At 38.1% G+C, this 70,638-nt stretch overlaps 7 protein-coding genes across 9 annotated transcripts; 4 read left to right on the top strand and 3 right to left on the bottom strand.

Moving 5' to 3' along the window:
• Nucleotides 1–12,544: 12,544 nt before the first annotated feature.
• Nucleotides 12,545–16,352, bottom strand: LOC129247801 (testis-specific serine/threonine-protein kinase 4). Of its 2 annotated transcripts, none has more exons than XM_054887113.1 (4): nt 15,631–16,352; nt 14,059–14,208; nt 13,011–13,171; nt 12,545–12,956 (listed from the first exon to the last, which is right to left on the bottom strand). In XM_054887113.1, exons 1-4 carry the CDS (start codon nt 16,137–16,139, stop codon nt 12,682–12,684), a joined length of 1,095 nt encoding a protein of 364 aa, XP_054743088.1. In that variant the 5' UTR covers nt 16,140–16,352; the 3' UTR covers nt 12,545–12,681. The 2 variants fall into 2 exon arrangements, with proteins under 2 accessions (XP_054743088.1, XP_054743089.1); XM_054887114.1 differs by having other exon boundaries at nt 12,548–12,938.
• Nucleotides 16,353–22,277: 5,925 nt separating this feature from the next.
• Nucleotides 22,278–28,572, top strand: LOC129249129 (B9 domain-containing protein 2). Its single transcript, XM_054888783.1, has 3 exons — nt 22,278–22,516; nt 22,599–22,950; nt 28,458–28,572. The coding sequence occupies exons 1-3, from the start codon at nt 22,429–22,431 to the stop codon at nt 28,549–28,551; spliced, it is 534 nt and encodes a 177-aa protein (XP_054744758.1). The 5' UTR covers nt 22,278–22,428; the 3' UTR covers nt 28,552–28,572.
• Nucleotide 28,573: 1 nt separating this feature from the next.
• LOC129249128 (tectonic) lies at nt 28,574–34,471 on the top strand. The gene is made up of 3 exons (XM_054888782.1): nt 28,574–29,281; nt 32,860–33,022; nt 33,094–34,471. The coding sequence occupies exons 1-3, from the start codon at nt 28,574–28,576 to the stop codon at nt 34,410–34,412; spliced, it is 2,190 nt and encodes a 729-aa protein (XP_054744757.1). The 3' UTR covers nt 34,413–34,471.
• A 6,228-nt stretch (nt 34,472–40,699) lies between these two features.
• Nucleotides 40,700–49,403, top strand: LOC129249067 (dynein axonemal heavy chain 1). The gene is made up of 2 exons (XM_054888690.1): nt 40,700–43,364; nt 48,660–49,403. The coding sequence occupies exons 1-2, from the start codon at nt 40,818–40,820 to the stop codon at nt 49,335–49,337; spliced, it is 3,225 nt and encodes a 1,074-aa protein (XP_054744665.1). The 5' UTR covers nt 40,700–40,817; the 3' UTR covers nt 49,338–49,403.
• Nucleotides 49,404–51,041: 1,638 nt separating this feature from the next.
• Nucleotides 51,042–53,039, top strand: LOC129248140 (telomerase Cajal body protein 1 homolog). The gene is made up of 5 exons (XM_054887585.1): nt 51,042–51,440; nt 51,504–51,669; nt 51,746–51,934; nt 52,010–52,439; nt 52,500–53,039. Exons 1-5 carry the CDS (start codon nt 51,203–51,205, stop codon nt 52,731–52,733), a joined length of 1,257 nt encoding a protein of 418 aa, XP_054743560.1. The 5' UTR covers nt 51,042–51,202; the 3' UTR covers nt 52,734–53,039.
• A 612-nt stretch (nt 53,040–53,651) lies between these two features.
• On the bottom strand, nt 53,652–54,496 carry LOC129248142 (actin-related protein 2/3 complex subunit 4). The gene has a single exon (XM_054887586.1). It carries the CDS (start codon nt 54,347–54,349, stop codon nt 53,843–53,845), a length of 507 nt encoding a protein of 168 aa, XP_054743561.1. The 5' UTR covers nt 54,350–54,496; the 3' UTR covers nt 53,652–53,842.
• A 4,757-nt stretch (nt 54,497–59,253) lies between these two features.
• Nucleotides 59,254–61,205, bottom strand: LOC129249039 (tubulin gamma-1 chain-like). 2 transcript variants are annotated; one of them, XM_054888661.1, is made up of 6 exons: nt 61,048–61,205; nt 60,839–60,951; nt 60,689–60,778; nt 60,024–60,614; nt 59,833–59,967; nt 59,254–59,758 (listed from the first exon to the last, which is right to left on the bottom strand). In XM_054888661.1, the coding sequence occupies exons 1-6, from the start codon at nt 61,094–61,096 to the stop codon at nt 59,348–59,350; spliced, it is 1,389 nt and encodes a 462-aa protein (XP_054744636.1). In that variant the 5' UTR covers nt 61,097–61,205; the 3' UTR covers nt 59,254–59,347. The 2 variants fall into 2 exon arrangements, with proteins under 2 accessions (XP_054744636.1, XP_054744637.1); XM_054888662.1 differs by having other exon boundaries at nt 61,040–61,152.
• Nucleotides 61,206–70,638: the final 9,433 nt, after the last annotated feature.

Below are 70,638 nucleotides of genomic sequence, written 5' to 3'. Positions count from 1 at the left end.
AGTGTCTTCATTTCCAAGACAGGATAGGCATATGGGGTTGCCAAAGATTCCCATCGTAACCATACGCTGACCACAGGCGTTGTGCCCAGTGATTACACCCCACAGTACGCTCAGGTCCATCCTACTTAGTTTTAGGAGAAAGGTCGCTTATTTTCTGTTTGGTTCTTTTCCAAAGCACTGAGCTTCTCTGCAGAAGTCCAACTCAAATCAACCCCTTCTATGGGTAGACCTCATGAAATCGTCAATCCATAATTGAATCGATGCAGAATTGACTTCAGTGGCTTGCCTTTCTATTTAATTACTTCACGCCTGGTCGTTTAAATAGGCTACCATATACACTGTGCACCTTTTTTTTATGATAGAATTACTTTTATCACTTCTGTGTAGTTTTTAATTTATTTAGTGTAAATTTCTCAGTGTCATAACTTAGAGACCAACAGAAAGTTGAATGTGCTGAGAGTCGATGTCCTAGATTATTTATAGCCTTTTTAGATGTCTGAACGTTTCATCCTACAAAAATTCCCTGGAGAGAATCCAAATATACAACTTCAATACCTAGCAAACTCATTTTAACCCTCAAAACCCTAAAATTTATTAAAAGTAATTCGGGAACAATAATATAACATCATTTATAGCCAGGTAGGTGGACTACTTCCCCTGCCTGAGAATGACTGCTTAAGACAACAGTTGGGATCGATGCCGCAAGGACGTAAGAATGGCAATGGCATGATGCGTATGAGCACAAATGGTTCATAAACTACAGCTTACTGTACTCCTTTTTAAGAAGGCAACTTATTTCCGGTTCGTAGAATCAAACGGAGTTCTGTTGCAGATAGTGAGAGTCCTCTAGATATAAAGGTCAACTACGAATAAATTTTTAGAAATATGCAGTCCCGGATAGTTTGTGATATCCAGCTAGGGTGTGGAAGGCCGTGACGATGGCCATCATTACAGCTCGGCCACAAAGAACCCACATTACCACTAACTGTCACTGACATGGGAATTGATGCCGCCTCCAAATAAATATCGGGCCTTAAAATCTACAAATGCCGCTGGTCGTATTATTAGTAATGCTGGCACGAATGTGTTGCTTGAGGAGCTCATGGAATGGCATTTAAACAGCGAAATAGAAAAAAACGCAGGGTATCCTCTACTACTACAAAAAATTAAAAGTTAGGAGCGACCTTCCTTGCACGGCATTAGGTGAGAATATTGTTCTCACTTGGGACTGGCAACAGCAGGGCCGACCCTTTACTAATTAACGAAACCAAAACAAGAAAAATCCTCGGACAATAGTCACGTCAAAGATGACGACTTTTGGCATACGAACCGAAACAGGAATTGCTCAATGAAGCATGAGAACACTTAAGGAAGCATCCAGACAAGCACAACATGAAGCTCAAATGGCGAAATATATGGAGTAAGCGAAATGAAATGCTACGAGTATAGCAGCGGCGACAAACGGCAGCACGGAATTGCACAGCGGAAAAGATCAGAGGAGGGAAATAGGCGTTGGCTTCATAATATCCAAGGTAAGGCGCACTATCTTGCAATCCAATCTCAGACCGTATAGTTCTGGCATAGTTCTGTAGTAACGCGCATCGATATATTACCATCGGGTAATCCTGTGCGCCGACAGAAGACACCGACTGTGTAGACAAAGATGTATTCTACATGCAACTGATAGCAAAGCTCAACTCAATTTAGAGATACGATATTGGCAAGAAACCTGAAATCAAGTGTCATTTCAATACATCAGAAATACAGCGAAATTCTATAACACTGATTATAATTGATTGACTAACAATCTAATACCTTCTTGACTGGTAACACAACGTATTCGGTATATTTGAATCCAATTTGAATTCTTAGCTTACCAGTCCAACGAAGCTCCAACTAACTTTGAGAGTGCATAGACAGCAAATGATGTGGATCTCAGGTTGTTTGGAGTCGGCCATTGACATGAGATCACAGAAGCTTCTACAGATCGCGAAGAGGTTAACAGTGGTACTCTTTTGGCTTCTCAGCCTATATTTTTGAGAGCCGTAAAGTGTAAGGCAAAAAACTTATTCTATCCGGGGTAATCACTTCTATGCTAGCAGTCCAATCTAATGCAACTAAACTTTAATAGTTAATTAAGAAAATATTTAAGAATAATTAAAGTAGTTCTTTTTGCAGCCTGAAGTTTGGAGTTATCAAGACAAGCGGTATTCTTTAATCTAGTTTTGACTTAGGGAGCTGTACTTTTAAGGATCGAAAACATGATTTTGTAATACAATTAACATTTTCCAAGACTTCGAGTTGCAGGTGACATTTTCTCAGTTTTTTTTTATTGTCGTACATGTCGAAAACTAGACTCAGTTATTATAATGGAACTACTCTATAACAAGGGTGTTTTAATATGTTTTACATATTGTAATATTTATATTTAAATGGAAGGAAAGAGAAAATGTTTGCAACTAAGATATCTTTTTCAAATCAAACCATTCTTTTTTAGAAACTTTTTTAAGAAAAACCTAGGTGAATCATGAATGACGTGCGCCTTTTTTTAAGTTAAAATCATTTAAAAATAAATGACGTAGGATAGATTCAAACAATTCTTTCAATCCACGTTTTTTGTAGTCCAAATATTCCGCAGCTTCATTTAATTTAAGAGAACCCCATTGATTCCCAAACACAAGCAGCCACTTCTAACAGGTGCGTAGCTGAGTTGAGATTAAATTTGTGTGGACATATGTATCATCCATTCAAGATATACTAATTTGAAGACATATAGCACGCATAGCACATACGATATGGCACGCACAAATACATAGTTGGACGGCGGACCAAAGAGCATTTCTAGTCTCGGCGCAAATACCAAAGTCAACGCCTCCCACAGAGCTGTTGACACGATCAAGCGCACAAATGTCATTGCCTTACAATGGTAAACACCAGCATCCACATAAACAAGTACATTTAGCTTTGTGCTTTGTCAAATATGAAGGTGTTTGCATTCAAATTTGCATATTGCATTGTGGGAATTGAACATTTTGTAGATGTCAATTGTCGCTAATTTGGTGTTGGACTCTATGTTGTTTATCTGCCGCTTGCCGGCTGTTGAGTTTGCTTAATTCCACTACTTATGTAGGTCGTCCTATAGTAATATATTGCAAAGCAACGCTTCCACTCTCGCCTCCAGCGAACAGTTCAAAATGTCAACTGAAATTTCTACTATTTTAGTGCATTTACGTGCTTGTTCTTGGTGCGCCATTATTCGACTATGGAAGTTCATCATACGAGTATTATTACTTTTGCACATACGCCTGGCAATGGCTTTATTTTGGCAGTGCGCATCCAGTGGACCAAGGCAGTACGTTGTGATTGTGATTCATCTTACAAATGTGGGAATGAAGTGCGAAGCCGATTATAATATTTAAGTTTTTGCATAAGCATTTGCATATTAAATCATCTTGTTATTGAATGTGCGTAGCATTTCACTTTAATTTGTTTGTGATTCTGTTGTTGTTGTTGCAAATTATGCATTCAAAATTAATCATTTGGAAAATTATTGAATAAATACTCGAATGTAAACACACAGATGGTTGGACGTCCACTTGTACGTCTAATCTCACAGAAAGGGTGGTTCAAGTAAAAGTTGATTCTTTAAAAAATATATAATAAAGCGACAGAAATATAAAGAATGGAAAATAAAAAAAAAATATATGAAAAAAATAAAATAAAGTAAAACAAAATAAAGTCAAGTAATAGAGAATAAGAAAATTTAATAAAATAAAAAAATTAAATAAGTAAATAAGTAAAATATTATCAAATAAACAAAATAAAAAGTAGAAAAAATATAAAATAAAATAAAGGAATAAAATAGAATAAGATGGAAAATGAAATATAATTTAATAAATACAGCGATAATAAAAAAAATAAATAAAATGAAATAGAATAATAATAAATATACATTAAATAAATAAAATTGAAAAATAGTTGCAAAAACATTAATTAAAACAAATATTATGAAATAAAATCATAATAATAAAATTAAATAAGCAACAATTAATAAAATATAAAACTTATGTAAAAAAAAAATAATAATAAAACGAATATAATAAAAAGTGTAATTTAAAAAAATATGAAATTAAATGAACTAGCATAAAATCAAGGCAAACAAATAAGAAAATATAGTAAACTAAAATAAAATAAAATTTTTTAATAACAGAAAATAAATATCACAATTTCAATTAAATACAACAAGAGAAAAAGAAAATGAAGTAATACTATTTTTTTTAAATAAATAAAATAATATAAAATAAAGGAAAATACAGTAATGTTATTATAGTTAAATTAATTAAAGCAATATGATATAAAAAAAATTAAATTAAATAAAACACTATGCCAGGTATGTACCATATGTATGACTATTAGTCCATAGATGTCGCTAGGAGTATTTTTAAACCTTCCCAAATGTCTTGTTTTTTCGTCTGTCATCTATCAACAATATCAGTTCATTGTTTGTTACGTTTCATACAACAATGCTTTTTTGTCGCTCTTAAAAATGTCGAATTTCGTGCCTTTAAACTACGATTTGCGGACATTGTTGATTTTCTGTTATCAATTGAAGAAAAACGCTTCTCAAGCTCATCAAATGCTTATAGAAGCTTATGGATGGCTCTAAGTAGAGCACAGTGCTTCGGGTGGTTTGAAAAATTCCGAAGTGGTGATATTAGCGTGGAGAACCGTGACCGGGCAACGGAAAAGTTTGAGGACTCCGAATTGCAAGCATGGATGTTGGATGAAGATGATGATCAAACGCAAGAAATTACAGTAGAGTTATTGAGAGAGACCCAAAAAACCATTTCCAAACGTTTGAAAGACATGGGCATGATTTTAAAGGTCGGAAGATGGGTGCCGCATGAATTGACAGTGTGACAATGCACCGGCACATCGAACAAGAGCGACCCGGGAATTGGTGGAGACGTACGATTGGGAGCCGCTGGTGCATGCGGCTTACTCACCAGACTTGGCGCCTTCCGATTCTCATTTGTTTGCATCGATGGGCCACGCACTTTTCGAGCAGCGCTTCAATTCTCACGAAGAAGCCAAAAAATGGCTCGGTGATTGGTTTGCGGCCAAAGACGGACAATTTTTTTTGGCGCGGCATCCACAAATTGCCTGAGAGATGGGAAAAATATGTCGCTAGCGATGGCTATTATTATGAAGATTAAATGTGTAACCATTTTGTTTGAAAAAAAGTCTCATTTTATAGGTATATACCGTAAAATAAAAGAAAACTTAAATAAATTGTAATAAATTAGATTAAAACAATCAATTATTAAATAAATAAAAATTCAAATAATAAATAAATTAAATAAATCTTAAATAAAATACGAACACTGTGAAATTAACGGCATTTTATATAAAGAACAGAAAGGTTGCAGGAAGCGCTCAATGGGCTGTAAAGATCAGCTTATTGTAGATACTGTAATCACAGGAGTAGCTCTGCGAAGAAGGCGAAATTTAAGCGTCGCGTTTATTGACTACAAAAAAGCTTTTGATTCAATTCCGCATGATTACCTGTTAGAAATATTAAGAATATACAAAATCGATGCTGCCACTGTTGACCTCTTAGGCCCTATAATGAGCAAGTGGAATACAAAACTGGTTTTAAATGGAACTGTTTCAAAACTGATTTCAATTAAACGTGGTAAATTCCAAGGGGATGCCTTAACTGCCCTCTGGTTCTGCATTGGCCTCAATCCACTTAGCAGGCTTCTTACACATAAGCATCTTCTGACGATTTGAAACAGTGCGCAAACAAAAACCATAAGCTTCATGAGCTGATAGATGCCACTAAAGCATTTAGTGATGACGTGGGAATTGAATTTGGAACAGATAAGTGCAAAATATTACATCTGATTACAGGTCAGTTTGATTAAACCGAGGAAAACTACGCAATAGATCAAAATATTATTATAGACAACTTGCATAGCAGCGAATCTTATAAATATTTTGAATTTGTGCAGCTTAAAGGAATCAACCACACGCTAGTAAAGCAAAGCCTCATTAACAAATTTGAGGCACGATTGAAAGCTGTATTAAAAACGACTCTGAACAGTGGAAATAAATGCAAAGCAATTAATACCTGGGCCATACCTCTTTTGACTTACTCGTTTGGAGTAATAAAATGATCTCAAACGCGGATACGCACCACTTTTACTAAGTTCCCTCAAAGTGCTGTGGAAAGAATTTCGCTTCCTCGATACATTGGTGGGCGAGAAATCATTAATACAGCGCGTCTACACTTTTCGCAAACGTTGAAGCTACGTACATATTTTCTTAGCAGCGAGTCTCATCTATTTAAAGCAATCGCTATGGCAGATATTGGTTTCACCCCGCTCAGTTTGATGGAGCAGGACTTCTCAGTACCTGAGGGAGTTAAATCCCCAGCAGAAATGATCGAAGTATGGAAGGCAAAAACAATGCACGGTATTGATCCCGATGATCTTGAAATGGAATGGATAGACCCTCAATCATCCAATTTGTGGTTGAAAAGAGGAAAATTATTTTCGACACATGGCGAGGTAATAGAGAAAAGGTGCCACATTAGTAAAAACTTGTTCTACCATTTGGTATTTCATACACGGCGATTCGGAGCTGTGCGCTTCCGAATGATAGTCGCGCAATAACTCATTCGGCTAGAACGACCAAAAGGGGAAAAAGCATATAAAATATTAAATTAATTCAATATTTATGAAAAGCAATTTTGTTCAAGCAGTTGCCTCATTTTTTTACCTATTTGTCAGCTCAAATGTTCAGTTTTATTTGCATACGAATCTCTCGGACCATAAGAACCTGACGTCTTTCTGAATGATCCGCATAACATCAATCTTTCATGACTATGTTACATGATCGCCATCTGGCCGAAACCAAAGATCATCTCAGCTCTGGCCTGCAATTTCAGTCCCTGAAGATCCGTGGGATAGCTCTCAGCCTGTTGACTGAAATAGAAAAATTCAGTTTGCCAAGACTTTCAACAAATTCACTTTACTGCCGATGCTCAGGTTTCTTCATAATCACTTGCGGGTTTTTCAATCACCAGCTACGTCAACTTTATTACTTATAGCTAACATTCAGGCAGTTCGTAGGAAATTCGATTCGACCTCCTCCAAAATTGGCGTGCATTTCCCAAGAATGACAGCTGACTGGCAATCGAAATTTCGAGCGGAAAATTGCTGATATGGTATAAAAATCTATGATTCAAAGGGAAGTCTGCATATGGATCACCCTATATTGGCACCGCTTATTTAAATAGATGTATGTACATGTGTGGAGCAAACTAGATATGTATGTATATGTGTGAGTGTAGGTATAAGCTTATAATATTAAATGTTTGTCGATGCTGTGTGGGCGTGGGTTAAGCGGAAGTGCGCTTCTATGCAAATGCAAATTGCTCCATTTGAAACTTAAATATTGAATTTTAATCAGCAAAGTCGCTACTTCTCTTCTATGAATATTAATTTTGTCAAAAAGTCAATAATATTCAGAAGGAAATCTTCTGCAAGTAATTTCAAATCTGTGAATTAGAGCGGACGTACTTGTATGGCAAAAAAAAATGCGTGGCAATTTATATAAAAAGAATAAACAAATTAAGCAGAAATCAGAAATTTTTAATCAGAAAGCAAATTTATAAAAGTTTACTCAATAAAAGAAATAATGATAATAAAAGAATCAATGATAACAAAATCAGCCTTGAAATATTTATCTCATTAAAAAAGCTTGAACGAAGATAATATCCGATGAGCCGACACTTTGAATGCTCGAGAGAAAGATTCTGCGGAGGGCGTGTAGACTTTTTTGTGTTGGCCACAATGGAGAGGTGAGCTCTAGAAGCTATATAAGTGTATATGATTTACTTTAACTCTGCTTGGAGCGTAGCGCCAGAACAAAAGTATTGAAATCATTTCGATTGTGAGCCATTTTATTTTTCAGAATTCCAGGTTGTATTTGAGTTTGATAAGTCCATTCCACCATGCGTCGCCAGGAGGTTTTTGGTCTTCCATAGTTCTTAATACCTTGCAGTTTCCACCATAGAATAGCCCTGCATATTTCGCCTGGATCTTTTTCAAAGTGTGGTCTATCCAGCCAAATCGTCTGCGTTTGATGATGAGCTCGATTGGGAGTTCTATGGTCGAATTAAGAAACTCCTGGTTTGAAATAACACAAGGCCCCCAGAAGCTATATAGCGAACTAATTTTCTTGTAATTTTTATCAAGTTATACATCTTATTTTAAGCCTTGTTTTACAAAACTTTACTGGAGCTGCATCAGTCTGCATTGAAAAACTCTGGTATATTTGACTATTTTATTACTTTACTTACTTACTATATGATCAAGGATCATAACCCGTTACCGTATTAAGGCCGACTGTAACATGTCTCTCCAGGCGTGTCTGCTTTGCGCGATCGCCTTCTCTACTTTGTTACACCAAGTGATGATATGACTCTCTCAACGTGATCCTTCCATCGGAAGCATGGTCTTCCCCTAGGCCGTTGTCCTATAACTTGCCATCCGAACACGTTCTTTGTTGGAGCTTCTGCATCCATACGCTGAATATTGATACGCTTCACTATGTCCACCTCGTCGTAGAACTCATGCAGCTCGTGGTTCATTCGGCGGTAGTAGTTATCGCCAACACCAAGAGGACCGAAGATTTTCCGAAGTATCTTTCTCTCGAATACGAGCAAAAGGAGCGTCTTCTGGAGTGTTAGTTTTGTCGAGTGAGAGAGGTCTCTGCTACACATTTGCTTACTAAGACCATAGTAACACCCATTAGCAAGTTTGATTCGTCGGTTTATCTCCAGGCTGGCATCGTTTGTTGTTGTGACGGCGGTGCCAAGATATATAAATTCTTTGACGATTTCAAAAGCATAGTTGTTCATTGAAATGCTGGATCCAAAACGCCGTGTCTCTTTTCTAGTGGACAGCATATGTATACTTCGTCTTGCCCTCGTTGCTAGTCAGTGCCGGCTGTCCGCAGTACCGTTTCCAAGAGGAAGTTGGAGAGGTCGCACGATAGTAGATCGCCTTTTCTGAAACCTCGCTCGGTATTGAAAGGTTCGGGACGGTCTTTTTCTACCTTGACAGAGCTGAACCTGTTGCTCAATGCCATTATACAAAGTCAAATCAGTTTTGCGGGAATACAGGGCTCAGACATTGTGGCATGTAGGCGATCCCTTATCGGGTTATCGAAAGCAGCCTTATAACTTACAAAAAGATTATGAGTTATGTTGTTATCTTTTTCATGAGTTTTTTCCAGAATTTGGCGTAGTCTGAAGATCTGATCGATGGTGGACTTTCCAGGTCTAAAACCATACTGCTAAGATCCAATAAGTGAGCTGGTGTATGGTTTTAGTCTTTCACACAATACGTTCGACAGAATGAGAATGAGATAAGACTGATCCCCTGGTGGTTGGCGCATATAGTAGAGTCGCCTTTCTTCAAGACAGGACAAAGGACACTGAGAATCCAATCATTGGGCATGCTTTCTCCTAACCATATTTTACTCATAAGCTGATGCATGCACCCAATCAGTCCATTGCCGCCGGCCTTGAACAGTTCTGCTGGGAGTCTATCTGCTCCGGCTGATTTATTGTTCTTCGGTCGCTGAATAGCGGAACTGACCTTGTCATAGCTAGGTGGGTGAATATCCACACCGCCGTTTTGTTATCATATTTTTAAAATAATTTTTCTAATGCTCAATATAATAATCGGCTCTTACACCCTTTTTTGGGCCGAGCTCCTCCTATTTTTGGCGTGCGTCTTGATGTTATTCCACAAATGAAGAGATCTACAGTTTTAGGTCGACTCCGAACGGCAGTTACTTTTTTTTTTTTTTTTTTTTTGAGGATCTTTTTCATGGCAGAAATACACTCGGAGGTTTGTAATTGTCTGCCGAGACGCCTGGCATTGTAAATAGATTATGGAGATCAAAAAAGCTTATATTCAGCGGAGCATCAACTCTATTTCGAAAAATTGCAGTGACTTATGTATAAAAGAAATATTCGATTTTTTTTATTCAAATAACAACTCCCAATAAAAAATTAAAAGAAAAACATTTGTTCGCCTTGTCAGTAAAAATAATCGGACGTTGTGGGTTATTTAAAGAACTTCCCATACAACAGACAAGACCATATACACCCATTATTCCTACTCGCCGCCTGTTCGAGACTGCTTATTTCACAGCTTCCTTCATATCTGAAGACCATACCACTAACCGCAGCCTGTAATCCGTCCGCTAGCCTGCAGCTCAGCTTCCACCAAACTCCACAATTCCGCGATACTAGATTTTTATGCAATTTTTTTAAAAAAATAAAAAATAAATAATTGGCGCGTACACTTCTGTTAGGTGTTTAGCCGAGCTCCTCCTCCTATTTGTGGTGTGCGTCTTGATGTTGTTCCACAAATGGAGGGACCTATAGTTTCATGCCTACTCCGAACGGCAGATATTTTTTATGAGGAGCTTTTTCATGGCAGAAATACACTCGGAGGATTGCCATTGCTTGCCGAGGGGCGACGCCCATTAGAATAAACTTTTTCTTCATTTTGGTCTTTCACCGAGATTCGAACCAACCTCTCTCTGTCACGCACCAACCCATTCGGCTACGGCGGTCCCGTATATTGGATAAAAGAAGTCATGAATGCCAAGTAGTACTTGAAGATAATATAGTCAATACGGAGCGGAAAATGCCTCTGAATTGGGTATACAACACAACGTCGCAAAGCATATCAGCAAGTTTAGGAGAAATTGGTTCCCTTCAAATGAGGTTAAGTTCAAGAGTTGGTCGGTTTAACAATGTGACCTTAACCCCATTCAAAGTCTTTGGGCAGATATCAAAGGAGCTGTAAGCAAAGCGAATCCCACAAATATCAAAGAGCTCTGGAAAGCTGTGGGAAAGAAGTAGAAGATTATTCCTGGCGAAAGGTGTAGACTTTTGGTGGACTCTACGCCTCGTTGGTCCATTGGGCCAAATTTTGATAACTTAAATGTAAATTAAACGCTGGCCACTATTTTTTTAATAACGATCAAAATGTTTCGTTGCACCCCTGATTATTTTTATAAAAAACGGTGTTTTTTGTTTTTTTCTTTTTTGTTTTTTTGATGACTGTTTTTTTATTAAACGGAAATGTAGCCAACGAAGCAAAATAAAGGTTATACTATAAATGAAACCTCGTTCTGAGTTATTTTTCCTTCAGTAGAAATTTGTATTATATGCCACTGCTATTATTGCGAACAGAATTGTGGATACTACAAATTTTCTCTTTAAAACAGAAAATATGTCTATATCTAACAAAATTTTATAAACTATTTCTTTTTGACCTTAACTACATTTTTATGACCGCTGCTATATAAACTTAAAACAGTAAAACTGGAAAATATACAGTCAATAAAGTGTACACCACATATTTATACGGTTTGATTATTTGCTTATTTATTTTGTAATTTCAATTATTTTTTTATGAAAATATAATGCATACAACAACAAGAACTCTATAAAGTAAAGTTTTGCACTTTGTATAAAATTTGTAAAAATTCGGCAAATTTTTCTCAATGTTTCAATTTTTTTACTTAGAATTTTTTAAAAACATTTCGAGTATGTAGTTTTATAGGTCATTAAATTTTGTTATAATAAAATGCAAGTTTGAAGTAGATCAAAAATCACACTGATTTTTAAGAATTTTTTTCGCATGCGGTCTTGTGCATTTTCTCTTTTAACGCCTACTCCACTTTTTTTATATGAAAGCAAGCACCGTGAGCAGAAAAAATTGTCAAGAATTAAAGGGTACACAGTTTTATATATCATTGAATTTTGGTATAATTATGTGCAAGCTTCAAGTGGTTCAAAAATCGGCAATTTTTTCTGCTGACGGTGTTGGGTATTTTCTTCCATATAAAAAATGTGGAGTAGGCATTAATTAGAGAAAATGCACAAGACCGCATACGAAAAAAATTCTCAAAAATCAGGGTTATTTTTGATCTACTTAAAACTTGCACTTTATTATGCCAAAATTTAATGATCTATAAAACTGCATACCCAGAATTTTTCTAGAAATTCTGAATAAAAAGTTTAAAATATTGATGGAAATTTGCTGAATTTTTACAAAATTTTGCTTTATATGGTTTTTGTTGCAGTATGAAATGTATTTTTATAAAAAAAAATTAAATTTAATACAAAATAAATAAATAAAAAATCAAAACTTATCACTATTTTGACGCTAACGGTATATATAAATAGCGCACGTGTCAGCGTTAACTCCCAATTATTAAGTTTGTAAGTGTGAAAAAACAATTTGTACGTACTCAAGTTGGCGTTTCTCGTTTAACGTTTTTCGCATGGCCCATGTTAGGTCTTAACTCACATGACATCCAAGAACGACTACGGAAGCGCACTTACCGCAACTTCACCTTGCATTTATAAATACGCCCAACTCTTTTTAAATAACCACCTCTAAGACATCTTATTTTTCCACTTTTTTTGTTCATTTATTTTCAATATTAATAATTGTTCCTTTTTTTTATGAAATCAGTATTTAATTTCATACTAAACTAAAATTTCTTGCTTAATTTTCAAATAATTTTAGAAAAGATAGAAAAAAAATATACTTTTTACGTGTAAAGTTTCATCTTTCCACATTAACTTTTTCTAAACCAAGTTTCCTCTTTGATTTGTGGTATAGTATAGCGTACTTTGAGGGGTGCCAATATACTCCCGATCAACTGTTTGCATTCGTTGCTAACCGTCGGATTCTTTGGAAATGCAAGCGAAGCATTGATGCGTTTAAGTAGCACATGGACGTTGGAGCCATCGTAGGGCAGACGTCCGAAAACCATGGCGTAGCACACAACACCGCATGCCCAGATATCGGACATGAATGGATCGTAGGCAATGCCTGTGGGAGGAAAGAAAGCTGCATTCATTAAATGACAAACGCAAATTGAATGGACTGTACGGCGTGAGCTACCTTTGAGAATTTCCGGGCTGGCATAGGCATAGCTGCCACAAAAGGTTTTCGACAGAATCACTTCCTGATCACTGTTGCGCGTATCTTTGCGCGCGAAGCCAAAGTCAATCAACTTCAAGGTATAATTTTCATCGAGTAGCAGATTTTCGCATTTTATGTCACTGTAAAGAGAATGGGACTTCAAATTAATTCAGTAATTTCTCGCCGCAAATTCATAAACTCTTCATTTCATAAGACAAACCAAGTTGAGAAAAAAATGAGTGGCAAAAATTTAATTTTTACCAAAATTTTTTAAGAACTTTTTTAATCTTAATTTTTTTATGATTTTATTTTTAAAGCGTTTGTTGTCTAAAAATTTTACTTAGGCTTCAAGGCAATTTTTTAAACAGTTATCAAAAACGCAAGCAAAGCACCATTTTTTGTTCAATAACACTAATTTACAGCAAAAACAAAACTCAAGAACCAGGCCATCCAATTCTTATGTAAAATCATTCCGAAATTCTCATAATTTTTTTTTCTGTCTTGCAGTTTTCAAGATAACGCCAAATAAAGGTTTTGTATTAGAGATAAAAAAATAGACCATACAAATTTCTAATATCTGGAGAATATATGAATTTTCAGACTCAGCGACCGATTGCGGATAGGAATTGGGTCTTTGAGTGGTTCTTGGCGCTTTTTGCTGTTAACCAGGTTTATTGAACGAAAAATACAAATACTTAGTAAATCATGATTTCCTTTCGCTTCTTCGGTAAAGGAATTGATTAATTATTTGTAAGTCAGTGAGCAGTGAACCAGTAAACAAAATACCTTTTCCAAAAAATTTGGGCACCAATTTTCGTATTTTTTTTTTGACTGAAATTTTACGGATAAGAATAATGGATATTTTTCATTTTTAAAAACAGGTTTTTTGATAAAGGAGCACAGAAGTTATAACCAACAGCTTTGCTACTCTAGAATCAGTTTTTCCCCAAACTCTTTTCTTTCCCTTCCTTTTTTAAGCTTCCGTCACCTTTGATTCACACTGGGTACTGTAGGGTTAAACGCTTACCGATGGACCACGTTCTTTGAATGTATATATTCCACGGCGCTAATTAATTGCTTAAATATATTGCGAGCTTGTGGTTCTTCTAAAAATTTCTTATCTCGAACATAATCGAGAAGTGTGCCATTCTCCGCTAGTTGCATGATTAAATAAACCCTGGAAGAAACAAGAGCGATTAAGTAAGTAAACATCAGTATTTGAAGCTTAGGAAAATTATTTTACTAAATCATTCAATGCATTAAAAAAATTTTTCTAATCCTAAAAAATTTTGAGAAAATGGAAAAAGCTAAGTTCAGTTACATGGTGTCGTCCAAGGAAATTGGCTTGCAGGGTAATTGCATTAAAAAAGAAACACTCCTTCATAGAACACTTAGAAGGGAAAAATAACCTATTCGAATGACCACGACTACTATTGGCGGATGGGATAGGAGATAAGAAATTGCCAGTGCCGGCTGATAGCTTAAAAAGTGTGAGTCAAGAGCAACTACAGGGCAGCTGGGACGTGAGAGCTGAGGTGATACCACCTCATTGCTCTCCTAACAGCTACCATACGGAAAGGCTATATTGAGTTTACGTTCCCTCGGACAAAGTCTTGTTAAAAAGCCCCAAACTTTGTTAGCTCTCTCGAACGCCACTGATCCGCCCGTAGCCAAAATGAATTTAGAAACTTCCATTTCAGTGGTAACACCCATCACTCACTTTGCTAATTTATGGCTCTTCTTCTTTAACCTAGCCTTGTCCTATTTCAGGTCGACTCTCCTAGTGCGAAATCTCCAGGTCACGCGGTTCTGAGTCGTCTCTTCGCTGACGTTTCTGCATCGCATGTCATTTTCAATGGTAATTTTCTAGGTTCTTGGTGGTCTGCCTGGCCCTCTTTTCGCTACCTCCATCTGCAACATTTGCCTCACTGCGTGATCCTCTGGTCTTCTCTTTGCATGACCGCACCAGCGTTGGTGGTTTTCCTGGTTTTTGCCGTAGGAAGTGCATCATCAGATTAAAGAGAAGAAAAAAATATTTGGCGCGTTCACTACTGTGTACTTCAAGTGTTTGGCCGAGCTCCAGCTCTTATTTGTGACGTGCGTACAGTTTAAAACCGACTCCGAACGGCAGATGTTTTTTTTTTATGAAGAGCTTTTTAATACAGAAATCAACTCAGAGGTTTATCATTGCCTTCCGAGGCGCGATCGCTAAGTATTAGAAAATCTTCTTCTAACATTTTGCTGTTTAATGCACGGCAATTCGAACCTAAGCACTCCCAAATGGTAATTACGCACTGACGCATTCGGCTACGGCGGCCGCCGATAGGTTGCAACAGCTCAACAAAAAAACCAATAAATACGCTTAAACTGATGAACTGCCTGCTAAAGTCGATGTTTTCCCGACTTCTTGAAATGAATAAAACAAAAAAACAAGCTTTCTCAAGAAATTAAAAAAAAAACTGGTAAAGCTTTAATCAATTTAGCAAACTCAAACCCACAATTTGATATAAAATCTCCTGACGCACCTTTATATTTATAAAATGCAATTTTCTTTCTCATTCACTCGCATACAAACACATCCATGCACGTGCGTACATACCTATGACTGGTCTCGATACTTTGATAGAAGGTTATCAAGTTCTCATGATGCAAACCCTTCACCGATTCGATTTCACGTGGCAGAAATTTTTGCGTATACTCTGCTGGCGCTTTCACTTTTGATATTATTTTAACCGCCACCCGCTTGCCATATTCCTCCGAATAGCCAATTTTTACCTTGGCATAATTACCCGTACCAATCACTTTACCAAGCACAATGCCATGATCCTCAAGTATAGTTTTTGGACGGACAGTAGCGGTAGGTTCATTATAAGATTTTGCTTCGGTACCTACAGAGAGTGACGATCCTTGACGCCGCACCGATACAGAAGCTTCTGATCTATTCCCATCTTTAGATGCACCGCCACGCCGACGTAATACGTCGTTGATATTTAGCTTATAGTCAATGTGATCGCTGTTGTTGTTACTGTCAACTGCATCGAGTTTTATATTTGCCAGAATTCTGCTTGCCGAACTATTCGTTGAACTTTCTTCCGTTGGCATTTGCATACCCGAACAGGATCACCGACCTACGGCTCTGTCCTTCTAAGTTCCCAAAAACGTTTGCGACTTTTGCATTGACAAAACATACGAGAAATATAGTTAGCTATCGAAATTGAGTGTACGAGTATAGTTCCGATTGACCGGGCTTGGTTCTGTTTGGCGAATAAGAGTAAATAGTACCGGTGCGCTTATTTTGGCGCTCAGAATGATTGCAGGTTTGTACGTCCTGTTTTCTTTAACTTAAATTTCGAAGATTGTATTGTTAATTTATACGAAAAGAGATTGAATTAACTTATTGTAATTTTTTTGTTTAGATTTTTTTTCATACTTTGAGAAATGTAAATAAAATAAAATAGATAAGATTTGAAATGTTCCTGACATTTAAAAAGGTATTTCCTGTGATTCTCCACAAGGTTTTGCTTTCGTTGAATTTTTGAAAACTACTTTGAATGCTTAAAAGGCAGTGATGCATTTTATATTCACAAAAGGCTTATGTGGAGTGCAAAAATACAGTTTGACTTGTGTTAAACAAGGAGACCAGGAGCAAACTATGTGAAGCTTTAAGCGTCATTTTCAATCTGCTGCGCCCACACATCGCGGAATATCAATTGGGAACTCTTGCTAGCTGAGACTTGTGCACACTTAAGAGGTTTAGCTGTATTCCGTGCAGTGCAGAACGCTGTGATTGAATCTAGAATTCTGAGCCAAATTCTAACACAAAAATTCAAAGTAGAAAATGTAGGAGGAACAATTCCTGTGTTTAAGAATGTAGTAAAACAGTTTAAAGACAAACTTTTAAAGAATTTTTGCGCACTTGAGATCGATGATGCAAGAAGGCTCTCATAGAGGAGTACAACTCTAGGTTTATATATATATAATATATATATAATTGGCGCGTACACCCTTTTTGGGTATTTGGCCGAGCTCTCCCTCCAATTTGTGGAGTGCGTCTTGATGTTGTTCCACAAATGAAGCGACCTACAGTTTCAAGCCCACTCCGAACGGCAGATATTTTCTATGAGGAGCTTTTTCATGGCAGAAATACACTCGGAGGTTTGTCATTGCCTGCCGAGAGGCGACCGCTATTAGAAAAAATGTTTTCCTCGTTTTGGTGTTTTACCGAGATTCGAACCTACGTTCCGTCTGAATTCCGAATGGTAGCCGCGCACCCACCCATTCGGCTACGGCGGCCGCCGTAATACATCCAAATATGTGAAGGTCGTGAAGGACCGCAAAATAAAATAAGAACAATACAGACCTCCTCAAGACTAGAGTAATAACACGTCGGTTTTTAAAATCGGATGTCAAGTAGCTGAGTTATAATAAAAATACTCTTTCGACGGTTTTCAGAAGGACAAAAAAATATGTTTTTATGGTGCCGCAATTCTCTCAACATAAGATTTAAATAAAGGGGTACACTTTTTCAAACTTTCAGTTTTTTGGTTGGCGACCGAACCGGTCTAATGGTTATGCGCTTGATTTCTGGTTGGAAAAGGATATGTCTTCTCAGGCATCTCACCCAAAATGTCTATTATCGCTTACTCAAACACTGCGTCTTCTAAACTGAAATGTCGGCCTTCATAGATGCTGCATAGCAGTTTAAAATTGGACCACCACAAAGAGATGCCAGCATATTTAGATTAGAATTAGAGCTCTGAACTCTTTCGCTTTCATACTTGCGTCTGACTGTTGCCGATTGCTGAAGAGATTACTATATAGCGCACACACCCACTGACTTGGGTACCACGTCTCAGGCTCTTAGAGGGAAATCACATGCCAGATGAATTCACAAGATAAAATACGATCAAGCAGATTCTCGCTGTAGAACAACATCAAAACATACACCATAAATAGGAGAAGAAGTCGGTCAAATACCTAAAACGCCAATTAATTATTTATTTTTTTGATTCTCGCTGTAAAAGATTTTCACTTGCAATCTACTGTTTGTGGAATTTTCTTTCGGCAAGCTCGTGAAAACCAAAATACAGCTTCGGATCTGAAAACAAAGTCAGCCGAAATCGTGCCATACATAGACATGAGATTTGTACACTCCGAAAATGAATCACTTATATACATGCATTGCCACTGGAGCCCGTACAAAGCACTGCCTAAAAGATAAATTTGAAGATTGTTGCCTTTTCTAAAATTTTATTCTACACAGCAGACTTCTCTGTACATATATGAGCATATTTCTTAGATCCTCAAAGTCGAGTTCCAACATCATATTACTTTACAGAGTGTAATGAATTTCATAAGAAACACAGGTGGATTCAAGAGGGAGGATAGCAAGACAAACTGTGGCAATGGCAATGTTTGCCGTAGAAAAAACTTTCAGGTTATCTGAGCAGAGCAGGAATCTTGAAGACGGAATCTCTTGTACCTAAAAAGAACAAATAGTAAAGTTTCTAAGATTACTGCAAAAGCCAGAAGCGCATTCTTTGCCTGTACAAGGTTTTTTGGAAAAAATTGGGGACTGAATGACTTACTGGACATTCACTATAGTTGTTAAACCCATAATGTCTTCCACTTCCCTATCATCGTCTCGTCGGTGTCAGTATAACAGAAGCAATGAACCACCGCTTCCCATTTTAATTGAAAAAGAAGCTGCTTTGAGAACTTTAAGGCTAAAAGGTATCTCCGATCTAAAAATTAGTCATATGAAAGGGCATTTCAAGATCCTAAAAGACTTTCGATGGAATTCTATTCTTCATGGGACTGATACACTATCACCCAAACCTATTCTCTCCAGAAACTTTCAACTGCTCATAAAAAATGAATGTACGGCGGGAAAATAATTATATCAACATCAAACCTGGCTCCCGGATATGGTTCACTTATGGGGCGAAATTAGATGATGGTGGGACAGGAGTGGGAATCAATAAGCTTAAATCAAAAACATCGATTCCAATGGATTTTACCCAACAATCTTCCAGACGGAATTCCATGCCATCGAGTTATGTGTGAGAGAATGCCGTAAGAAAATGGGACGGACAGTTAGGCGGCTTTGAAAGCTTAAGATTATCAACTGTAATCACCTCAAAAATAGTAAATGACTGCCTGAACCTTTTTAACACTTTAAGGAATTTCAACTCAGTATTATTAGATAGAGGTCCGGACCATGAGGGATATGACAAAAAATGAAATGGCTGATCATTTAGCTAGGTTAGGAAGCGATTTACCCTTGCGAGAGCCCCACTGGGACAAAAATTTTAAATTTTTTCGTTATGATACCATACAGGGGGAGGAGAGAGAAGAAGGGAAAGAACCAGACAGGTGGAAGAAAAATGAAGAAAGAGCTTGGTTTAGAGGATGACGACCAACAGTTACGATTTACGTTTGTATTAACCGCTTCAAGCTACTGATGAGTTTCACCAAATATGGGATATTTAAGCCCACAATATCCGCCGGTGTAGCGAAAAATTTAGAGCCCTGATGTCTGAATCTTTGCCAGGCGAGAGCATGGCAGCTGAGAAGAAAGTGCTAAGATGATTCCGCCTCGTCCTCTAGACAGCTTCTGCAGAAAGGACTTGAATCAATCTCAAGTCTCGCCGCACGGATACCTAACGGGCAATGGAAAGGTAAGGAAAGCTCCCAAATTCAATAGCTGCGGCTTTCACAGCCTTTGAAGTTCTCTCGAGCGCCCCCAATCTACCCGTGCTCAGAGGGATCACACAACTTTGCACGTTTGGGCACTAGCCCAGCGCTCGGTGATTTGACGCGAGGCCCATCTTTCCAGTAACAGATCACAGGTTCTCAAGCGAACTCCAATCCTCTCATTTTATGATGAAGCCATCTCCTGGGTCACCTGTTTAGTCAGCTCATCGGCCAAGCAATTTCTCTCCATGCCGCTATGACCGGGAACGCTAATTAGCCTAATAATATCGAAATATTCCGATGCAATCGAGAGAGAAGTCAGGTATTCGCGACTAATTTCCAACGCACAAAGAACGATCCCAAGGCCCTAGTTGCCAATTGGCTGTCGGAGTAGATATTTAGCTCCCTTACAGTAATTGCAAAAGCGAGCAACCTGTCCACTGCCTCCTTAATTGCGCTACTTCCGCTTGGAAAACACTACAGTGTCCGGAAGTCTAAATTTGAGATGGGAAATACTTCCCCGCCAACTTTTCCGTTCAACTTCGATCAGTTAACTAAAAAAGGGGCAAACATGCCTCTAATTGATCCTGAGCCTTTCTGTGGACCTACAAAAATTATATAGCTGAATTTCCCAAAAAGTGGGACAAGCATAAATTCGTTAAACACTGGCGAATTCTATCGGTCAGCGATGAACGAATCAACTCTAACGCCGGGTAGAGGAATTTCTGATCAGCTACTTTCGCTCAGCGCAGACTAGACTAAGACTTTTTTAACTGGTTACTTTACAGGCCACTGTAGCCTAAGGTATCAATAAACAAAATAGGTATCTACAGGGTGAACGATAGAAGTGTTACCAACTTCACACTGCTTGTATCTGTAAAACAGTTCCTGACATCAACGTCAAAATTGTTCTAATGACAGTTCTATATATATTGTTTATAAGCCATCAAAAGCATTTGCGTCTCAGTTTTGTTGAATTTTTTTTTCTGTGATGGAATTCAAACGTAATAGTGTGATTGCGTTATATTTGGCTGGAAAGTCACAACCAGCCATTGTTCGTGAGCTCAGCCACCTCAAAGTCAATAAAATGTTTGTGTATCGCACTATAAAACGTTACAATGATACTGGTAGCATTGCTGAACGCTATGGAGGTGGACCAAAAAAAAACCGCAACAACGCCAGAAATGGTTCGGAAAGTGAAGGCTCGACTTGAACGAAATCGACGTCGAAGTGAAAGAAAAATGGCCAAAGAACTGAAAATATCGCAAGACAGCATTCGACGCATATTGAAAAATGAGCTCAAGGTCAAGGCTTACAAGTTCCAAAAAGCACACGATCTTTCACCCCAGCAAAAAAAAGAGCAAAGGAGTTGTTGTGCTTGCACGAACGTGGCGAGTTTCCCTAACATTGTGTTTTCTGATGAAAAAAGTTTCCCAATTGAGCATTTCATAAACACTCAAAACGATCGTGTTTACTTGACCAAACACTCATACGAGAATTTGAACCTACGTATGGACGCTCTCCAATCTTTTTTATCGAGCCTGGTGTCAAAGTGAATGCGACTTATTATCGGGCACGCAAACACTTCGGCCGTAGACCATGGACGTTCCAACAGGACTCGGCACCGTTTCATAAAGCTCGTGTGAACCAAGAATGGTTAAAAATCATGTTCCACACTTCAGTTCGTACGCAAATCCGATGGACTATACCATCTGGAGAATTTTGGAGAGCAAGGTGAGGACTAGAAAATATGCCAGTATGGATGCGCTGAAAAAAGCGATTGTACGAGAATGGGCCAAAATACCTCAAGATCACATTCGGGCAGCCTGCAACTCATTATATGACCGTTTGAAAACTATATTCAAGGCAAAAGGTGGTCATATCGAGCTAAAGTGAATATGTATTAAAATTGTAATCATTTTTGAACAATTTTTTCTTTGAAATCAACAAAAAATAATTTCACACAAAAAAGTGATGGTGTTTTGAATAGGAATGGGCACTGAAAATTCAGAACACAATCTTCATGAAGGTCCTGCACTATACAGGAAAGGAGGTGGTGGTGGTATCTTCTATCTAATTTTTCTCTTCGTCTAACTATAAAACTAAAAGTCAATTATCTTTTTTCCATTTTCGCAAAATAGTTTACAAAACTTTCCAAAATAATCAAAGCGTTGAATAAATCTTTTATTTGTCAACACCATTTGACATCTTCAAAATTTTTCAAGAAAGGAGTTTTTTTATTTTTGGCACAGGAGAAATAATCTTGATAAATAATAAATCTTTTACGTAAGCAAAAAGTTGAATTTGTCAGGTGCACCAAATAATTCAACCCCTAAGCATAGTTTTACATTGCCTTTATAACAGACAAAACACCACACAGGGTAACAACAGTGAAAAACAAATATTAGTAAGGGTAGTTTTTTTACGCTTTTCAAATTTATGGCAATCTTTAACTGTAACCAAGACGATCACTGGCGGCAAACAAAAAGGAAAATAGAAAAAGTTAAATTAGACGGTACATTTTTTTCAACAAAAAAGCACGTGTGAAAAAGCACCGAATGAATTTATTTAAAAAATCATTTATTGAATGAAATAAACTGCAAAAGGGAAAAAATTAATAAAAAGTAGAACCAAAAATAAAAAAAAAACAGTTATGCGCTATGCGAATACGTGTACGAGTTGAAGCGGATAAATTCTTTTGATGGCGGAAGTGCATATCATCGGGCAAATTTTAAAAGCCGTTGATTTCGCCGAACCACACATCTACTGCAAGTGGAGCCTACAAAGCGGTGTGTAAAGCAAGCAATTCATGCATTTCGATGCAAGAATATCTCACTTAATCGTCATCAAATTCTTGTATGTGTTTTTTAGGTAGCGCTTGGAAACTCGTACAAGGCGAAGTGGCCGGTCAGACAATTGTCTGTTCACATCGCCTACAACAATCATCGGATTTCGCGCATCCTTTGGATATTCACCTGGCCACTGCCTCAGTGCAGGGTTGGCCAAAATTGCACGTGGAGGTGCATGCGGTGAATGTGTTGCATAACAGTTGGCCGGTGGGTTACGGTTTCGCGCATATACCCAGCCGACCGGGCGTTCATCGCTTAGAGCTGTTGACTTGGAAATTGGCGCCTGTTACTTGGTACGATAGTGTGCGTGAGAAATTTGGTGGTGGCGGTGTGGGTCTTAGTAAACCAGATTTAATATATACAGGCGTGGAGAGGTGAGTTGATTAATATGTACGAATATGAGCAAAGCGTTGCGTGAAATTTGCAGCAAAAGATATGACGGTGGTTGGTGTTTGTGGTGGTCCAGCGTAGGGAACGTAGTAGAAAAGGAAGATAATAATTAATTATAAACTTTTTTTCATTTTGTAGTCCAAATGTGTGCACCAAAATATTGAGCTTAATTGGCGCGTACACCCTTTCTGGGTGTTTGGGAGAGCTCCTCCTCCTATTTGTGGTACGTGACTTGATGTTGTTCCACAAATGAGGGGACCTACAGCTTCAAGCCGACTCCGAACGGCAGATATTTTTTATGAGCAGCTTTTTCATGGCAGAAATACACTCGGAGGTTTAGCATTGCCTGCTGAGGGGCGGCCGCTATTAGAAAACAAATTTTCTTCATTTTGGTGTTTCACCGAGATTCAAACCAACCTCTCTCTGTATTCCGAATGGTAGTCACGCACCAACCCATTCGGCTACAGTGGCCGCCTTGTTCTTTTACTATGGTGAAAAAAAAATTGTGAGGGGAACTTCCGCTGTCACGTCACAGAGGATTCGGCAGCCGTATGGCACAATAAATCGTTATTCAGACAGCAACGATGTGACTTTGGGTTGATTTTTCGTATATCAGCAACATTATCTCAGTTTTTTTTTTTTTGTAATTACATCCCAAGTGACGTCAGCCGAACAGCTGATTCTGTTAAATTCGCTTAGAGCCGAATAACGGTCTGTTATTGAACACACCTTCGCAATTATTTCACCATGCAATATAGGGCTTACTGCCTTTTTTTATTCCGCATTTTTTTTAAGAAACAGCAGAGCGTATTCTTAAAAATTACAAAAAAATTGTTTACCAACATTTTTTGAACAAAAAATAAATTGTTTTGCCTAAATTACAAATATATTGAAAATATTATAATAGAATTCTAACATATTCAATATTGAGTAAATCTCAAAATTATTGAATTTCTTTCAAAATTTTTTCGTGAGTGTTAGAGATAGTTCCGGGATTTAGAAATCTATTACACTGTGTTAAAAAAAAAAAAATTAAATATACTTTTATGGAGACCTAGCACAACTTGTGGCTATAGAAAAACTAAAAAAAATGGTATAGGAGAGATTTCCAATACACCCCCAAAATCTCATTTTATGGCCATAAAACCGTTTTTCAGTAGGTTCATGTGAAGAATAACTCCTAACTTCGCAAATTCCCATCCGATTTCGAATTTGCTTTTTTAGTTCGAAAGAACAAAAACAAGCCTTTTTGACAGTGTGTTGACAATTTTTCTGAAATGACAACTGACGAGACTGTAGACGGAAGTATTTGGAATTTTTTTATTTTTTCTCTATTTTTTCAATTTTGACATAATTTTTACGATATTACCCGATATTGAGGATTTTTTTTAGTACCCTATTGTTATAGTAAATTTAATTTTGCGTCAAATGAGCTATATTTGACTGTAATTGAATTAAAATTAATAGAGTTGTGTGAGTTTTAAGATTTTATTTTTTTTTTTACTACGAGATTTGGTATGCGTTTCGAAGCATGAAAATGATAATAAGTGTCATTATAAACACACAATATTTATTGGAGTATTGTGCAGTGCAGCACTGTACGGTATGGTACGGTGCAGTACACCACGGAACTGGTTCCAAACTTAAAAATGCATTGGAAACGGCCCTTTGGAGTTCAGTATAGTACGGTACATTTGTCATTCTCTTCATCAGTTTTGAATACTTCTCTGTAAGAAATTCGATCATCATCATTCATCTGAAGTCGTCATCAACTAAATTCCATTGTTTAAATCGAGAATCGAGCGTTTCAGATTGTCTTCCCGATAGAAGTAAATCACGAGAAAGATCCTGAAAATCTGAATTTGATACAATGTGTCGTTCTGAAGACTTAGAACCAGACGGAAAGTACTCTTCATCATCAGGTTTATTGTTATCAGTTTAATCATCATCAGCAATGAGTTGAACTTCCTTCAGTTCATGACCTGCAGTTGAGTCAATCATATCTTCCAAGACTACGGGCTTCTTAACAGTTGCAACATCAGCATACTTTATGTGCTTTCGAGTTTTATAATGATGACCGTTTACGTCCGTTTTACAAAAATAACAATCATCTGGTTTATGATAAGGCTGATGATGCTACATCATCGGAGAATATTGAGAAATTCGACTTTTCTGGCAACGTTTTGATTTATATCTCTTGAATTTCAATGAAACAAGCAATAAAACTTTGACGTTTTAATAAAGTTAAATTATAATAACAAACTTCTTTTGTTAATCAATGTACAGTGTGAACTTTGGTACACTTGGGAGCTTTTTCATATTTCTATTAAAAAAAAAGTGCTATAATATGTCAGATATTTTCGTAAGTTCTAACCAGTTCTGTTGTATGCAGTACAGTGTAGTCTTATGTATACATATATACTCCAATAAATATTACGTATCTATAATAACGCATCAAGACACGTCCTTATTCCCATTTAGCGTAAGTTATACCTACATACCAAATTAGTAAAAATAAAATAAAATCTTAAAACCCATACAACTCTATTAATTTTAATGCAATTACAGTCAAATATAGCTCATTCGACGCAAAATTAAATTTACTATAACAGTAGTGTACTAAAAAAAAATCCTCAATATCGGATAATATCGTAAAAATTATGTCAAAGTTGATAAAATAGAAAAAAAATAAAAAAATGCCAAATACTTCCGTCTACAGTCTCGTCAGTTGTCATTTCAGAAAAATTGTCAACACACTGTCAAAAAGGCTTGTTTTTGTTCTTTCGAACTAAAAAAGCAAATTCGAAATCGGATGGGAATTGGCGAAGTTAGGAGTTATTCTTCACATCAACTTACTGAAAAACGGTTTTATGGCCATAAAATGAGATTTTGGGGGTGTATTGGAAATTTCTCCTATACCACTTTTCTTAGTTTTACTATACCTACAAGTTGTGCTAGGTCTCCATAAAAGTATAATTTCACTGTCGCACAGTGTTATTTATTTTGCAACAATTTAAGTAAAAAAATACATTAATACTTTTCAGAAGCCTCCTGCCATGGAGACTTTCACTTTTGTTAAAATAAAAATTGAAGTGAGTCACTCAAGTGCAGAAAACTCTCGATATGATTGGCACTTGGTGCTGTGCGAATGGGCTATCGTCAAACCCTACCAAGACAGGTATTGTCCTCTTTACCAGAAGGGGGAAGCTTGATGGACTTGTTCTGCCTAAGCTAAAAGGAGGCACAATCCAGCTATCCAAAGAAATCAAATATCTTGGAGTAATCCTCGATAGAAAATTTCTTTGGAAGTCACGCCGGACTTTCCTGACTCCTTCAGGCTCGGCATTAAATGCTCGGCTTAGTCTACCACAACTTGATCTTTTCATCCAAGGAGAGGCCTTAAAGGTCATCTGCAGGCTCAAATACAATGCGATCTGGTACGGCCCGTAACGGCATTAGACAGCAGAGAAGTCATGGACTTCTATGCAATAATCCTCGCCATGCCTCTTGAGCCCGTGCCATCAAGAGTCATACTTGAAAGGAGATACAGTTTGGTGCTGCATGAGCCCAGCAACCACAGTTTTCGCACTTTCACGGATGACCCCAGGATCGAGCACGGTTCCGGTTCTGGTGTCTAAGTGGAATCCAGCATGACAAAACTAAATTTTGCTCTTGGAAAGCACGCATCTGTGTTTCAAGCGGAGATGTATGCTGTTCAAGAAGCGTTGAACTTTGTTGTGGAAAACAGATGGAGAGGCAGATCTATATGTATCTGCAGCGACAGCCAAGCTGCGCTCATGGCCTTAGACATCCCTCCAACCACTTCAAGGGTAGTTGAGTCCTGTAAGTCCTGTAAATCATGGCTCCCGGGACACGTAAGTATTACGGGTAGCGGAATCTCTGACTCTTTAGCCAGCATTGGCTCTGAGGTCAACTTCTTTGATCCGGAGCCCGTTCTACCACTCCCTTCTGCAGCCACCAAAGCCACAGTTAGCAAATTGGTTAATTTAACCCACAAGCGAGCCTGGCAGGTTGAGAGAGGTTGCAGATGAACAAAACTGATGTTACCTGTCATGTGCGACCGACTGTCGCAGATCCTGTCATTAAGCAGAAGGGACTGTAGGCGGCTGGTTGGACTGATGACGAGCCACTTTCTATGGGCGAAGCACATGGAAAAAGTAAGCATCTCAGACAGTCTACTCCGTCCAGCATTTGAAGAGGAGGATGAGACGTCAGACCTCTTTTTATGCGTCTGCCTGGCCTTCGCTCGAATCAGGCTTGGGGTCTTTGGCACTACAAGATCTGCTCAGATTTCTTTAAAAATCGGGTAGATTTAAAGAAAATCAAAGAGGGAACCTGAGTGCAGTACAATGAGCTCAATAGTGTCTGAGTGCTTTACCGACTAAAAAAAGTCACTCATCATTTAACCTCAGATTAAAATATTTATAAAATAATTTTTTCCTTAAAACTTAAAGTCAATATTGCGTTCTTTGCTATAAAAGGCCTCCATTTCATATCCTTCGTAAATTACGGCTCCCAAAAATTTCTGCATTATTTGATCACAATTCCGGAAGTTTCGGGACTGAAACATTACCGAGACCTACCTCGGAATTCCGGGATTGACGTCCCTAATATTTTTCACATTAAACCACTTTGTATAACTGAAAATATCGTTTGATAGCAAGCTTCAGACAGTGTACTCTGCCAAGCTTGTGAAGAGGAGGATGAGACGGCGGACCACTTCCTGTGCGTCTGCCCCAGGGAATCCAAATGTAGTATACTAGACTTAATTAATGTCTGAGTGCTGGACTTGCTAGTTGTCTCGACAAAAAAAAACTTCAGACCCAGTTTTAGGCAGCACGCAAGTCTCTGTGCACCTTCCAACTTCTTGGCCTCGTATTTTTTGAATCTACTGCCGTTCTTCAAACCAGTACACCATAAAACATTATGAGACTTATGCTGGCTGTATGATTCAATTTTGTTTCTTTGTGTGGAGTATTGAGTCAGTCTTCTTTAGTGCCCCTTTGGGTACCTCAATTACATTCATTCACCCCTTCTCCAGTCATCGCTGATAAATCTCATCAGACCGTTTAAGTACAGACAAGGAGACGCCAGGTACCACAACCCGATTTTGTATAGCTCAAAGTATTATTTCCCCTTTAGTGCCCGTTTTAATACCTCCATTCGATGCATTCCCTCCTTGCCATTTCAGCCCTAATCCAATCAGACGTTTTAAGTACAGACAAAGGGACACCAGGTACAACAAACTGATTTTATCCAGCGAATAATCGTTACATAAAGAATGAAGAATTTTTCCTTTCCCTTTACAGTTCATACAGACCCTACATCATTTTTGTAAAAGTGCCCCTATCCATTCCATATGTCTTGCTGTTAGACAATAGTCTCTTAATATTGTAATAAAATTATATATTACACCTCATCCATCTCGGAATTTCTTATCTACAGTACACAACCTTATTATTATTTACAGATACAAACTGCAAACGCGTTCATCTGGAAAAATTATCATCGATCTCAATTTGATCTTTCGCAATTTCGCTAAATTTGGCGTTGAGTTTAAGTGAATACCAACAAAACACTAGCAAAATGAAGAAAACGCTTTCGGCTGCGTTGATATTGCTGCTACTACAAATTGTGGCAGCTGTAAAAATAGGCGTTTCAAGAGTAAACTTGGAAACCACCAGCAGTACGTCTACAACTACGTCCACACAACGGCCATCTGAGACTTTTACTGAGTCTGCAATAACAACGGCTGTCGCAACAGCAACCACTTCGGAAGATAGCACTTTAGTGTCCGATAGCACCGAAATAGATATTGAGAGTTCGACTACAGCAACCACAACAACTACAAAAGCCAAACCAACTACGATAAAGCCCAACTTCACCATCGCCATATTTCCACCACGTCTAAAGCCAACGAAAGCACCAAAAATTACAACAACTACTACAACAACATCTACAACACCATCAACCACTGTGAGTACTGCGGTCCCCAATGCAACCCTAAATACGATTGCTCCAGAGGGTAGCCACTTAACTAAGACAGCTTCAAATGACAACTCATACTACTGCGATTGTGATTTGTTGTTGGACGCTTGCGATTTAAATTGTTGCTGTGATAGAGACTGTACACCGGAAGCGCTACAAGTCTTCAATTGTAATGCTGCCCCAAAGCATCCGCAGTTGAAAAATCGCTTGAAGGACTTTCAATATGAGCATGGACTGCCATCGTGTAAAGTGAATGATGGGTGGTTGTGTGTGTTTCGGACGAATACGCGACAGGAGCGACAGAAGGTAAGAGTACAGGTGTACATACTCTTTCGAGTAGATAGGAACTATGAGTATTTTGAGTATTCTTATTTTAGAAATTGATTTATTAAAATTTTAAAATGAGGTATTGCAATCAGTAAATATTGGAAAGTTTTCTTCATTACCTTCTCCCATATTATTATTGATGCTTTCCATTTCAATTCAACCGGGCTATTCGGGTCATGTTCTTCGATTTCGATGTAACTTAAATATGTTGCTCTCTGGTCAAAATAATGAGCCACGTAGTTTTTTGTTCGCCCGAAAAAAATTTTTTTCAAGAGTTATCGTCAATTTTGTTTTTCGGCTCAAACTCGATTTTTTTTAATTATATAAGAAATTTTTTTTTTTAAATGCCCATAACTTAGTCAAAAATGAACCGATTTTAATAATTCTGGGTTCAAAATGATCGTAAATACTTACACAAGCGACTTCATGTAGAAACAATTGCAAAAAAGTAGTTGAAAATGTTTTATTTCGCAAAAAACAAAAAGTGCGAAACAGGTTTTTTACTCAAAAATTCATTACTCAAAAACAACTCATTTTAGCTACTGGAAATTCAGCTTAATTAAAATTTGAGATGTCCTTTTGATTTGGAAAAAGTTATAAAAAAAAAATACACTTTTTGAAATATTGAATTTCGAAAAAATTTCAATTTTTTTTTCTTTTTTGCTAAATAAAAAATTTTCAACTGCTTTTTTGCAATTGTTTCCACATGAAGTCGCTTGTGTAAGTATTTACGATCATTTTGAACCCAGAATTATTAAAATCGGTTCATTTTTGACTAAGTTATGGGCATTTAAAAAAAAATGTTTTCTTATATAATTAAAAAAAATCGAGTTTGAGCCGGAAAACAAAATTGACGATAACTCTTGAAAAAATTTTTTTTCGGGCGAACAAAAAAATACGTGTCTCATTATTTTGACCAGAGAGCAACATATTTCAGTTACATCGAAATCGAAGAACATGACCCGAATAGCCCGGTTGGATTAAAATGGAAAGCATCTATTATTATTGTAACAGGTATACCTATATTGATACTTTTTAACAGTACTGGTAATGGTAGTGGTATTTATGATGGTAATGATATTGGTAATGGTAATGATAATCTTAATGGGCATGTAATAGTAAAAGTAATGGAAATATGATAGTAATGACGGTGGTAATGCCAATAATGCCAATCGACATGGTTATGTAGTGATCAGATTTCGTCGTATTAGTAGTAGTTGTGCATTTATTATGGTAATGCTATTTACGAGTATTATAGTAATGTTATTAGTATTGGTAATGATAATTTTAACCGTTACGGCTATAGTAAGAGTAATAGAAATAATAATTGCCATGGTAATTCCAATAATGGCAATCACAGTAGGGACGTGATGGTAATGATACTTACTTACTTAGATGGCACTACAAACATATGTCGGTTTTGGCCGAATCTAAAACATTGCGCCATCTACCTCGGTTCGCTGCTTACTGGCGTCAAATGGTAACACCGGGTGCTGCCAGATTATGCCTCACTTGATTTCCCCAACGGAGATTAGGTATTCCTCTTCCTTGTCGTCCACCAGTGGGTTCCCTCTCGAAGAACTGCCGTGCCGGAGCACTTTCGTTCATCCGCGAGACATGGTCAAGCCAGGTCAAGCGCTGAATTTTAATACGCATCACTATGTTCGCATCTCGGTATAGCTCATACAATTCACTATTCCATCAGATACGGAACTCATTCGCGCCTACGCGAAGACGACCAAAGATTTTTCGGAGAAATTTTCTCTCGAACGCTCCCAGTGCTCTCTCATCAGTTGTCGTCATTGTCCAAGCTTCTACACCGTATACAAAGACGGGTATGATTAAGATTTTGTACAGCATTGTTTTCGTTTTTCGAGAAAGAGCGCTACTTTTCAATTGCATACTGATACCAAGGTAACACTTGTTGGTAAGAGCTATGATTCTTTTAATCTCTAGGCTGGTTCCTAGATAAACAAAGTCCTTCACAACTGCAAATTCGTGGTTGCCAACAGTGACGTGTTGACCAAGACGCGAGAACTTTTCATATGTTGGTACTCGTTCACCTCAAAACCCACTTTTTCTGCTTTCTTCTCCCGAATGGAGTACGCTGAACATACGGCGCAGTTGTTCAGGCCGACCATATCGATATCACCTGCATACGCTAATAGCATCACAATTTTGCAGTATATACGGTTCTACTCAGCAGCATGAATAATTTTTTTGCCGGTAGGAGATTAAAGAAATCGCACGAAATGAAATCGTCTTATCTGAAATCTCGCTTGGTATCGAACGACGTAGAGAGATCCTGACGGAGCATACCGTAGCGCTCAACGGTATTTTACACAGCCGTATAAGTTTTGCGGGGATAGCAAAATCAGACATAGCGTCACAGAGGCCGTTCCTGTTTGTGCTATCGAATGCAGATTTGAAATCGACGAAGAGGTGGTGTGTTTCGATTTGTCGTTCATGAGTTTTCTCCAGGATTTGGCAAATTGTGAAGATCTGGTCAATAGTAGACTTACCAGGCCCGAAACCATACTGATAAGGTCCAATGAGTTCTTTGGTGATGAACTTCAGTCTGTCACATAATACGCTCGATAAAACTTTGTATGCGACATTAATAAGACTATTCCGACATTAATTTGCAAAGTTTGTAGGATCACCACCACAGTCGTTCGGGATGCTTTCATCCGGCCATATTTTGTATAGAAGATGGTGCATGCGGTGTGCTAGCTTTTCGCCTCCAGCTTTGAATAGCTCTGCCGGTAGTCCGTCGGCTCCTGCGGATTTGTCTTTCTATAGCCGTGATATCCCTATTCGAACCACTTTAAGGTTGGTTGGTGTTACGACTATTCCGTCTGGGGTATCTGTCTCAACTTCGTTGTCCACACTGCTACTGCCACGGTTTAGCAGCTGTGCGAAGTGATTCCTCCATAACCCAAGCATTCCCTAGACATCTGTCATTAGATTGCCGTTTTTATCTTTGCAAGAACTGGCCACGATCTTGAATCCTTCAGTTTGGTGCTTAAATTTGGAAACATTTTTGGGTTATGTTTCTGTCACTCAAAATCCCTGGCTCTTCGCACTCACGTTTTTCCATTTCCCGTTTCTTGCGCTTGAAAAGACGCCTCTCTTCTCTGTTGTAGCGCGCGTTGAAGCCGACCGCGGTGTAGCCCGGTATGCTGAGTCTTTTGACGCTACGGCACTCGTCGTCTTACCAATTGTTGCGTCGTTAGCGATGAAAGGCAACTACCGTCTCAGCAGCGGTGCGCATGCTGCAGGAGATGACGTTCCACTGCGCGGTTACCTCATCGAATTGAGTAGTGCTCTGACTGAGCTGGAGTGAGAGCAATGATAGTGTATTTATTAAGGTAAAGTAACGGTATTGGTAATAATTATTTTGACATATTTTATAGTCACGGTAGTATTAATGCTAATAGTAATAGTAGCTCTGTAATGGTAATGCCAATGGTTACACAATTTTTTGCCTTTCCCTTGCATACTGCATACAAAATAAATTAATAATTTTTATTTTTCCAAAAATTCTTCCATTCAAGGCGCCCGCTATTGACTTGAATACAAATCACTACTACAAATGGCCAACGCCTGTTTGGGACTTTGCTTATGAACAAGATTCTAATGATGAAAATATTGACCACTATAAATACGGAGAACCACTCCAATTTCTAAATATGAAAACCATGTTGCTCAAACAATTCGGTGAGTGTTTATGAATCTATTCTTTAGTGTACGCTATTCGCTATCCGTCGCCTCTCTGTTTCGCACGACAGATCTTCCACATACCTTTAAACCGCCACACTGTCAAATAAAGGAGCCTGTCAAATTTTTAAAGTCATACAAAACCAACTGTTTACTAGACACAATTGAAGAATTGAAATTAAACGCAAGAAATCTACTAACTTTTATACAAACCAACAAATTACTGTTAAAACCATTAAAGCAAGCCAACGAACTGGAAAATTTGGCGCATATTTTAAGTGACTTCACCATCAATATTTGTCAAAAACAACGATGTGTGATTGTGCCACTAAAGAACAGCACCGCTTTGGAGCTGCACCTCAACCAGCATTTCTATGCCACAGAAATCAAATTCAAGCTGCTACACAACTACACACAACTCTTTGGCGGCTTGCTCGAGTTGAGCGACAAGCACGAGTCGCACAACAACACAGAATTATGGCAAAAATACCAGGTGGAATATATTTACAAAAACATAACGGTAAATGATGTAAGCAAAGAACTAAATAAAACATCCGACAACAACGAAAATGCACCCAAACTCAGCTCTGGCCCATTGGGCTACCTACAAGGCAAACCCATAATTATAGCACGTTTTATAGCAAACAATCAAAGTGAAGTGTTATCGCCCACAAATCAAGTATTGGATTATTTTCACATTAATAGAACAAAATCGCAGGCAAATCACACATTTTCGTTATTCACCACACGCCAGCAATTTTGCGCGCGCGACTCTAAAACTGCAAATCTCATAAATTATGGCATCAGCACTTGGAAGCAATGTAAGCTGCGCTTCAGCAACGAGAGCTTGGTGAAATTACCACAAAGTGAACGTAACTTCACTAATATTTGCATTCAATTACAAACGGAAATCGTCGCACAGTTCTTTAGTGCTAATATTTTCCAGTTTGGTCAGAAATTTCCCGATCTCTACATCTCTCAGCTGGGGCGACCGGAAAATCGTAGCGATAAATGGACGCTACTACAACTGCGCAATCACGATTTCGCACCCATAAGCGGTGAATTTAATGCGCATGCGCAAAGTTTCAGTTGCCGCAATATGCTGCTCAATATTGCCTACGAGTTCCTAGTGGGTCATTTCACCGAGGCGGGTATACGGCAACAGGCGTTGGTAAAGCAAGCAACACTCGTCTTTGGCGAACGTAATGACTTGGAATTCGAAATGGATGAGGCGATCGAGGTGCCGCTGATGGTATCGGTGATGTTCTTCGATTATTCCAAAGATGCGTCTAACACGGGGCTTTTGAGAAACGATGTCGATGTGAAGTGGCATATTATACTATTGAGCCTAGTGGGCTTATACAGATACTCATACAAGTACTTTAAATGATTATTTACTTATTGTTAGGTATTAGTTTGTAGTGGTCTGAGTACTTTTGTAGTATTTCAATAATAATTATATTAGTAGTATTTAGTAGTTTAGAAATTTAGTAATTAAAAAAGCAATTCAAATAAAGAACTTGCAATGAATGAATATTCTTTATATTATAAGTTGGTTACATTAAGGGGAATAACTATTGGTAATGATACTGGTAATGGTAATGATAAAGGTAGTGGTAACGATAATGGGAATGATACTGGTAACGGTATTGGTAATGGTATTGGTAATGGTAATGGTAATGGTACTGGTAATGGTACTGGTAATGGTACTGGTAATGGTACTCGTAATGATACTCGTAACTGTAAGAATATTGGAGCTGGTGAAAGTTATAATAATAATAGATAATAATGTATAATAGATGAAAATGGTAAGGGGAAGCGTACGAATAATGGTATGGAATAGTAATGGTATTGGTAAGAGTATTGGTAATGGTAATGTAAAAGTAATTGTACTTGTATTGCTGACGGTAATGGTTTTGAAAAGAGTATTGAAAGTGGCAATGTAAAAGTAATTGTACTGGTATTGAAGACGGTAAAGGTTTTGGATAGAGAATCGGAAGTGGTAATGGAAAAGTAATTGTACTGGTATTGAAGACGGTAAAGTTTTTGGAAAGAGGATTGGAAGTGGTAATGTGAAAGTAATAGTACTGGTATGGCTAACGGCAATGGTTTTGAAAAGAGTATTGAAAGTGGTAATGTAAAAGTAATTATACTGGTATTGAAGACGGTAAAGGATTTGGAAAGAGTATCGGAAGTGGTAATGGGAAAGTAATTGTACTGGTATTGAAGACGGTAATGGTTTTGAAAAGAGTATTGAAAGTGGTAATGTAAAAGTAATTGTACTGGCATTGCAAACGGTAATGGACAGAGAATCGGAACTGGTAATGGGAAAGTAATTGTACTGGTATTGAAGACGGTAAAGGTTTTGGAAAGAGGTTTGGAAGTGGTAATGTGAAGGTAATAGTACTGGTATGGCTGACAGTAATGGTTTGGGAAAAAGGATTGGAAGGCGTAATGTGAAGGTAATAGTATTAGCCTTGCTAATGGTAGTCCGTTCGTAAACGTATTTGGCCATTGGTGTGGGAATTGATAATGGTAATTTGAATGCTGCCAGTAATGATACTGACATTTTTGATGTAATGATTTTCGAAAGAAAGTTCGTACTGGTAATGGTAATTGTATTGCCATAATGCTGATGCTAGTGGTAATGGTAAAGTGATAGCAATAAATAGTCTGAGTATTGCTGAGGGTAATGTCTTCGGAAAGGAAATGGGGAAATAGTTATGGTAATTGGAACTGGTAATGGTAAAGGTAAGAGCAAAGGTAATGGTGGTATTTTTAATATAATCATTTTGTAGGGAGAGTTCGTAATGGTAATGGTAATTGTGTTTGTAATGCAAATATAAGGGTAATGATAAAGTTGCACTAATTGTACTGATATAACTGATTATAATGCTTTCGGAAAAAAAATTCACAAAGGTTATATTAATTGGTAATAATAATGGCAATGGTAAAGACAACGCAAAAGGTAATGGGAGCGTTGATAATGTAATGGTATTTTTTATGTAACGATTTTTGAGAGCGAGTTCGTAATTGTAATGGTAATAGTAATTAGGTTGGTAATAGTAATGATGGTGGTAAAGTGGTAGTAATGCTGTTAGTGTTGCTAATGGTAATGCCTTCGAGAAGGAAATGTGCAATGGTTTTGGTAAATACTCGTAGTAATGGTAAAGGTAATGGAAAAGATATTAGTAATTATAATAGTAGTTTCAATGTAATGAATTAATGGGGAGATTTTGTAGGTGTAATTGTATTATTGTTTGTAATGCTAATGGTAATGGTAGTAATTGTATTAGTGATAGCGCAGTCGTAATAGTTTTAGCAATTGGTAACAGTAATGGTAAAGGTAACGGAAAGGGTAATGGTGACGTTGATATTGTAACGGCAATGGTGTTGTTTTTTTTTTTTTTTTGTCGGGGCAACTAGCATGTACAGCACTCAGACATTAATTAAGTCCATTTTACTACACTCCGGTTCCGTCTTTGATTTTCTTTAAATCTACCCGATCACCGAAGAAATCTCAGTAGATCTTGTGGTGCCAAGGAGCCAAGGTGGTCGCTTCTTAACACATCAGTGCCCAAAACTTCAAACCTGATTCGAGCGAAGGTGGGGCAGACGCACAGGAAGTGGTCCGCCGCCTCATTCTTCTCTTCACAAGCTGGGCAGACTACACTGTATGAGATGCCCACCAACGGTAATGGTAGTTTTGGTGTAAAGGTTTGGAAGGAGGGCAATAGTATTTGTGTTTGTAATGATAGCGATAAAATTATAGTAATAATAGGACTATGAATAAGTTCCTTGCGGTTTTACAACAGATGGCATAACTTGATTATTATTCCATCGATCCACATTTCCAAACATTCATTGGAGAGCTACTGTCGTAAGGCACAAACGTCAGTATAAGTTTTTTATTTGAAGCGTAAACAACAATATTTTTACCACACTTGAAAATGTCGAATTTCGTGCCAAATAATGTGTTTTTGCGGGGAATTCTTCTTCATTATTTTAATATGAAGAAAAAAGCAGCCGAAAGTCATCGTATCTTGGTGGAAGTTTATGGTGAGCATGCTCTAGCTGAGCGAACGTGCCAGAAGTGGTTTGCACGCTTTAAAAGTGGTGATTTTGGCTTGGAAGACGAAGAACGCGAGGGTGCGCCGCCAAAGTTCATGGATACCGAATTGGAGGAATTGCTCGATCAAGATCCGGCTCAAACGCAAGAAGAGGTTGCAAAAACTTTGGGAGTTGATCAATCAACCATTTCCAAACGTTTAAAAGCCATGGGAATGATCCGAAAGGTAGGCCATTGGGTGCCGTATGAATTGAAGCCAAGAGACGTTGAACGCCGTTTTATGGCATGCGAACAACTGCTTCAACGGCACAAAAGAAAGGGTTTTTTGCATCGAATTGTGACTGGCGATGAAAAGTGGGTCCATTACGACAATCCAAAACGTCGGGCAACGTATGGATACCCTGGCCATGCTTCAACATCGACGTCGGCGCAGAATATTCATGGCCTGAAGGTTATGCTGTGTATCTGGTGGGACCAGCTGGGTGTTGTGTATTATGAGCTACTGAAACCGAATGAAACGATTACGGGGGATGTCTACCGACGACAATTGATGCGTTTGAGCCGAGCACTGCGAGAAAAACGGCCGCAATACGCCGATAGACACGACAAAGTTATTTTGCAACATGACAATGCTCGGCCACATGTTGCACAAGTGGTCAAAACATACTTAGAAACGCTCAAATGGGATGTCCTACCCCACCCGCCGTATAGTCCAGACCTTGCGCCATCCGATTACTATCTCTTCCGATCGATGCAACATGGCCTGGCTGACCAGCACTTCCGTAATTACGATGAAGTCAAAAAATGGATCGATTCGTGGATTGCGGCAAAACCGACCGAATTTTTCACAAAGGGAATCCGTGAATTGCCAGAAAGATGGGGAAAAGTAGTAGCAAGCGATGGACAATACTTTGAATATTAAATTTGTAACCATTTTACGTCAAATTTCGAAAAAAAACCGCACGAACTTATTCATAGTCCTATTAGTATTCGTATTTCTGAAGGTAAAGTTTTCGGAAAGGGAGTTGGGAATGGTTATGGTAACTAGTAATATTTTTATTTTACTCGAAACAGTTTTGATGCAGTCGGGAGGAAGCTTTCCCAAGAATTATAAGTCGAGACATATCGCATCTTTAAAGCCATAAAGTAAGTCTTTAAAATTAGACTATTTATTCACTATTTTCAGCGAAGATATTCTTGATAGAGGCGATAATCGCTTAAGCGATTGCGAACAAGTATAACAAAGCACGCCAGTCGTTTCTTTCTCGATCTAACTGGGGCGAATTGGGCACACCAAGAGAAACCACTTCCTTCTCCAGCTCCACTTGATCTTTTCAGTACACAGGAGGTACCGCACCAGCTGGTACCGCATCGAATACATTCACAACCGGAGCGTTAGCATCCATTGAGACGACATGATCCAGCCAACGAAGCCGCTGGATCTTTATTCGCTGCGATATGTCTATGTCGACGTAAAGCTCATACAGCTCTTTGTTCCATCACCTACGATAATCGCCGTCGCCAGCGTACAAAGGTCCGAAAATCTTCCTCAGAATCTTTCTCTCAAACACTCCAACGGATGCCTCATCGGATATTGTCACCGTCCAAGCTTCTGCGCCACACGTGTTAAGACAGACATGATGAGAGTCTTGGAAAGGGTTAGCTTTGTTCGTCCAGAGAAAGCTTTACTACTCAATTGCCTATTTAATCCGAAGTACCACTTGTGGGCAAGATAGGTTCTCCGTTGGATTTCGAGGCTGACATGAGTATCGATGTTAATACTGGTTCTTAAATAAATAAAGTCCCTTACAACTTCACAATCTTAACTGTCAACAGTGATGTGAGTGCCGATACGCGAGATATGTATGCAAATTTTTTTTTCCTGCAACGCGCCTCCAGATCCAAGATGTTTTATTTCGGCAATGTCCAAAAGGTTCCACCAAAGAACGTACAAGGACAAAAAGCAGTAGGTCCAACCCGTTTCACTATCCTTCCAACGACATTCGGTTCTACTAACCGAAACGACCCGTATTTATATCCGGCCAAGGATGGTCACTTCAACAGCATTCCCCGTTTCTGGATGAGTAATGTTTATGATGTTATAATCCCGTTTTACTAACTAAGCTCACTTAGGTTATTTCTTCAGGCACAAAAATCTACCAGTTTTAATATGCAGGAGAAATTAGCCAAATGATCTAAGAAGCGAAACGAGAAAGGGACTGCAGTTTTTTGGCTTTACACGATCTTTGGTTTCACACCGTTAGAAAATTAGAGGTTGAAGGCTAATTGACCTTTAAAGAGTCAACAATTTCCCGGTATTATTTCTTATTTTTTATTTTCCATGTACCTCAGGAATACTTATTAAAAGAGGTTGTCTGTAAAGTCGGTTTACTGACGATAGTTTAACGTGATAACGTCATAAGAAAATACTAATTGAATGGTTGCATTTTTCAAAAGAAAATTTTAATTTTATTTGTTTGATAGATATTTTGTATGGATATAGAGAATGAGTTAACATTAACATAACATAATATACTTTAACATAACATAACATAACATAACATAACATAACATAACATAACATAACATAACATAACATAACATAACATAACATAACATAACATAACATAACATAACATAACATAACATAACATAACATAACATAACATAACATAACATAACATAACATAACATAACATAACATAACATAACATAACATAACATAACATAACATAACATAGCATAACATAACATAACATAACATAACATAACATAACATAATATAACATAACATAACATAACATAACATAACATAACATAACATAACATAATATAACATAACATAACATAACATAACATAACATAACATAACATAACATAACATAACATAACATAACATAACATAACATAACATAACATAACATAACATAACATAACATAACATAACATAACATAGCATAACATAACATAACATAACATAACATAACATAACATAACATAACATAACATAACATAACATAACATAACATAACATATCATAACATAACATAACATAACATAACTTGCTGTTCAAGCAAGGTAACGACGCATAAGCAAGATAACGACGCATTTTTTGGTGCGTGCAGCTGGCTACATAGAATTATAAGACGTTATCACGTCAAAAAATAATAATAACATTAAAACAACAGGTATTATTAACAAACTTGGTTTTATTTTAAATTCTTCAAGTAAATCAAATTAATAATAATCAATAAGAAGGCATATGCAAATACAAATACGTGAATTTATATATGTACATATGCGCATATACATACATATATACGCTCACTTAAGTAGGAGAGAGCAAGATGTCGAACGTTGCCGTTCGTTTGCTTTGTTTGCTTTGTCGTTCGTTCCGCGCTTTCGCTTGCAGTTCATTCAAGGTAACGACAAATGAGCAAGGTAACACTAATGAACAAGGTAACACTAATGAGGAAGGTAACGACACATTTTATCGTGCGTGCAGCCTGTTAAATCGAATTATAAGACGTTATCACGTCAAAAATTAATGAGGCATTCAGAAGACATCAAATATCAACTTCAAATCAGACAAGAAAAAATCCATCAAAGAAAACTATTAAAGACTCATAACTTATAAACGAAAAAAGGTTCAACTCTTATACTCGTAGAACGCCTGCATATATACAAATATACATCTGCTTGAACCCACTCTCCGCACAATTAAAAATGCGTCGCATCTACTCCACGAACATACTCAAGGAACCATCATCCAAAGACGAATTACAGCAAGAACGTAAACGAAGTCTATGTCAGCCGATCGCCGTCGAACGTCCATCTGAGTTTCCACAAATAATCATTGCACCGGAGACCTTAACTACCGGTCGCTACGAGATCGAAACTGCACAGAAATGGCTTATATTACCAGGTAAAAATGGACGCCAGCACAAATTTCCACTACAAACTATATTGCCGAAAGTGCAGATGATGCGCACAGTGCCACCGAAGCATTTGCCACGCGATGTTGAAGTCGATCGGCGTCGACGGCAATATGGTAAACTCAATTTGTTGGAAATGTTGGAGGATGCTGGCTTAAGTAATGACGATCTCATGCCCACCGAAGAGGTTTATTATACGCTCTCGGACAATGCATGTAAGCACTTTTTGCCGCTGAGTTTCTTTGATGACTCCGACTTCGATACAAACTCACCGGCCGCATGGTTGGCCTTGGCTAGGGTGGAAGAGAGTGACTACGCATTGCCAGCCAAAGTATATCTACCAAACTCGCAAAGTCTATTAGATTACTCGTGGCAATTTGCCGCAGTGACCGCTTACAATAATGAGACACGTAAATGGACTGTGTTGGGATTGAATGACGAATTCGAATATCAAGTGCCCACTATACAGATAATGTTTCTCGCTGACGATGCACAGGTGTTCGTGCAACGTCTCAAAAAAGCCGTACACGAACGCAACATTGGCGAACGTCTCATCCAAATGGAATCGATTGTGGACTGTGTGTTGCTGCAGGATTTGGAAGATGACCGCTTTATGCCAAACAAACGCATCGATAAATTGCTGCAGAAGATGATCGGCAAATGCAACGAACATTTTCAACTTCAAATGCGTACCGAGGTATATCTGGTATTTGAACACTTAATGGCCTGCTATGAGTTTGAGAAATTTGTCAAACTTATGCCAAATGAATTTCCCACTTTTGGTGGTGATCTCATAGCGAATTCCTTGCCACGTGCCTTTAAATCTATAGAGAATATTAATGAGGCGAAGAGTGTTAAGAATTACAAGATTGATATAAAAAAATTGCGCTACCTTCTATTACGTGCGACAATATTCTACATCGGTGCCGGCATTGAAGCCATGGGCAATGTGGCTGATCAGTGTCAATATGTCGAAACTTTGTCCATTTTTTTGACTGGTTTCGTTAAACCGGTGTCACTTAATGATTTTCTACAATCACAGCAATCGATTAGCAATAATGTTGCTACTTATTTGAAGAATTTTTGGCCACAAAAGATTTCGGCGGGCATATCGTTGGTATTGCGCGCGCTCGGCAAAGGTTGGCTGGACATCAGTCTGAACAAATGGAGTGTTTATCAAATGTGCAAGATATCACGATTTATATTGCAAACAAAATTTCGCATGCAGGAGTCCATGCAAGTACTGTTAGAGAAGTCCATTAACGCTTTCACTACCTACTTGACCGATCCTTGCTTGCAATTCTTGCATCTCAAACCGGACTATAAGTGGACTAGTAATTATATTGAGACCGAATTTCCTTATGCCAAACCGATTTTCTATCTAATCATCAGCATATCGGAGGCCAAAAAGGTGGTTTACACAACCACACCAGAAGACTTCGCCCCACAATTGACGGACATTTTCAAGAAAGCATTGGAAAAGACAAGCGGAGTGCGTTGCATTGAGGCAGAAACTTTACTGAATCTCAAGTTTGCGCCTAATCTTTATATCGAAACTGTTGAACTAATTGAAGATTTATTCATAAAACGGAATGACCTATTAGGCCGTTGTTATACTCAGGGCGCGCTACCATTGAACTCTTATGCGCGCCTTTTTGAGCGTTTCATCGATTTCTACCTATTAAATGTGGCTGACTTCATGCGAGATTATGAATCTGTAAAGCATTCCTCGTCCGAGGTGAAGCATGATATTTTGGAGCACAAGCGCCAAAAAGAGGAATTACGCGAAATATTACCGGCTTACATTACGATCGGTCCGTTTCTAATAAATGTCGACTTAATGAAACATTTGATGATTCGTAAACACATTGAGATCGTTAAGAAGCTATTCGAATACTATATACAACGTATGTGGGACATAAACGAAAATCTGCTGGAACAGTGCTTAGAAATACATAAAAAAATTACGGATCGCCCGCAAAGTATTGAACATCTCTATGAGATACGCGATTTTGCCGCCACCGTGCCAGAGGTGGTCGAACAGCTGCGTGCTGATATACAAATAATGTGGCTGGAATATGAAATGTTGGACAGCTTCTTCTATAATCTCAGCGATACGCAATTCAGCATGAAATGGGAGGTCTACGCTTGGCCACATAATATCACGTCTCGTCTAACTAACTTGCGGGAGGAGCAAAAGATTGATATCGAGGAATTTCGACGTGTACATTCCAGTGAATGCATTAGTTTCGAAGAGCGCTTGGAATCATTAAACGAAGAGATACAAGCATTCTCGCTAATATTCGATCCAAATAAGGTGACAGAGACTGCTGTGGAGGTGAGTACGAGCATAGTAGGCACTATCAGCGAAGAACGCATACTAAATACCAGGTGTATAAGCTTAAATCCGCTGTTTTTTATTAAAAAAAACCCTTTTTTTTATAGAAAGCAAAAAAATAATTTATTCAAAGTATTTGCCCTCGCTAGCTATACATTTTTCCCATCTCTCGGGCAATTTGTGTATACCACGCCAAAAGAATTCTTCATCTTTCGAGGCGAACCACTCGTCAAGCCATTTCCGGACGTCTTCGTACGAATCGAAGTGCTGTTCGGCGAGCGCGTAACCCATCGATGAAAACAGATGATAGTCCGAAGGGACCAGGTCTGGTGAATAAGCGGGATGAGGTAGCACCTCCCAATTGATTGTCTCCAAGTAGTTTTGGACCATTCTTGACGTGTGCGATGGGGCGTTGTCGTGGAGGAAAATCAGCTTCTCATGTCTTTGTTCATAACGAGGCCTTTTTTCACGCAAAGCACGGCGCAATTTGATGAGTTGTTGGTGGTAGCGATGAGAATTAACAGTTTCACCAGGTTTCAACAGCTCATAGTAAACGACACCCTGCTGATCCCACCAAACGCATGGCATCGTCTTGCGTCCAAAGCGATTAGGTCTTGATGAAGAAGTTGATGGTTGGCCGGGATCGACCCATGATTTTTTTCGTTTAGGATTCTCAATGTATATCCACTTTTCATCGCTAGTCACCACAAGATGCAGGAACGACTTTCTTTTATGCCTAGCCAGCAAGATTTCGCATGTGTTTTGGCGTCGCTCCATCTGTCTATCGTTCAATTCATGGGGTACCCATTTTCCGACTTTTTGGACCTTTCCCATGGCACGTAAACGCATGGAAATGGCTAGTTGAGTGACACCTAACTGCTCGGCAAGCATTTTTTGCGATTGGGTATCGTCCTCATCCAAAAGAGCCTGCAATTCATGGTCCTCAACTTTTCTGGGCCGATTTTCACGCTTCTTGTCACTCAAGTCAAAATGGCCGTCTTTGAACCGACGAAACCAGTCTCTGCAAGTTGTTTCCGATAATGCACTGTCACCATAGGCCTCCGCAAGCATTCGATGCGATTCGGCAGCCGATTTCTTCAAATTAAAGCAAAAAAGTAGAGCTTCCCGCAAATGCTCTTTTTTTGGCACAAAATTAGACATGATTACGCAAGGAAAAAAGTGTGTTGCTGTATGAAATCACTGATGATGTGCAGTGATTGATGTAAACAGGTGTCGAACCCATGCAAAAAAGAATATGGCATTTCTATGGTAACTTGATATGCTCACTAACGCCATCTACGAGCAATCAGCGGATTTAAGCTTATACACCTGGTAATATACGAGGGGGTTCAATAAGTAAGTACCCATGTTAGAAATGGAGTCACCATTTTTTCAAAAAAAAAAATTTTTATTTTTAAACATAGTCCCTTTTTAGAAAGATAGACTTCTCACAACGCTCCGGCCTTTTTATAACCCCCTCCCCCCCTAAAAAAATAGGATTTGTGGAACTCTCCAAAATACCTCTCTGTCTCGGCGATGACTTCCTCGTCTGAACTAAATTTTTTCCCCGCGAGCCATTTCTTCATATTAGAGAGCAAGAAAGGGTCGCTGGGAACCAGATGGGGTGAATACGGGAAAAGCGGCAGCAATTCATAAACGAAATCATGCAGTTTGGCGGCGACACCTCCGGATGCAAGTGCTGGTGCGTTATCGTGGTGAAACAGCGCCTTCTTTTTCGCCAAATGCGGCTTTTTTGTGAAAGCGGTCTAATAACTCACTGTAGTATTGTTCAGTGATCGTTTTTCCGTTTTCTAAAAAATGCATGAAAATCACGCCGTTCGCATCCCAAACAATCGTCGCCATGACCTTTCCAGCCGATGGGACTTTCTTCGTCTTCTTTAGAGCAAATTCACCGGGAGAAATCCATTGTTTTGATTCGTGCTTAGTTTCTGGTGTGTAATGATGAATCCAGGTTTCATCAACGGTGACAACTCGATGCAAAAATCTCGCTTAAATTACTCCAAACACTGCTTCGAAGTTAACAGCCGCATCCGCATGTTGTCCATCGTCCAACAATTTTCTCATCGCCAACCTATAATTTAAAATATTGATTGCCGTTACGGAGGACAAACCTGTGGCCTCTGTTAGTTCGCGCACTTTCGCTCGTCTATCAGCGAGAGTCATGCCGTGGACTTTTTGATTAAGTTCCTCGGTAACCATGTCTGCCGGGCATCCTGGTCGTTCCTCATCAAAAACGGATGTTCGCCCACGTTTAAATTCGTTGAACCAATAGATGGCGAAGCGTCCCCATAGATCGCATCGAACTTTGCTTTTATCTCCTTTATCTGTTTTCCCATCCGAAAACAAAAAACGAATTACCGAACGTTTCTGCTCTTTTTCCATCTTAGCGAAAATCACGAAACACGTCTTACTCGAATAGCTGCGAAATCCAAACTAACTGATCAATCAGTCTGAAATTTGTTTTGCCGTCGTTTGATAGATGGCAGCACACGATGCTAAAACGAACATCCCTCAAGAACGCCTTCTATCATCAAATGTTCCATAAATGAAGGGAGCAACTGTTTTAAGCTGACTCCGAACGGCAAATGGTTTTTATGAGAAACTTTTTCCAGGCCGAAATACACTCGGAGGTTATGTCATTTCCTGCCGAGGGGCGATTTTATGTTTCACGCCCACAGTGGGCATCGAACTCATTCTCTACCGAGTAGTAGTCACATACAAAACCATTCGGGTACATCGGCCGCACTTTACCAGACTTTGTACTTGTAAATATCAGGCGAGATTACAAGAGCCATGTGAAGAAGTTCTTGTGGGGTGGTTATTTAAAACTTTTGTACAAAAAGTAGTTAGTGGACGAACCATTTTTGAATGGGAAACTGATACAGAAGTCTCTCAGCACCAATCTATACATTGAAATCCAGGTGTCATGTTTTGATACTCAACACAGTTCTTAATAGTCATTGCCATATAGGCACCCCCACCCGAGGGCGCGGTGTAGCTAGTGCTGAATACTGTTGAAGCTGCTGAGATGGAAATGAATAGGAATTAGTAGCTTTCTACAAAGAAAGCATAGCCTTAGCCCTGACCTATGTAAGGATGATATTGTTCTGGCGCAAAGAACTTTAGAACGTTTGGAAGTTCAGTGGAACCAGTCTGCACATAATATGAATGACTGGCGTAAATTTGCAGTGGAGAAATTTGCGAAATTTGTTTATCTTGTACCGGACGGCCGCCGTAGGCGAATGGCTTGGTACGTGACTACAATCGGCCGTGTGGGTGAGTTCGAATCTCCGTGCATGGAATAGCAAAATGATAGAAAAGGTTATTTCTAATAGCGGTCGCGCCTCGGCAGGCAATGAAAAACGTCCCTCCATTTGGAGAACAACATCAGGACGCACACCACAAATAGGAGGAGAAGCTCGGCCAAAACACACCTAACAGAAGTATACGTACCAAGTATTAATTTACTATACCCAGAGCCACGTACGTAGTGAAATGGGTTTTGCCCACATTCGGCCGACTCAAGCCAACCAGTCGACTCTAACGATAATTTCCTAAACTCCTAAAGACTTCAGCGTTGTTTTCGGTGTTCCCTGCCACTAGCGCTCAAAGGCCTTTAAGTCCCATAGAGTTATCAAAGTTTGGTGCATTTGCCATGGTCCTCAATTAAATGTATGGTATCTTCCGAGATTTGTATTAATTTTAATTGAAATGGAAAGCTCTTTTCCCCATAGGCAATCGTTTCCCTGTTTAGACTTCTGTACGCGTAATCAACTCTTATCCTCCTAAGTTCTAGAAGCGTAACTATAATCCTCTTTGAAGAATTTACCATAAAAAAAAGAGGTTGTCTGTAAAGTCGGTTTACTGACGATAGTTTAACGTGATAACGTCATAAGAAAATACTGATTGAATGGTTGCATTTTTCAAAAGAAAATTTTAATTTTATTTGTTTGATAGATATTTTGTATGGATATAGAGAATGAGTTAACATTAACATAACATAATATACTTTAACATAACATAACATAACATAACATAACATAACATAACATAACATAACATAACATAACATAACATAACATAACATAACATAACATAACATAACATAACATAACATAACATAACATAACATAACATAACATAACATAACATAACATAACATGCTGTTCAAGCAAGGTAACGACGCATAAGCAAGATAACGACGCATATATTTCCAGACCCTAGTCATCAATAGGTATGAAAATTACCCCGTATTAAAGCACTTATCAACAGCTTTCATTTGATACCCATATTGTACATACACAACCAAAGGTTACCCGGGTCCACGTTTTGACCTATATCTCGAGACCCCAGTCACGGAGCGGCATGAAAAATACTCTGTACTAAAGCATTTACCAACAGCTTCAATTTGATATCCATATTGTACAAACACATTCTAGGGTCCACGTTTTGGTCTCTATCTCGAGACCCTAGTCACGGAGTGGCATGAAAAATACTCTGGACTAAAGCATTCACCAACAGCTTCCATTTGATATCCATATTGTACATACACATCCGAAGGTTACCCGGGTCCACGTTTTGACCTATAGCTCGAGCCCTATTTCCAACATAAAATATAATCCATGTTACTCGTGGATGATGTAGCTTTCGAATGGTGAAAGAATTTTAAAAATCGGTCCAGTAGTTTTTGAGCCTATTCATTACAAACAAACAAAGTTTTCCTCTTTATAATATTAGACTAGACAACATATCTTATAAGGTATATGGTAAATATTACCATACATTTTTTCCTTCATATGTAATAAAAAAATTAATAATAATAACATTAAAACAACAGGTATTATTAACAAACTTGGTTTTATTTTAAATTCTGCAAGTGAATCAAATTAATAATAATCAATAAGAAGGCATATGCAAATACAAATACGTGAATCTATATATGTACATATGAGCATATACATACATATATACGCTCACTTAAGTAGGAGAGAGCAAGATGTCGAACGTTGCCGTTCGTTTGCTTTGTCGTTCGTTCCGCGCTTTCGCTTGCAGTTCATTCAATGCAATGAGCAAGGTAACGACAAATGAGCAAGGTAACGGCAATGAGCAGGGTAACGACATATGAGCAAGGTAACACTAATGAGCAAGGTAACGACACATTTTTTCGTGCGTGCAGCCTGTTAAATCGAATTATAAGACGTTATCACGTCAAAAGCTACCCACGCGCCTTAAATATTTTTTTCATTTTTGTTTTCTACCTCATTTCTATTGTAGGTTAAAAAGACATGGAAGCAAATACAAGAAATCGAGAAACTCGGCAAGACTCTGCAATATCGGCAGACACTTTTCGATTTAGAGGAACTTTCACTGGAATTTCTCGAAAGTATTGTAACCGGTTTCACACCCTATCGCCAATTGTGGTTGACTTGCTTGGACTTTTTGAAGCTTGAAGAAGCGACCGTCGGTAATCCGCTCGTTAATATTGACTTGGATGAAGTCTGGGCTTCCATTGAGGATATACGTAAATCTTTGTGGGAAGCACATGCGATTTTCTCCGAGAAGCCCGAAATTCAAGAAGTGGCTCAGTTTTATTTGATCAAATGTGATGAATTTGTGCCGGTGTGGCAGTGCATCAAGTGGTTGAAGAATGAACATTGGCTTTTCATGCATTGGCAAGAGCTATCGAGCCGTGGTGGCATGGAAATTAAATATACTGCAGCTATGAATTTTGCATACCTAATGCGCAAAGGTATAATGGCGAATTTGGATTTGGTGAATGAGATATCATCGAAAGCCGAAGAGGAGGCAAATGAGTATAGAAGACAGTTGGAGGAAGAAGAACGACGCAAGGAGGAGGAATTGCAAGAACTACTAATGCGAAAGGCCTTACGAAAGTGTCGAAGGGATATACTAATTGATGAGCCTTTAACTAACAAGAGTCAAGTTGAATAAAAAGCTTTAAATCAATTTTTTTATTTCGCAATTTTAGAAAAAAAAAATATTTATGTTGACATTTTAACAGATATATTTTTATATATTTATAAAAAATAAACTATTTGTTTAGTTTTTGAACATAGCCAAGTCGTTTTAAGTGATTTTCAATGCATGTATGTGATATATGAAGATTCTCTGCAATCTCACGTGTTGTACTGTGACGATCCAAATCGATTATTATTTTGTTTAGGGCGTTATTAACTTCAACTGGACGACCAGAGCGTTTTTCATCTTTAAGTGCCAAACCAATTTTCACACTGCCGTTCTTTTAAGGCGTCGTCACTATAAACAGCACACACCATTTTATGAGCTTGCAATGCGGTTTTCCCTTTGCGGAAATAAAAAAACAAAATATGACGAAAATGTTCCTTTAGATTTTCCATTTTTCAACGAACGCCAAACGAAAACTATGCAACCGATTAAAAAATTGACAGCTGAATTGCCAACTATCAAAAAAAGAAATGTGTTTTACATTTGTACTACGTCTGCAAACCTAAAAATTCAACTGAAGCCATCTGTGAGTGAAATCCGCAATTACTTAGCTGCCAACGCAATATTTTAAAACATTTTTAAAAGTTTTAATACAATATTTCATTTAGCTTCCATTTATCTTTTTTATTTTATTTAAACTTTTTTTATTTTAATTTATTGCTCTATTTGTTTAATTTAGTTCTAATAAATTTTGTTCAATTTTTTTATTGTAATTTTATTTTGATTTTACTTGAACTAAATTTAATTTTAAATTTAATGTTGTGTATTTTTTTGCATTTTAGTTAATTTCTTGTATTACAAGGCCTTTTATTTTCGCCAAGCGTTAGCGAAAGAATGAATACGTTAACGTTCTCTGCGTTAGGAAGCGGCGAATAGATGAAGCAAGTTGTATTAATGAACATATATTGGCAACGCGGGAATAGAGCTGCCTTAAATTACATGTGTTTGTACAACAGTGAATTGTACCAGTCTAAAGACGCTATAGCCATACTCGCTAGCGGCGAATCTTACTCGATAACTTGGTTGTTGCTTTCGCATGCAAATTTTGCGTCAAGTTAATCGAGCATAGAGATAGAAAGCGGGGAAATGGCGTATACGGCAAGTCAAACTCGTCATGATGGCACAGATATGCCGACGTCACTCGGGATGTGTTTCATAAAATGAAGCTTATGGTGCTGATGAATACCATCATATCATTGGTTTGTTTACGAATAAGGTGAATACAAATGTGCAAAGCTTCTAATTGTTTTGTTTAATTAAAATTTATATTTTAATTGATTTTCAAATAAAGTTAAGTTTAATTTAAAACACACACTTTTTCGCAATTAGCTAACCACGCAGCAGCATTCGCGCACAATTTCGCAGCTTTGCACATTTTAATGCACCAATGGTATGAGCATTGGCTATGATGATATTTATCCTACATCTTTGCCACAAACTAAATTTTCACCATACCTATCGAGCAAATCTGTTCATCCTTGTGTGAAATGATTGTGCAGATTGTGCAGTTTTGTTTTCCCCCACAATAATTGATCAAACCTATAATTTATAATCCTTGCGCGCAGAGAAGTGGCGTATATAAGAGGCCTTTTATACAGATTTGGCATAGTTGGCAACGCTGTCATGTAAACTTTCTCCATGCAACCATGCACACTCTACGTCAGCCAACAGCCGTTTATTCTGATCAACTGTTTTTTATTAGTACATGAAATGTACATGTTGCCGGTAAAATTTGATTATTTCAGACGATAGTCAACAATATTAGTTTCCTGAAATAAATCAAACCAGCCATCGATTTTATATTTTAATTTTAAATATATTCGTTCGCTAACATGGAAGTGGAGGAAAGTTCGGAACAAATTTCTATACTAAATGGTACAGAGCAGAATACCGCTACTGAAGCCATCGATGAAGCTCCAACGCTCATGGAAGAAAGCGAATTGTTTCAAGATGCTGTAATCGAATTGGGACGTCGTTTGTGGAAATCTTCTCCAGAAAAACAACACTACACAAAAGGCTGTCTATGGTCACCAGATGGCACTTGCATATTGGTGCCGGTGCACTTAGATGGTAAAACAAAATATAATTAATTTATTAGAAATTTGCCGTATTATCGTAATTTATTATTTAAAGGCATGCACGTTATTGAGCTGCCGCGTGATTTGTATTTGGCCCGAACGATGTCAGCGACGCGCGCGTTAAGTAAATTAGATACGGCTGTGCATGTAAGGGAGGGAGGTACTGTTTATGATTATGTTTGGTATCCTTTCATGAGTAGTTTAGCGCCCGAAACTTGCTGGTAAGTACCCTATAACTTTGAACATAGTTAGTTATGTTTAAATTGGCTTGTTCTAACAATATTTGTAATACCATAGTTGGTTGGCATCACGGCAACATGAACCTATACACATGTGGGATGCATTTACCGGTGAGCTACGTTGCACCTATCGTGGTTATGATAGCGTGGATGAAGTAGAAGCGGCTATAGCTATAACATTTTCCAACAATGGTGAACAGGTTATCGGTGGTTATAAGAAATCCATTAAACTATTTGATACGAATGTGTACGTAAAACTCTGATATCGCTGATCTTATTAGAATCAAGCAGCGATTTAAAAATATATTTTATCTATTTTCAGGCCTGGACGTGCCTTGAGCTCCATTAGTGTGAAACAAGCTGTCTCTTGCTTTGCGCTCACCACAGATAATGATAGCACTGTTACAACGGGATCTTGGAACGGTTTTATCAACCATTTTGATTTACGCGCACCAAAATTGGGGCCACTATTTACGCTGGGCGGACATACTGGTGGCATTACATGGCTACGTTATGCAGCTTTAACTGAAAGCGACAGTTGGTTGTTATACAGTGGCGCTCGTAAGGATAATAAAATTTTAGAATGGGATATGCGCAACTATTTAAAGCCAGTTAGAGAATTTCGACGCACTGTTGAAACTAATCAACGTATATATTTCGATTTGAGTGCACCAGAGCAGCGGTGGCTAGTGAGCGGCGAAACTGGAGGGAATTTGCGAATATGGGATTTACACAACAATATTGATGAAGCGGTAATAAATACAGTTTTCATGGGAAATATTTTAATAAACTTGATAATAAAAACCTTGCAGGTACCGCTACATGGCGATTGTTGTAATGGTGTTAACTTCCATCCCAGCTTACCAATATTGGCTACCACTTCCGGACAACACCACTTTGTGGATTCTGCAGAGGATGAAGATTTGCAAATAATTAAAGCGAAATCAGAGCAAGCTGAGATAATTATAAATTATGAAAATGCGCTCAGGTTTTGGTGGATTGGTAAATCTGTAGTGGATGATGGTGAGACTGATAATTTACTCTAAGTCAAATAGCATTGTTGTGAATGCATATGGAAAGCAGTGCGCATCGTCCGACAGTCGGCTCTACGTTACCGGAATGACCCGGATTTACTGTATATTCGGCCAAGGACTATCACTTCAGCAGCACTCCCCGTACATGTATGGGAAATGTTTTTGCTGCTACAACATAAACAATAATGCTTTGTTTTATATTTATTTGTTTAATTTAAAACAAAATTGTACAAAAATTTTAAAGTTTAAGTTGAAGTAAAATATGAAGTTTAAGAATGCAAGAAATAGTGAAACATACAGGGTTTGATTGAAAAGTAATGAGCCTTATTTTTTTAAGCAGTTTTATTAAACTAATATTCTTCAAGAATAGCGGTCCTTCCACAGCAGGAAAAAATTTTTAAACTCATCCGCCGGATTCGCGTTCAATTCGACTGTCACAGTTTTTTTGGATCGCCTCGATGGAGTCGAAACGCCTCCCCTTCAGCTTTCTTTTCAGGCGCGGGAAAAAGAAGAAGTCCGGAGGGGACAGGTTTCGGCTGTAGGTAGGGTGGGGAAGCACCGGAACCCCCCTCTTGAACGACTTGTGCCACCGTTTTACTTTGACACTGGACAGAGATTGGTCCCCGTAAGCCTCCTTAAGTGGCCAATGGTTTCGGTACTCGTTTTGTTTAGCTTTACGCAAAATTTGATCGAGTAACATTGCTCCAACGATCGCTGCATTTTCGCCACTGCAAAGTCCTAACACACTTTTAAAACAGCTTTCACGCGCGGAGCTATGTTGACTGAACCGTTGTTGCCAGCGAACTGGGGCCGGTTTCTAGTGGAAGGAGAAGGTCCAACGATCATTTTCCCCCACCAGCCGATTCGGTTGATCGCTTGGCAGACGCTTCGCGCGGCAAGGCTCATTACATTTCAATAAAACCCTGTATATATCTCTTGGTGAACTTAATGCTGAATACTTTATTGGCTGGCCATGTTAGCGTGCACCTCTTTCGTGTTTCCATAAAACATACATATATTGCATACTGGAATACAAAGTGATTTTTTTTTTTTTTTAACTTTTAGAATAACACCTTAAATTAAATGCAAATGATAATGACGTATTGACGTTCAATGTATCTCTAAAAGCGCTTGAGAAACTCTTCTGCACATGTACGTGCACGCGCATTCACCGCCAATTTCATTTCACTTATCTCCTTATCAATCTCCTCCATGAAACTGATAACGAAATCCACCAACTTATGCTTGTACATTTGTTCCGTATGGAAATTGGTGATCAGGAAGCTAATGTCGTAGCCCTCAATTGGTTTCCGGCGCAAAATGATGAACGACTCGGCACGGCGCATCATGAAACGAGTAAATTTGTGACAAAGGATCTTTTCGATTTCGTCGGCTTGTTTCACGGCAATGCTCACACGTACGGAATTAATAGATGGTTCGATGAGAACACGCTCTCGTTCATTGCGCGAAATTACTACTGGAGTTAGCACTAATTCCTTGCTGGAGCACACCTCCACTTCTGGTTTGTTGTGTCGTTCGACAACCTGCGAGGGGAAATCTTGCAAGCACATAGCAGCGGTCAGCGAATGACGCACGGCAGTCAAGTAGGGCTTTAATGTGGCGGCCATAGCGTTTAGTGTAAGAACTTTATTTGCAAATTGGTATTTTGTTAAAAATATTTTTATAATTTATATCCACTGACGGTGACGCTGATTCATTAAATTTATCAGTATTTAAGCCAACAAAAACAACATTCAATGAAAAACACCACCCACAGTGGAAATGTCACATTAGACAGTTGACAGACAGATATATACCACAATAAATATGCAAGGTTGCATGCCACAGCTTTGTTTCATAAGCAGTAAAGTTTTGAAGAACTTCCAGGCAAACTCGAACAAATTCGGAATTTATATACACCAAGAATACATTTTTCAAATCTTTTCTCTATATATATGCACTTTAAATAGGCTACAGATAACGCATGCGCTCGCGCTCCGCTGCGTGTTCATCATCTGTGGGCTTGTTGGCTAAAAATTAAATAAGTGAGATTTTCAGCGAGCGGCTCGCGCACAAATTTCACGTTTGTGGTAGGGTGCGCGAACATTGCTACAACTGTCGCATTTTATGTAGATTTTGAAGTTTGCACATCGGCGAAAAAAAATAGCTTGGAACAAAAATTAATAGTGCAGTTAATTGAGTGCCTGGAACACAAGCTAGGAAAATATAATATGAAAAGAAAAAAATAAATAAAACAAAAAAACCAGAGCATGTGATAGGATAAAATGGGTTTAATGCAGAAACGTTTGCCGAACATGTGTCTACTACTATTAAGCTGAACGACTGGGGTGAAATATTTGTCAAGAATTTCAAGTCGTCGTAGCTTTCTCGTGATGCACGGAATCTTAACGTACCGGATAATGTCTCGTTTGGCGCAACCGAGTTTTGCATTAATATATTTGTTTAATCGACTGCAGGCGTTATCAATTCGAAAATGCAATTACAGTAGATTCTGTTTTTATGCGGTAGATACGTTCCGCAAGAAACAGCATAAAAAAACAGCATAAAAAAAGCTACTAGTTCTATAGTAAAACTATAGATACGTTTCAAATGATAAAACCGCATAAATCTGAAATAATGTAATAAAATCGCATAAAAAAGGGCACTAGTCCCACATTATAACTATAGATACGTTCCATAGACCGCATGGATCTGAAATAATTAAATAAAATCGCATAAACAAAATATTGTATTTTTGAAAATTATACAGAAATAGAATCAGACAATACCCACATGTTGCGCGTTCGTTTAGGATTTGGCGTAAAATCACTTCCGTCACTTGAGGAAATGCACACGTCTGATCTAGATAGTTATGCAGGCGGTTCCATACTTGCAGGGTTAGCATTTCTGATGTAATCTGTGATGAGTTTTTGCTTAGCTGGTTTAGAATCTTATTTATATGTGCAATTCCCGATAGGTCGACATGCATTTTTTAATTTAAAATAAACCGCACTATTTCAAAACCGCATAAAAAAAAGCCGCATAAAAACAGAACCTACTGTATAAATCTCAACGTCCATACGCAAAATATTTATAATTTCATTTATCCATGCTTTTTGCGTTTTGCTTTTGCTTCCGCGTTTGTGCTAACCCTCTTCAGTGTTGCCAATTTAGCGACTTTGTCGCTAGAATTTACGACTTTTGCTTGAGTCTTGGCGACAAAAAAAAGTTTTGACGACAAAAATGATTTAGCGACTTATCTGGCGACTTTTGGAGAGCAAATCAAAACCGTTTTAGGCAATAGACACTTTTCTGTCAACTTGATTACCCGTGAATGCCATTTACCTTCCATACTCTAGAGCAGTGGTCGCCAACCTTTTCAATGTGTTGAGCTACTTTCAAGATTTTGAAATAAACAGCGAGCTACTTGCACAAGCCAACATAAATTAAATAATACACAGTTATATTCGACTTACAATACATTTATTTATTTTACTAATATACGTTCTATATATAATAAACTTATGACTTATAGTGCTTATACTTATGCATAACTACATCCATGTTCACACCTATCAATCGTAACAAAATTTTTTGCAGTCATAATTGCAAATCACAAGCGACTTAAAAAAACAACAAAACAGTAATAGTACATTATTATATAAATAAAATATGGGCAGATAAGAAGAGCATATTTAATGAGAAGGTTGACATTCTGACTCATCGATAATTTTTTTAATATTTGCAGTATAATTTGATACAGTCATTCAAATACAGTTATCCAAATGTATATCTGTAAGCCGATTGCGGTATTTATTTTTAATAAATTTCATATTGGAAAAAGAAGATTCACACAAATAAGTTGAACTGAATAACGCTTTCACTTTCAACGCAACACGACATAAAACTGAATACTTATCTTTACTTACTAAAGTCCATATACCTACATTTTGTATTTGAACCTAAAGATTTTAAAGTCAAGTCACTTTGAAAAGCAATCAGTTAAATTTCTGTCACAGCAATGTCTTCGCCAAAGTTGTTCATAACACAAGTTGCAAACTGTTGTATATCAATGTCCATGAAGGGTGAAACAACGTCACTAAAGCAATTTTGCTGAAATCCTTGAAACGATTTTTGAAGTTTTCCTTCAAGTTAGAAACTATTTCCATATGATATTTACTGTCATAGGGCTCTAATAGATTTTTTGATATCTTTTCGGAAAGAATAGGAAAATGCTTAGTATCGCGGTGTTTTAGGTTTTGTTCCCAAAATTCAAGTTTTGTAATAAATGCATTTATATCAGAAATCATTTCCGCTAATTCTTTATCCCTGCCTTGAAGCTGCAAGTTAAGCTCATTTAATTTCTCTGTAATGTCCACAAGAAAACCAAAATCTCTGAGCCAAGTCGAATTTTCCAGTTCAGGAATCGGTTCATCGCGTTCTTTAAAAAAATGGAGTATAGCAGGCAGGACATCATTGAAACGTTTGAGCACTCGTCCTCTGCTTAACCATCGCAGTTCAGAGTGAAGAAGTAGCTCTCCGTATTGACAGTCAATTTCATCAGCCAAGGTTTTAAATAATCTTCTTTGTAACGCTTGAGCTCTAATCTTGTTCACAATTTTCACCACCAGTTTCATAACGTTGTTCAAGTTTAGAAAATTTCCACATAATGCTTGCTGATGTATAATACAGTGGTAACTAAGAAATTGTGGAAAACTTTCATCCTTATGACATAGCGCCACGAGCCCCTTATCACAACCCACCATAGCTGGAGCACCGTCAGTTGTCAGGCCTACCATTTTTGATATTGGAATTTTCTCAGAAGAGATGAGATTTTTTAAATGAGAAAACAGCTCTAGCCCAGTAGTATGTCCTTTGAGTGGAATAAACTTCAAAGGATCTTCTTTAATTGTAAAATCACTAAAAGCCATCCTGACAAATATGGCCATCTGTGAGGTGTCAACTACATCTGTTGATTCATCCAGTTGCAGTGAAAAATAAATACAGTTATCTAAGTCACTTCTTAACTGTAAAAAAATATCATTGCTCATTACTTCTACTCGCCTCATCACTGTATTAGCAGAAAGTTGCATAGATTTTATAGCAGACACTATTTCGTCTTTATTTCTAAAGTTGGCGAATAAAGAATCTGCAGCTTCCAAAAATGCTTGTTTTATGATTTCCCCGTCTTCATAAGGTTTTTTCTTTTGTACAATTATCTGGGAAACACGATAAGATGCTTCAGTTGCAGCCTTATTTTTGTCGATTGTTTTCAAAAATATTGACTGTTGTCCAATTAACTGGATTTTTTAATGTTTCAGTTTTTATTTCTGGTGGCAGAATTTAACGGGAATGCCTTCTCAAAATTCGAATGTACAGTTTTATGATGCCTCTCAATATTTCCTTTTTTACGAACTGACACAGATGTATTACATAACAAACAAACACTTTTGCCTTTAACTTCTGTGAAGAAGTATTGTTCTTCCCATTCCGAATGGAAATGGTATGTCTTCGGCTTCTTTCTACTACTTGCCATAATGTTTCGAACTCTAACCCAACCGCTGCACGCAGAACGTTGATAATGCCGTTCAGTATTAAACTGAGCGCAATGTCGACGTGCATTGCGTATATAGAAAGTCAAAAAATTCTCGAACACGCTAATCGGTTCCAGCCGATCCTAGAACGGAGACGCGACTTCGCGTCGTGTTTGTCGGCGCGAAATCGCTTACCGCAGTGTTGCCGCTGTTTATCTATTTATTATGAAAATTTCTGAAATTTGCTAATACTGGTATGATTTTCAGACTTTTGGATTTTTTGCAACGTGAGCAGCGCGAGCTACCAGAATTGCCTTTGCGAGCTACCGGTAGCTTGCGATCGACGGCTTGTTTCATACAATTGTAATGAGTAACCATATTATTTTTACCACAGATTACATAAGAGCAATGCGGTCGGGGAATCGCGGATTTTATTATGTTCCGTACGTGAAACAATTAAATTGATATCGGCTCAGTTGATTGTTTACTACCCTCTAGCTTACTTACTTTTTAATTCATTTTAAGTAAATATAAAATATTTAAATCTATCTCTCAAAATGAAATTTAGGATCCGCCCCTGATGGAGTTAGCGACTTTTGATATTGGCCCTAGCGACTCAGATTTATGGGCGTTGGCAACACTGGCCCTCTCTACGCTATTAGCACTAAATCACATTTGGCCGCTCGCCGTCTGTGGCAAACAACAGCGCGTATTGGCCTCTGGTAACGATACAGCATGCTTGACTGCGCTTTGTATGTGTTAGTGCAGTCGGGTGGCGTCGTGCCACACATACTTGTTGTCGGTAAAAATCAAAAATTTTAGATATTAGCGTCAAGCACCCGACGCGCACACATATAAAGTTCTTGTCAAACAATGCTCGACCGTTACCAGAGGCCATATGTTCGTCGTCTGTAGCCTACTTTACGTACACACATTCATACATACATATGTACAAATACTTTTGTATTAATCACTTTTTAATCTCTCTTTTTTGTATATATTTTCGATTTAGACAATTTGTGGTATTCTAATGAATTTCACTAATAGTAACCATTCCTGCTTCCATAAACATTTACATTTAACATCAAAGGTTCAAGTTAAGCGCGAAAATTGATAGCTTTGTACCATATCCTTTGGGCTCCATTGCAAATAATTTGGACGAGTAGCGGCTTCATACTCTTGCGAAAGGCAATCAACCACCTGCCTTGAATTATCCAGTTCTGACAAATCTTCCTTAAATATGTCCTCCCGACGAAATTGATCCAAAAAAGCACCACGTTTCCGCAATTTATCATACTGAGCCAAAGCACGATAGAAAAGTGAGGTTATGCTAGTATGATTGGCCATCATTAGCCCGGAGACCTTGTGATTACTTTGCACGTATGGCGAGCTGCGTGATAAGGCCACCTGTATGCTAGCTGGACACCACGGTATGAATTGGGCCAACTTGCGCTCACGTATGCGTTGAAGTGATTTGTGCACTTCTGTGGGATCGACTTCGCCCTGGAAGGGAAATAATAAAAATTCACATTTACAATTTTAGAGTGTAAGAAAGATGTGCGGGTGCGTACGCGTACCTGTATAATGTTCAGTATGGAGATATAGCAATGATGATTAGTCTTATCTGGTCCCGAAGATACCATCATATTTTTCGGCTGCAGCAAACGACGCATCACATCCAGCACAGTAGTTTTGCGCACATTCACATTTGGCTGTAATTGTAAATAAATGTTTAAAGATGCCCAAGCAAGTGCATTGTAAATCTCACATCATTTTCAGTGGCCAAAGGCGTATAGCCCGTCATTAGAAAGTGTAATTGTGGTGTTGGTATCAACGGAGCCGTCAATCCAATCAGATTATTGTTCATGTAAGACGGATAACGCAAGGTGGTCGTGCTCACCGACATTATAGTGGAGACTAGATTATTAATTTGTGCGAACGTTGGATTTTCTATATGCAAACGATCGGCGGCTATGCGATTCAAGGCAGTGTTGTCCAATACGACAACACAATCGGCACAGTTTGTGAGCCTTTTCAGTGTAAGCAATGAATTATACGGCTGTACGACAACATCACTTATCTCATCCTGATTCGGAAATACGCTGTATGTCTGCAATAATTTTTTGGGGAAATGGTCTGCTAAGCGCTCCATAATGTATGAGCCCATACCCGATCCAGTGCCACCGGCTATGGAGTGGCAAAGCACAAAACCTTCCAGCGAATCACTACCATCTGCTTCGCGGTCGATTATATCGAAAACTTCTTCATGCAACTTCTCACCTTGACCGAAACCTGAAGCCCAATTGTTGCCTGCGCCGCCACCATGCTTGGACAAGTAGATATTTTCGGGATTGTACAGCTGTGTAAATTACATCGAGGGCAAAGTGTGAATTGAGAAAAAGTAGATTGGATTGAGAAAAACTCGTCTCTTACCTTGGCATGGGAGGAGGTCATTATAGTATTAATCACGCGAGGCTCTAAGTCGAGTAAGACTACGCGTGGTATATAATGATTATCATCGGCCTGTGTTGAGTTTAATTTTTATTAAATATTACTTGTATTGTTGTTGCAAAAAGCAAAAACCTGATAAAAGAACACATCCTTGCGATCTAATCCATCGCTGGCGTAGTCCTCTAGCATACCGCTTGGTGAAATGCCATGCTCCAGGCACAGCCGCTTCCAAAACTCGAAACCAACTTTGAAAGTGATTTTGATTAAAGGCAAAATTATGAGATCTCATCACATTTATCTTACTGGTTTGTAATCATAAGCCTTCGTACCTACATACTTACTTTGATTTCCGCATTGACCCAGCTGCAATGTTATTATCTCACTCGGCATTTTTGTTTTTAGCGAAAGTAGAAAATAGTTTTTGTTTTACAAATTCAATAGTTTTGCTTACCAGACGTGCAGAATGGAAAAGGTTAGGACGAAGATCGTGTTTTATATACAAACTTCACCCGTTATTTTGCTAAAACAACAAAAGCGCAGTTTGTAAGGTGAAATATACAGTAGGACACGGCTAAATGCCACTAAATATCTGTTTCTGAGGTCAATGGTAAAGTTAAAGTCTGTAAAATCAAAAAGTTAAGGTCTGTAAATAACTAAAATGTTACTCAAATATAAATAGGCAAGAACCGATTAATTTTACAGTGAAACCTATGAACAGAATAAGTAATTAGAATTACCCCAGCTAAAATTACCCCTGAAAATCTTCTTCTTCTTCTTTCATAGCGTTACAACGCGGGGTGCGTCAAAGCTTCCTTCAAAATGCTCCTCCAAAGCGGTCTATCTTGAGATGTTGCTTCGTAGTTATGTATTCCCAGCTTCTTAAGATCGTGTTCCAATGCGTCTATCCAACGGTTCCTCGGTCTGCCTTTGGCCTTCACGCCCATTAGCTTTCCTGTCAAGGCTTTCTTCACAGTACAGTCAACAGGCATACGGATCACATGACCAAGCCATCTTATGCGCTGCGCTTTAACAAAACACAGAGCTGTCTCGTTCCGAGCTCAATCGGATTCTATAGGTACTATCATCCATTCTTATCGGGCCAAAGATCTTTCTTAAAATTTTTATTTCCATGCGAGCAATCTGAGCACAATCATCACCTTAAGAGTCCATACCTCACAACCATATGTTAGGATTGGTCGAATAAGGGTCTTGTACATAGTGAACTTTGTAGCTTTAGACAAAAGTCGGGACTTGAACAAGTTAAGGTGGGCGTGATACGCTTTGTTGGCGGCGTTGATGCGATCCCTGACGCCGGAAGTTGAATCAGGAAGTATAGGCTTCCACATGGAAATTTGGCATCTGTGCAGGCCGCCTCGATTTCAACAGATATTTGGTTTTGCTCTTGTTTACAAAAAGTCCAATATCGTTCGCAATTTTGTTAATTTTTAAGAAAATTTCTTTTAAGTCATTCCTATTTCTTGAGAGAATAGCGATGTCATCTGCATAAGCACATATTTGGGTTGTTTTAGTCATCAAGGTACCGCCTTTGTTGACTTCCCTTACGACAAAGTGGAACATCAAATTGAATATGACTGTTGATAAGGCATCGCTTTGTTTTACACCTGTTTCAATAGGGAACGACTCTGTGAGCTTCCCTTGAATGATCACTTTTGCTTGTGTATTTGTGAGCGTTGTGCTAGCGAGCCTTATTAGTTTGGCAGGTATTCCTAGAACCGCTGCAAATCTATGTTCGGTAAAAAATAGGGACTCAAACCACAGGTCGTGCTGTGGATGTACAACGCAGTGATTTTGCCAACTTTAACGTATGGACGCCTAGTTTGGTGGGAAGCTCTTCGGAAGGGCTATAATGACACTAAACTGGGGAGGGTGGAAAGGACTGCATGCATTGGCATCACCGGAGCATGTAAAACTTGCCCTAGTGCTTCCCTGAATGTCCTTTTGCACTTACTTCCCAACGACTTTTCCGTTATTTCCATCGCAGCTCAAAGTGCAATCAGGTTAAAGAAGATTGGCCTCTGAAGACAATCTACCATGTCGCATTTTCGGGCATTTAACACCGCATTTCTCCGAACTTCGAACAGATCTCTCTATAACTAGAGTTTGAGGGTCGTCAGCCAATTAGCCAACTTATCTATCTCCTTTAAGGGGGTCTTCTGGTCTCCAGCGAAAAAAAAATCGATTTTTTTTTTTTGCATAATTTTGTTGTATGTGTATGCGAGAATACGCCACAGAAAGGATTTTTTGAAAATCGCATTTTTTCACATTTTTCTGGGCACCGAAGTGTACCCTCCTCCGGCCGTTTTATCATAAACTTTATTTTTAAACGCGTTTCCCCGAAAATCGTGTTTTTTAAGCATTTTGGTCACACTTTTCATAGTAGTTATACTCCGATTTCAATGGTTTTGGTCTTAAAAGGTTCGGAAAACTTACCGCTAAGTTTCCCCGTGTACGATTTTTGAAATTTTTTTTCATTCCATTTTTATAACCTTTTAAAGTTCAAAAAATGAGCAAAAAAAATTTTTTTTGCAAATTCTTGCATAACTTTTGAAAAAAATTAAAAAAAAAAATCTGTCACGGGAAAACTTAACCAGGGCAACTCTGAAGACAACGCATATCTAATTTTTGCTTTCTGATTACCCAGGTGGAAAAACCGTGACCAAAATGGAGACCTGTTTCGTTTGGAGGTGGACGTCTTCAGCGCCATTTCAAGGTCGCGGGTGTTAATTTTTTTCAAAGTCAAAACCATTTTTTAAAAGCCAAGACATGTACCTTTAAAATAAAAAATTTTTTTTTTTAAATATTCACAGGATTTGTCACAATCAATCCCCAAAAAAACCCTTCATTTCAGGGCCTCGAGACCAGAAGACCCCCTTAAACTGCCGAAAACTGCTAGTGTTTTTCAAGCAGAATTCTTTCCGATCCTGCAGGCATGCAAAATGCTTAGGGAACGCGGGAGCGAAGGAGATATTAATATTTTCTCCGAGTCAAGCCGCGATTAAGGCTCTGACAACGCCATGGTGCAGAACTAGTAAGCTCCTGTAAAAAAGAGATCAAATCTCTTGGGGGTGCAGGTAACATTTCTTTGATCTGTTCTGGGTTCCAGGACATAGGAGCATAGAGGGAAATGAAATTGCTGATGAGCTTGCCAGGAAGGGGACTGAATTGGCCTCAGAGACCTCCTATCCGGTCATCGACATCCCCCTGACAGTTGTTAAAGGGGAACTGCTCTAATTGTTTCTCAGGAAAGCGCAGAAAAGATGGAGCTCCATTTCTTCATGGGCTATTTCGAAAATCCTTTGGCCCCAATACGATATACGAAGGACTCAGAAAGTCCTTTGGACTACTTGCCATTCAATTTCCAAACTCGTAACTGTGTTAACCGGTTACTGGGCGATCGATACACACGCGGAAAAGCTAGGGTTACCATTTAACCACTATTGCAGAAGTTGTGGGGACCTTCCAGAGAAGCAGACTTTAGAGCAGTGTTTCTGTAAATGTCCGGGTTTGGCAGCTAGACGACTAAGGTCACTGGGCGCTTCTTTTTTCGACAACCTGGGGCAGTGCGCCAACCTAAATCCAATCAATCTCCTCCATTATATATAAACAGCTCTGGCTGGCTGTAGATATCTTTCTGTTGGAGGTCTCATAATGGTATCAAAACGGCGCTTTAGAGCTAATTGAGGAGTGCCAGACCGGCATTTAATCATTTCAACTACCTATATACCTACCAACCCCAGTTTGACTACTAATTCTTATTTCTATTGTGTTTTGGGCTGCAGCCTCAAATACTGAAATCCGTTGTTTTTATATTAGTAAGATTTCAATAACAACAGTAATCCCTTTGTAGGAAAATTAATTACATTTTCTCTTGCTGCTTACTGGTGTCAAATGGTAACACCGAGTGCTGCCAGGTTATGCCTCGCTTGATCTGCCCAACGTAGATTAGGTCTTCCTCTTCCACGTCGTCCCACAGTAGGTTACCTGTCGAAGGATTGCCGTGCCGGAGCATTTTCGTTTATCCTCTATATATGGCCAAGACAGCCAAACTTTTGTATTTTAATACGCTTCACTATGCCTACATCTCGATTTAGCTGTTCCATCGGTAAAGAACTTATTCTCGCCTAATCGAAGAGGACCAAAGATTTTTCGGAGAATTTTTTTCTCGAACGCTTCCAGTACTCTCTCACCAGTTGCCGTCATCGTCCAAGCGTATGCGCCTTATAAAGGGTGGTTAAGCTTCAAGGGCCGGTAATGACTTTAAATAAAATGCAATTTTTTTAAGAAATTATTGCCATTTCTCCTTATTATGATAATATTGGTATAACTCAATTACGTATGGAACAAAATATCGGCCAAATGGCTGCCGTGGCCTCGGTGGGACACCTCCATCCGATGGTCCAAATTTTCGATGACGCTGAGGCATAATTGAGGTTCTGTGCCGTTGATGTGCCGAATTATCTCATCCTTTAGCTTTTTAATAGTTGCTGACTTAGCGACGTACATTTTTTCTTTCAAATAACCCCAAAGAAAGAAGTCCAACGGTGTCAGATCACATGATCTTGGCGGCCAATTGACATCGCCGGGACGTGAGATTATTCGGCCATCAAATTTTTCGCGCAAAAGAGCCATTGTTTCGTTAGCTGTGTGACAAGTGACACCGTCCTGTTGAAACCACCTATCGTCCTCATCCATATCTTCCAGTTTGGGCCATAAAAAGTTCGTTATCATATCACGATAGCGAACACTAGTCACAGTAACTGTCTGACCGGTCTCATTTTGGAAAAAATACGGCCCAATGATGCCGCCGGCCCATAAACCGCAGCAAACAGTCACTCTTTGTGGGTGCATTAGTTTCTCGGCAATCACTCTTGGATTATCATTCGCCCAAATGCGGCAATTCTGCTTATTGACGAATCCACTGAGGTGAAAATCTGCCTCATCACTGAAGATGATTTTCTTCACGAAGTGCGCGATATGCATTTTGATTTGAACGCCCGTTTTCATAATAAGCCTGAATAACTTTAAGGCGTTGCTCGATTGTGTATCTTTCAATGGTTCAAATTGAGCTAGTCTGAAATTGAAAAATGTCAAATGAAATGCAAAAAAAAACTTGACGTTTAGGTGTGGTTCACATTCAACATCGGCCCTTGAAATTTAACCACCCTTTACAAGGACGGGGATGATTAGGCTTTTGTGCAGCGTTATTATTGTTTTTGTAGAAAGGGCTCTACTTCTTATTTGCCTACTAAGTCCAAAGTAGCACCTGTTGGTAAGAGTTATGCTTCGTTTAATCTCTAGGCTAGCGTCATGCTGCTCTGGCGGGGCTAAGATCCAGGCAACTTGGCTTTCACTTCTTCGCTACGCCTGATATAGCTGGCGTTGACATTAAAAATCTGATGAATTTCATCACCTTCTAAACCCACCCTCCTAACCATCCCATCACCACCTCTCCCCGCCCTCGCCCTGTATCCCATCGGTCTTTCTCTTTCACCTCACCTCCTTCATAATGGTATCACAAAGGACGAATCCGTTTTCTTCGTCCAAGTCTGCACATTCCCTGGGCAACCATACATACCAATCTAACCTACCTTAGCGCTCATTGTCATTTTACACAGTCGTAAATATTTTTTGAAAAAAAAAAACACAAAATTCGCAATACTTTTTGAACACACCAACACAATAGCAAAATAGCTATAATAATTATATTGTCCATAAGTGTATGTAAAAGGCCTTTCAAAAGTGACGCCTAGATTTTAATAGTGAATAGTTCCTAGGCGGTACATTCTTTTTACATCATCTTTGACATTTGTCAACCAGATAGATGTACAATTTTACATGATAGAATAACGCACTAAAATTATTGAAACATATTATAAAAAGGGTTGGTGTCGAAATTCTGTCTGTACAAAATTCTAAAAACAAAATTCTGCTTTTTAAAATTCTCCTTTTTTAAAATTCTGCTTTTTTAAAATTCTGCTTTCTAAAATTCTGCTTTCAAAATTCTGTATTACAAAATTCTGTATTAAAATACAATGTTGACAATGTTAAAGAGGTAATGTAATTATTTAATTTATTATTATTATTTTTTTTTATTATTATTCGAGATATTAAATAAAAAATAATAATAATAATTTTTTCTTCAGTTTCGATAGAATCTACAGTATTTTTGCGTAGAACTTCTTTTCGCGTGGGCGGCCTTCGGCCGCGCTTCAAAAAAATAACCCTCATCAGTCCAACTCCGGCTACGCAATCCACAGTATTTTTGCGTAGAACTCTTCTAAAAAAAACGAACAGCTGCGAAGAATTATTAAAAAAAGAAATGAATTAAGTCACACTACATATTTAAAAAGAATTGCAAAAAATATTGTAATTGGCTAAACTAAAATATTGTTATCGCTTAAACATACCTATATGTATATTTATGAATTAAATGTTTATTTTGTTACTTCTTTTATGACGAAAATCACAAAACTTGAATAAAGCAGAATTTTTCGCATTAAACATGCAGAATTTTGAAAAAGCAGAATTTTAGAAAGCAGAACTTTAAAAAGCAGATTTTTTTTGCAATGTACAGAATTTTGTCATCCAGAATTTTGTAAAACAGAATAATGACACGCTCCCTTATAAAAATGCTCGAACTTTAAGAACAGCATACCGCAAAATTCGAGATTTTTTTAGCGGAAATAATCGTCCGAACAGGTCGACAATTCCATGGTTAGTTAACAATTTTCAAGAAACTGGTTCTTTCGAGAATAGAAAAAGGACCGGCAGACTAAAAACTGGACAATCTGATAATCAAACATATTAATTTAAAAATCTTATAAAAAAATAACGCTTTAAAACAGGTTTTCTTAGCGGCTTTCTTATGCTGTGTGAGTAAATATCTTTGCTCTTTTTCTCGAGAGGTGGTAACTCTATAATGTTTTTTTGCATTAAATAAATATTTTCTTACTTTCTCAATAAATGCTGAACTCATTTGGATAAACTTTTTTTTAATTTTTTATGTCAGACATTTTTCAACACCATTTTTCTATTTTTTTGAGCCCTATAGAGACAGAAAACACAAAATAAAATAAAAAACGGAGCAAATTCGTTAAGACTTTCGAGAGTTATGTGCCTACAAACTAACAACAAATCATTTATATACAAGTAGGTATGTACCTATGTATGTATGTATGTGTGTATGTATATATGTATGTATGCATGAATACATAATAATCATCCTATGATTGGATACACTTTTTGCTCTAATTCTTCATTTATATGGATAGCTTATAGAGTTATAAGTATATATGTATAATAACATCCTAAAACACATACGAGTACCTCCTTTCATTTTATTTATATTCTTTATTATTCAGCTACTGCTAATTGATTGCTTGAAATTAAGTTATCAAATTTTGGAGAAAAATATAGCGGCTCTAAATCCGTTTATGATAGTAGATTGGCTTTGTGTTAAAGAAGTTAATAACAGCATATAAATATTATGGCACCTACATTCATTTGTCCGTTCATATATGTACATATGTATGTATGTATAATATATCTATGTACGTGCATTTTGAAAGAACATACATATCTACCTATGTATATCGAAATGAGTTTTGATTGATTTAGTTTGTGTTTGTTGTTGCGTACATTTGGTATATTTTCGGTAGCGTTAAAAACATAAACAAAAAAAAAACATTATTAAGAGTGACTTAATTTTATGAAACAATCATAATTTTCTTTTACTAAGTTGCTCTATAAACTGACACATTAAAATAATTTAAATTTAATATAACGGGCATTATCAGAAAAAGCCACCTAGGAATGAAATGTACCCAAATTTTTTAGTCTAGTTTGGTTGCCACATTATCACGATTTCAATTTTCGTTTTAGTTTTCAAATGTCATTCACTTCTGAACTGAAGATTACTATATTAAAAAAAGTTTTCTGGGAATTATGCAGAATTTTCTGATCTTTAAAATCACCGTCCATACCACTTCTTTATCTCCCATTCGAGAAAGCGTCTGTGGTTCACGGAATTAGAGATATTTTACGAATGCCGGAACAGAATCGCAGCGGAACAGCTGGTAACGGGTTGACGGGTGGTGATCAGCTGATCCACTTCTATCGGGAAATTCGGTCGGCTAAACACAATTTCGACGGGCTGGTTCTCAGCTGACATATTGGGATTAAAAAAAATTAGTGTTTTAGTAAAATATTTTCGTTTGCTATATTTGTGAGGCAACTCGTTGAGGCACATTGTTAGCAAAATAAAAAAAAAAAAACTTATTTCAAAATTATTGATAATTCGCAGGGTTTCCTGTGCAAATCGAATATTATTTGCTTGTTATTTGCCTGCTGTTGCTTGTAAGCAAATAAATTGTCATCAAGTAATCAGAAAAGCAACCCTGACTCTTCAACCCGTCGGAGAAAATGGAAATGAATCTAATTATTTTACCTTAACCGATGAATTGGCTGACCGTGGATCAGTGGTTCTCCAACAAGGGCCAGAGCCAATAATCGGAATCAGTTCCGCAGGAATCATGAATTGGATCAGCGATTATGTATGCAATCTTCATAAAGAGCGATGGTCCGGTCTAGAATGCTGCAGCACTGCAAAGTGTTTTGTGACAAGTCCGAACAGAAAACTGTCAAGCTTTCTACTAAAACTTGGAAGGAAAGACGTTCGGTTGATGGTCGGTATTATTACATGACACAACCCATGGGGTCAGCATATGACTACCATTGCAATCGTTGAGGACCCAATGTGCCTGTCGTTCTTGGAGGAGGCGCATAGCACTGAACACTATCTTTGTGAGTGTCCTGCCTTTGCTAGAGCACGGCTATGAGTTTTGGGTTCCGATGCCGTGAGAATGAGTAATACTCGTTCTCTAAAACTGGAGGATATTTACAGATTTGCCACAGAATCTGGAAAATTCTCACAGGACTAAATATCTCGATCTCTGTCTCTATTCTTTCCTATCTCTTTCTCTGATATTTTTCTCCTTCCCTCCTTGACTAGCTACCCTCTTACCAGAGCTTTAAATACAATGGGCTTTTTAGCCTGAGTGTTTTAGGAGCCACCAAAACTCCTGGTGCTCCTTGGCTCGACCTTTTCAAATTTCAATTTTAATTATTTTGCCGCCGGAAAAATAACCAAGAACAAGAAATCCATCCTCGCCGCAATTCTGTGCAAGTCTGCGCAATTTCATCTTTTAAATGCATTCTAATTTTGGCAGCGCTGAAATTCTGTTCAAGTGGATAGACAATCGGACGGGTCATTTTGAAGCATTTAATTCCGGATTAAGTCTTTAATCCCGATTAATGCCACCAACTGTCTAGGCTATTAGATATGAAGATTAGCTGCAAATAACCAATAAGGAGTACCGTTGATAAAATAGTTTTTTAGCCGGAAAACTTTAAAACTACATATACATACATATGTATATTCATTTACGAGCATGCCTATTTCGTCAATTAGTTTTTAAGTGGGTATTCTAGTATAGAATTTTGAAAAAATCGAAATTATTATTTTTACATATTTTCAAAGTTGAAACATTTACGAATATGTCATTAAGAGGATTTTTTAAAATTCCTATTATTTCATGAATTATATTCGTTTTGGTGACATGACATCGGTTCCTATCTGTCTTGTCTGAAAACTTTGAACGCGTTTTTCTCAAAACTACTTTTCTCGAGCTTGCGATAAGGATATTTCGAGTTCTAATGGACTGATTTAATTCAAATTTAGGGAGCATGTTCTTTCATCGGATGACCCTAGCTCGTAACTATAGCTTTTCATTTAGTATTTAACAAAAATATCGGAATTGTTGAAAAAATATGCAAAAAAAAATTTTTTTCAAACAGCCGCCTATAGGCTCAAGGCTCATTCGATAGCGGCATCTATAATAATTAAGAATCCG

Source organism: Anastrepha obliqua, chromosome 5, assembly GCF_027943255.1.
Source record: "Anastrepha obliqua isolate idAnaObli1 chromosome 5, idAnaObli1_1.0, whole genome shotgun sequence".
In the NCBI taxonomy this organism is placed as follows: domain Eukaryota; kingdom Metazoa; phylum Arthropoda; class Insecta; order Diptera; family Tephritidae; genus Anastrepha; species Anastrepha obliqua.
This window is presented reverse-complemented; position numbering and strand designations above follow the sequence as displayed.

What these genes read in the sequence shown, in the direction of transcription:
- LOC129247801 (XM_054887113.1), bottom strand. Translation starts at nt 16,139, where the DNA reads ATGCAAATGCCAACGGAAGAAAGTTCAACGAATAGTTCGGCAAGCAGA. An exon ending in AGTATCGAGACCAGTCATAG is followed by an intron (nt 14,209 to 15,630) that starts GTATGTACGCAC and finishes TGTTTCTTCCAG; the next exon opens with GGTTTATTTAATCATGCAAC. An exon ending in TCAAAGAACGTGGTCCATCG is followed by an intron (nt 13,172 to 14,058) that starts GTAAGCGTTTAA and finishes TTCTCTTTACAG; the next exon opens with TGACATAAAATGCGAAAATC.
- LOC129249129 (XM_054888783.1), top strand. Translation starts at nt 22,429, where the DNA reads ATGGCGGAAGTGCATATCATCGGGCAAATTTTAAAAGCCGTTGATTTC. An exon ending in CAAGTGGAGCCTACAAAGCG is followed by an intron (nt 22,517 to 22,598) that starts GTGTGTAAAGCA and finishes TGTGTTTTTTAG; the next exon opens with GTAGCGCTTGGAAACTCGTA. An exon ending in ATATATACAGGCGTGGAGAG is followed by an intron (nt 22,951 to 28,457) that starts GTGAGTTGATTA and finishes TATTATTTACAG; the next exon opens with ATACAAACTGCAAACGCGTT.
- LOC129249128 (XM_054888782.1), top strand. Translation starts at nt 28,574, where the DNA reads ATGAAGAAAACGCTTTCGGCTGCGTTGATATTGCTGCTACTACAAATT. An exon ending in CGCGACAGGAGCGACAGAAG is followed by an intron (nt 29,282 to 32,859) that starts GTAAGAGTACAG and finishes CTTCCATTCAAG; the next exon opens with GCGCCCGCTATTGACTTGAA. An exon ending in CATGTTGCTCAAACAATTCG is followed by an intron (nt 33,023 to 33,093) that starts GTGAGTGTTTAT and finishes TTCGCACGACAG; the next exon opens with ATCTTCCACATACCTTTAAA.
- LOC129249067 (XM_054888690.1), top strand. Translation starts at nt 40,818, where the DNA reads ATGCGTCGCATCTACTCCACGAACATACTCAAGGAACCATCATCCAAA. An exon ending in TGACAGAGACTGCTGTGGAG is followed by an intron (nt 43,365 to 48,659) that starts GTGAGTACGAGC and finishes TTTCTATTGTAG; the next exon opens with GTTAAAAAGACATGGAAGCA.
- LOC129248140 (XM_054887585.1), top strand. Translation starts at nt 51,203, where the DNA reads ATGGAAGTGGAGGAAAGTTCGGAACAAATTTCTATACTAAATGGTACA. An exon ending in TTAGCGCCCGAAACTTGCTG is followed by an intron (nt 51,670 to 51,745) that starts GTAAGTACCCTA and finishes GTAATACCATAG; the next exon opens with TTGGTTGGCATCACGGCAAC. An exon ending in AAACTATTTGATACGAATGT is followed by an intron (nt 51,935 to 52,009) that starts GTACGTAAAACT and finishes ATCTATTTTCAG; the next exon opens with GCCTGGACGTGCCTTGAGCT.
- LOC129248142 (XM_054887586.1), bottom strand. Translation starts at nt 54,349, where the DNA reads ATGGCCGCCACATTAAAGCCCTACTTGACTGCCGTGCGTCATTCGCTG.
- LOC129249039 (XM_054888661.1), bottom strand. Translation starts at nt 61,096, where the DNA reads ATGCCGAGTGAGATAATAACATTGCAGCTGGGTCAATGCGGAAATCAA. An exon ending in CTTTGGCCACTGAAAATGAT is followed by an intron (nt 59,968 to 60,023) that starts GTGAGATTTACA and finishes TTACAATTACAG; the next exon opens with CCAAATGTGAATGTGCGCAA. An exon ending in CCATACTGAACATTATACAG is followed by an intron (nt 59,759 to 59,832) that starts GTACGCGTACGC and finishes TTTCCCTTCCAG; the next exon opens with GGCGAAGTCGATCCCACAGA.